This window comes from Aegilops tauschii, chromosome 5 (genome assembly GCF_002575655.3).
Source record: "Aegilops tauschii subsp. strangulata cultivar AL8/78 chromosome 5, Aet v6.0, whole genome shotgun sequence".
Classification (NCBI taxonomy): domain Eukaryota; kingdom Viridiplantae; phylum Streptophyta; class Magnoliopsida; order Poales; family Poaceae; genus Aegilops; species Aegilops tauschii.
The window spans coordinates 43,987,401-44,059,489 of record NC_053039.3 but is presented as its reverse complement, the minus strand read 5'-3'; the positions used below and the strand labels follow the sequence as shown (position 1 = coordinate 44,059,489).

The 72,089-nt window shown below is 45.5% G+C and overlaps 1 protein-coding gene across 1 annotated transcript; it reads left to right on the top strand.

The window, feature by feature from the left end:
- Positions 1-43,646: 43,646 nt before the first annotated feature.
- LOC109781787 (pyruvate dehydrogenase E1 component subunit beta-3, chloroplastic) lies at positions 43,647-46,549 on the top strand. The gene is made up of 4 exons (XM_020340391.4): positions 43,647-43,912; positions 44,013-44,101; positions 44,190-44,224; positions 45,396-46,549. The coding sequence occupies exons 1-4, from the start codon at positions 43,834-43,836 to the stop codon at positions 46,369-46,371; spliced, it is 1,179 nt and encodes a 392-aa protein (XP_020195980.1). The 5' UTR covers positions 43,647-43,833; the 3' UTR covers positions 46,372-46,549.
- Positions 46,550-72,089: the final 25,540 nt, after the last annotated feature.

Sequence of the window (72,089 nt, the reverse complement as noted above, 5' to 3'; positions counted from 1 at the left end):
CGTGGTCAACGACCGACATGCATCTAAAGTGGACTGTACGTGGAGAGGCCGACAGCTGGGTCCACGGCCACACGCAAGGAAATGCCTCCTTATTATGCACAAAATAATGATTACTCCACCTGACATCAGGGACCCACCGAAAGGGCCTCTGTATTTACCGAAAAAAAGTTACCGCCGCTGACAGCTCGGACCCACCAGCTATATCTTCGCACGCAAGGAAGTGCCTCCTTATTACGCACAAAAAAATGAATACTCCCCCTGTTAGCTAGGACCCAGTATAGTGGCAGGCTGACTTGTGGGCCTACTAAGTTGACGGGGACGGAGGGCTTTGTCAACTTAGTCAATATGCACGATTCTAGCTCCAGTGACCGTATGATGTCCATCCAACGGCCGTAGTGCTTCTTCAACATCTGGTCTTCTTGCTCCAGCCGCCCAAACCAGCGCCGGTCGTGCCTCGTGGTCCTGCCTCCCGTGGCCGGCTGCGATGCGGCGGAGGCCTCACCGCCCCCTACTACTCCCACCGCTGGCCGGGCCAACCCTCCACTCACCCACACCCCCTGTTATTCAGCGGCGACGGCAGCCTCACACCGCAGCGAACCAGTGAACCCTCGTACTCCTCTACGCGTGGGCATACACTGCCGCGTCTTCCCCGTCTCCGTGTCGTCCCCTTCCTAGGCCTCGCCGTCGTCCACCGCCCTGGTGCTCTTGGCGCGGCGTGGTCAACGTGGTCAAGGAACGGCTTCCATCGGACATGGACTATACGTGGAGACTGGAGAGGTTGACAGCTGGGTCCACGGCCGCAGCAAGGAAGTGCCTCCTTATTACGTGCAAAATAATTATTCCTCCACCTGACAGCGGGGACCCACCGGACGGGCCACCGTATTTCGTGAAAAAAACGTTTCCCCCTGACTGCTGGGACCCACCAGCTACATCTTCGCACGCAAGGAAGTGCCTGACAGTCGGGACCCACCTGATCGAAGCGTACGTAGCGTTGTCATTCTGGTCGCGAACGTGTACGTACATATACACTGGTGGATGTAGAGGCGCGCACGTGTCGTAGTAGAGGCGCGCACATAGCATGTACACGTACGTACAGTGGCCAGGGTGCAAGAAAGAAAATACGGCCACGTATGTGTACATACGGGCGGGGTCTCGAACGCCTACTCGCGCATACGTACGGCGTCCTAGTGTACATGGCTGGGTCGGAACGGAGAAACAGCGTCCTAGTCGTGTTCATGGGGAGGCAACGGAATGCGTCGTGTTCATGGGGAGGCAACGGAATGCGTCGTGTTCATCGGGAGGCAACGGAACGCGTGGGAGCCAACCGGCTGGGTCGGAACGGAATGCGTGGTCGTGTTCATCAGAAGGGCTTGGACGGAACAGGCGATGGAAACGAGGCCTGGCGTACCGCAAAACGGAGGAAACGGACCTCCTACGTTCGGAACGGGGTCCTGTTGATCGGGAGGGGTGTGGCGTACCGCAAAACGGAGGAAACGGACCTCCTACGGTCGAAACGGGGGTCCTGTTGATCGGGAGGGGTGTGGCGTACCGCAAAACGGACAAAACGGACCTCCTACGGTCGAAACGGGGGTCCTGTTGATCGGGAGGGGTGTGGCGTACCGCAAAACGGACGAAATGGACCTCCTGCGGTCGAAACGGGGGTCCTGTTCATCGGGAGGGGTGTGACGTACCGCAAAACGGGACTCCACGGGATACTGTTCATCTCCACCGTCGACCTCCTCTAGCCTCCACGGGCTACCGTCGACCTCCTCCAGCCTCCACGGGCTACCGTCGACCTCCTCCAGCCTCCACGGGCTCCTGTTCATCCAGCCTCCACCGCGCGCTACTCCACCGGCTACTGTTCAACCACCCCTCCACGGGCACCCCTCCACCGTCTGCTGTTCATCCAGCCCTCCACACCACGGGGTCCTGTTCAGCCACCCCTCCACGGGCACCCCTCCACCGTCTACTGTTCATCCAGCCCTCCACACAACGGGGTCCTGTTCATCCAGAGGCAACGCCACCGCTCACTGTTCATCCACCCCCCCCCCCCCCCGCAACGCTCACTGTTCATCCAATCGATCGGCTTCAGTTAGCAACAGTAGCGAAGGAATCGCTCGATCGGGTTCAGTTAACAGCCATCGATCGATCGCTCGGGTTCAGTAACGCGTAGCCTGCAGTGCAATCGCTCGGGTTCAGTTAGAGCCCAATGCCTCGCTCGGGTTCAGTTAGAGCCAACGCCTCGCACACACGCGCGTACGTGTACGAGAGAAACGCGCCTCGCTCGGCCCCAGACCTCCCACCGTAACCGGGAACTCCCCGAAATTTTCCTCCCCCTCGCTTCTACCACGGTTTTTTCCGTCATGGACGGCCCAAAGAATGTCATGCAGCTGCGTCTCCGGCCCGCCCAGGACGAAATGCCCATTTTCTGTCATGATTTTTTTTCATAGAAGTAGGAGCCCACCACATCTATGATGATACCGGGTTTTGTCACAATTATCGTCATAGAAGTGTCATATGTATGACAGAATTTTTTTTCGTTCGGCCCAAAATGTCACGGATGTGTCTTTTTTTTGTAGTGTTAACTTATCGGGGTGTATGAAACACGAGATAATAAAATCTCGAGCCCCACACTGAACTTCGTCATACGCATGACCCTCGTGCAGATCATATCTGCATTGCCCTTTAGCCTGCGAAACATCCATCTTTCTTTGACTAAAGTGGAACCCAAAGAATTGTTAGCACTTCGTTGACCTGTCAATCAGCATGCTCAGGAGCAGCATGAAAGGATCGCGGATTGCCAGAACTTTGTCAGATTCCACAATGCTGTCAAGATCAGGACTACGCAAATTTAAGGGAAGCAACAAGAACATCGGGTTACAGATTTCATCTGCTACCCGCACAAATAATTTTCAGTAATAGAACTCATCTACTACCTAATTATATTGCGCAACACCCATACATCTCCATGTATTCTAGATTGCAACCTGCATCTACGCATAGCACGGCTCATGATGCCACTGTTGGGTAACGTGGCAGAAAACAAAAAATTTCCAACCTACGCACCAGCCCAGGACCACTATGGAGACTGCATACATGGTTTGATCATTTTCGTTACTGACTCGTAGCGCAGCGGAAGTAGAGTCGATGACGATCGTCGGTGCAGATCCCCGCAGCTAGGATTTACAACCTCCCAACCGCGAGGATGTACTCCCTCATCTCCCCCTCGGACAGCCCTCCGGGAGGCGGTCGAATAGTCCCCCGGACGGTGTCGCGGACAGCCCTTCGGGAGGACCTTCGAAACTCGGACGGCCACTCAGACAGCCCTTCGGGAGGCACTCTTGAACAGCCCCTCAGGCACTAAGATCGAAACTACGACCTCTCTACAGAGTTGCACACATACGGTGTCATCTATCCAGCAGGGCTTCGCCGTCCAGAACTAGTTCCTGCCGGAACCCAGACAGCCTTTCGGCTCTACGAAACTATTTCGCTGGGAGGGAGGGAGAAGCCAGATCATGCATGGCACTTGTATGTGAGAAAGAGTGAGTGTGGAGGGCTGCCCCTCCACCTCTATTTATAGGAAATCTCAAGGGGTTGGGTAGTTTAACACAAAAACCCAAAATGCACATGAATGAAGTCCTTCCTCAAGGGCATAAGAGTGAAACCAAGGAACAAGAGGGGCTCCAAGGTGGAGCCCCAAGTGTGGCCGGCCACACCCCTTGGGGCGCCCCCATGAGGGCCTCCCAATCCATCCATGTCATCCCTAGATCTTTTGAGTAAAGCCCCAAAAGGTGGCTTTCCAAAAAGTAACCCAAAAAACACTTTCACTATTCATGACGACATTTTTCAGCGTCCGTTCGAACTGAAAATATTTATGTGGGCTTAGAACATTTCCATTACCCACCATAATAATTTTCAACGCGTTCTGGAACAATTCCAGTTTAGTGATTTTCATGTGCGAAAAGCATCTGAACCGGTTCCTGCGGCTCCGGAACATTTCCGGTTTTTTTTTCTGAAAATTCCAAAAAGTTTCCAGAATGATTCTGGCACCCTCCAAGAATTATCAGGCATGTGATGAAACCATTTTGACTTAATGGCATACCCCGAAACAACTTTTTCGGTTTCACCGAAACTCATCCGGTGACCTCTCTCTGCGGAACTTTTTCGCTGTCCGAAACTTTTCGGTGTCCGAAACTTTTTCGGTGATTTTCTCTCAGACTCCCTGTCTAGTATTCAGCAGATATATGACCCTAAAGCGTGTGACCCTATAGGTTCGGTGAAGTATAGACATGACCCAGAACCCCTTCCGATCAATGATCAACATCGGAGCCGTGGACACCCATATTGACCCCTATACCCACACGAATAAATATTTGAGTGAACCTCCAGTTGCAGTGAGCTATTCCTGTTGCTTCGCGATATGTCACAAACACTCGAGGTGAGATTTATTACATCCCCATGGACGAACAATTTGTCCACCATGCAAGTTACCTCGTTACCGGTTTTGTTCTCTTTTCTCGTTTCCGTGTTCCGGCATCCCAGTGATCAAATCACAAGGTGTCTGGCCAGACGATTATGGATAACGTAACACCGAGAGGGCCCGAGAATATCTCTCCATCGTCGGAGGAGAAAAATCCCAATCTTGAGCTATCAAGTTACTTGACACACTTTTCCATGAACCCGTAAGCCGCCGTAATAGCCACCCATTTACGGATGACGTTTAACAAACCCCAAAGTTCATGAAGCAAGCAAGAAGAAACTCGATACTCTCATGGTCTAAGGAATTATGCAAACGTTAACCATCTCTGTGTTATGTACCATTAACTTGTGACGAATGAATCTCTTAGCATAACATCAATCCGGGTCGATTCAACACAAATGTTCTCTCAACATTGTGCCCTCAAGGTTGCTGGCATAGACATGCCCATGATCAGGAAAACGGAACCATCATGCAATACTTGAGCTAGTCTTAGAGGCCAGACTAGGAATACATTTTACCGTTTATTATTCCACACGTGCATATGAGTCTTCCTCCGAGCCTCATGGTTATTGCAGACTCGAGAACCATAGCAGTTATAGCATGGAACATAAACATAATTATGAACCAGGAGATAATCAATAACATTTATTATTGCCTCTAGGGCATATCTCCTACAGAGCCAAATATCGAAAGATTCGCTTGACCGCCACAAAGTGGCTTTCCTTAGGTGCAGCCTTAAACCGTGCACAAATTCCCACACTCAACATGATATCCGGTCTAGATGCACAAGGGTAAAGCAAGGAGCCAATCATGGAGCGATATACCTTTTGATCCACCGCTTTACCATTGGGATCTATGTCAAGTTGGCATTTGACGGGCATTGGAGTGGAAGCCGGCTTGACATCACTTAACTTGAATCTCTTGAGCATGTCTTGAGTGTATTTGGCTTGGTTGATGAAGGTTCCTTCTCTTCTTTGCTTGACTTCGAACCCGAGAAAGAACTTCAACTCTCCCATCAAAGACATCTTGAACTTTGAGGTCATGAGAGTGGCAACTTCCTCATTGAAAGGTTTGTTAGGGGAACCAAAGATAATATCATCAACATATAGTTGGCACACAAACAACTCCCCTTTGACCTTCTTAGTAAAAAGACTGGGGTCGGTTTTCCCAACTTCAAATCCACGATCTTGCAACAACTCGGTAAGGTGGTCATACCATGCACGTGGGGCTTGTTTAAGGCCATGGAGTGCCTTATCGAGTTGATACACATGATCGGGGAAGTAGAGATCCTTGAACGCCGGGGTTTGTTTGACATATACCAATTCATTTATAGGACCATTAAGAAAAGCACTCTTCACATCCATTTGTTGCAACTTAAAGTTATGATGAGAAGCATAAGCAATCAACAACCGAATGGATTCAAGGCGAGCAACGGGAGCAAAAGTTTCACCGTAGTCGATACCCTCGACTTGGGAGAAGCCTTGTGCTACCAATCGTGCCTTGTTGCAAACGATAAACCCATGAGCATCTTGTTGGGAATCGTAGCATAATTTAAAATTTTCCTACGCTCACCAAGATGCATCTATGGAGTCTACTAGCAACGAGGGGAAAGGAGTGCATCTACATACCCTTGTAGATCGCGAGCGGAAGCGTTCCAATGAACGTGGATGACGGAGTCGTACTCGCCGTGATCCAAATCACCGATGACCGAGTGCCGAACGGACGGCACCTCCGCGTTCAACACACGTACGGTGCAGCAACGTCTCCTCCTTCTTGATCCAGCAAGGGGGAAGGAGAGGTTGATGGAGATCCAGCAGCACGACGGCGTGGTGGTGGATGTAGCGGGTCTCCGGCAGGGCTTCGTCGAGCTTCTGCGAGAGAGAGAGAGAGAGAGAGGTGTTGCAGGGGAGGAGGGAGGTGCCCAAGGCTGTGTATTGCTGCCCTCCCTCCCCCCCCCCTTTATATAGGCCCCCTGGGGGGCGCCGGCCCAGGGAGATGAGATCTCCAAGGGGGGGCGGCGGCCAAAGGGGGGAAGGGGTGCCTTGCCCCCCAAGGCAAGGGGGAAGCTCCCCCCCCCCTAGGGTTCCCAACCCTAGGCGCATGGGGGGAGGCCCAAGGGGGGCGCCCCAGCCCACTAAGGGCTGGTTCCCTTCCACTTTCAGCCCACGGGGCCCTCCGGGATAGGTGGTCCCACCCGGTGGACCCCCGAGACCCTTCCGGTGGTCCCGGTACAATACCGGTAACCCCCGAAACTTTCCCGGTGGCCGAAACTTGACTTCCTATATATAATTCTTCACCTCCGGACCATTCTGGAACCTCTCGTGACGTCCGGGATCTCATCCGGGACTCCGAACAACTTTCGGGTTTCCGCATACATATATCTCTACAACCCTGGCGTCACCGAACCTTAAGTGTGTAGACCCTACGGGTTCGGGAGACATGCAGACATGACCGAGACGCCTCTCCGGTCAATAACCAACAGCGGGATCTGGATACCCATGTTGGCTCCCACATGTTCCACGATGATCTCATCGGACGAACCACGGTGTCGAGGATTCAATCAATCCGTATGCAATTCCCTTTGTCAATCGGTATGTTACTTGCCCGAGATTCGATCGTCGGTATCCCAATACCTTGTTCAATCTCGTTATCGGCAAGTCTCTTTACTTGTACCGCAATGCATGATCCCGTGACTAACGCCTTAGTCACATTGAGCTCATTATGATGATGCATTACCGAGTGGGCCCAGAGATACCTCTCCGTCACACGGAGTGACAAATCCCAGTCTCGATCCGTGCCAACCCAACAGACACTTTCGGAGATACCCGTAGTGCACCTTTATAGTCACCCAGTTACGTTGTGACGTTTGGCACACCCAAAGCACTCCTACGGTATCCGGGAGTTGCACGATCTCATGGTCTAAGGAAAAGATACTTGACATTGGAAAAGCTCTAGCAAACGAAACTACACGATCTTTTATGCTATGCTTAGGATTGGGTCTTGTCCATCACATCATTCTCCTAATGATGTGATCCCGTTATCAATGACATCCAATGTCCATAGTCAGGAAACCATGACTATCTGTTGATCAACGAGCTAGTCAACTAGAGGCTTACTAGGGACACGTTGTGGTCTATGTATTCACACATGTATTACGATTTCCGGACAACACAATTATAGCATGAATAATAGACAATTACCATGAATAAAGAAATATAATAATAACCATTTATTACTGCCTCTAGGGCATATTTCCAACAGTCTCCCACTTGCACTAGAGTCAATAATCTAGTTACATTGTGATGAATCGAACAACCATTGCGTCCTGGTGTTGATCATGTTTTTCCCTAGGGAGAGGTTTAGTCAACGGATCTGCTACATTCAGGTCCGTATGTACTTTACAAATATCTATGTCTCCATTTTGAACACTTTCACGAATGGAGTTGAAGCGACGCTTGATATGCCTGGTCTTCCTGTGAAACCTGGGCTCCTTCGCAAGGGCAATAGCTCCAGTGTTGTCACAGAAGAGAGTCATCGGGCCCGACGCATTGGGAATCACCCCTAGGTCGGTAATGAACTCCTTCATCCAGACTGCTTCCTGTGCTGCCTCCGAGGCTGCCATGTACTCCGCTTCACATGTAGATCCCGCCATGACGCTTTGCTTGCAACTGCACCAGCTTACTGCTCCTCCATTCAATATATACACGTATCCGGTCTGTGACTTCGAGTCATCCAGATCTGTGTCGAAGCTAGCGTCGACGTAACCCTTTACGACGAGCTCTTCGTCACCTCCATAAACGAGAAACATATCCTTAGTCCTCTTCAGGTACTTCAGGATATTCTTGACCGCTGTCCAGTGTTCCATGCCGGGATTACTTTGGTACCTTCCTACCAAACTTACGGCAAGGTTTACATCAGGTCTGGTACACAGCATGGCATACATAATAGACCCTATGGCCGAGGCATAGGGGATGACACTCATCTTTTCTATATCTTCTGCCGTGGTCGGGCATTGAGCCTTGCTCAATTGCACACCTTGCAATACAGGCAAGAACCCCTTCTTGGACTGATCCATACTGAACTTCTTCAATATCTTGTCAAGGTATGTACTCTGTGAAAGACCAATGAGGCGTCTTGATCTATCTCTATAGATCTTGATGCCTAATATATAAGCAGCTTCTCCAAGGTCCTTCATTGAAAAACACTTATTCAAATAGGCCTTTATACTTTCCAAGAATTCTATATCATTTCCCATCAATAGTATGTCATCCACATACAATATGAGAAATTCTACAGAGCTCCCACTCACTTTCTTGTAAACACAGGCTTCTCCATAAGTCTGTGTAAACCCAAACGCTTTGATCATCTCATCAAAGCGAATGTTCCAACTCCGAGATGCTTGCACCAGCCCATAGATTGAGCGCTGGAGCTTGCATACTTTGTTAGCATTCTTAGGATCGACAAAACCTTCCGGCTGCATCATATACAACTCTTCCTTAAGGAAGCCATTAAGGAATGCCGTTTTGACGTCCATCTGCCATATCTCATAATCATAGTATGCGGCAATTGCTAACATGATTCGGACGGACTTCAGCTTCGCTACGGGTGAGAAAGTCTCATCGTAGTCAACCCCTTGAACTTGTCGATAACCCTTAGCGACAAGTCGAGCTTTGTAGATGGTCACATTACCGTCTGCGTCCGTCTTCTTCTTAAAGATCCATTTGTTTTCTATGGCTCGCCGCTCATCGGGCAAGTCAGTCAAAGTCCATACTTTGTTTTCATACATGGATTCTATCTCGGATTTCATGGCTTCTAGCCATTTGTCGGAATCCGGGCCCGCCATCGCTTCTTCATAGTTCGAAGGTTCACCGTTGTCTAACAACATGATTTCCAGGACAGGGTGGCCGTACCACTCTGGTGCGGAACGTGTCCTTGTGGACCTACGAAGTTCAGTAACTTGATCCGAAGCTTCATGATCATCATCATTAACTTCCTCCCCAGTCGGTGTAGGCACCACAGGAACATTTTCCCGCGCTGCGCTACTTTCCGGTTCGGAAGGGGTGACTATCACCTCATCAAGTTCCACTTTCCTCCCACTCAATTCTTTCGAGAGAAACTCCTTCTCTAGAAAGGACCCGTTCTTGGCAACGAAGATCTTGCCCTCGGATCTGAGGTAGAAGGTATACCCAATAGTTTCCTTAGGGTATCCTATGAAGACGCATTTTTCCGACTTGGGTTCGAGCTTTTCAGGTTGAAGTTTCTTGACATAAGCATCGCATCCCCAAACTTTTAGAAACGACAGCTTAGGTTTCTTCCCAAACCATAATTCATACGGTGTCGTCTCAACGGATTTAGACGGTGCCCTATTTAAAGTGAATGCGGCAATCTCTAAAGCATAACCCCAAAACGAGAGCGGTAAATCGGTAAGAGACATAATAGATCGCACCATATCCAATAGAGTGCGATTACGACGTTCGGACACACCATTTCTCTGAGGTGTTCCAGGCGGCGTGAGTTGTGAAACTATTCCACATTTCCTTAAGTGTGCACCAAACTTGTGACTTAAATATTCTCCACCACGATCTGATCGTAAGAATTTTATTTTTCTGTCACGTTGATTCTCAACTTCACTCCGAAATTCCTTGAACTTTTCAAAGGTTTCAGACTTGTGTTTCATTAGGTATACATACCCATATCTACTTAAATCATCAGTGAGAGTGAGAACATAACGATATCCTCCGCGAGCCTCAACACTCATTGAACCGCACACATCGGTATGTATGATTTCCAATAAGTTGGTTGCTCGCTCCATTGTTCCGGAGAACGGAGTCTTGGTCATCTTACCCATGAGGCATGGTTCGCACGTGTCAAATGATTCGTAATCAAGAGACTTCAAAAGTCCATCTGCATGGAGCTTCTTCATGCGCTTGACACCAATGTGACCAAGGCGGCAGTGCCACAAGTATGTGGGACTATCGTTATCAACTTTATATCTTTTGGTATCCACACTATGAACATGTGTAACATCATGTTCGAGATTCATCAAAAATAAACCATTGACCAGCGGGGCATGACCATAAAACATATTTCTCAAATAAACAGAACAACCATTATTCTCGGATTTAAATGAGTAGCCATCTCGAATTAAACGAGATCCAGATACAATGTTCATGCTCAAAGCTGGCACTAAATAACAATTATTGAGGTTTAAAACTAATCCCGTAGGTAGATGCAGAGGTAGCGTGCCGACGGCGATCACATCGACCTTGGAACCATTCCCGACGCGCATCGTCACCTCATCCTTCGCCAGTCTCCGATTATTCCATAGTTCCTGTTTTGAGTTACAAATATGAGCAACCGCACCGGTATCAAATACCCAGGAGCTACTACGAGTACTGGTAAGGTACACATCAATTACATGTATATCACATATACCTTTGGCGTTGCCGGCCTTCTTGTCCGCTAAGTATTTGGGGCAGTTCCGCTTCCAGTGACCACTTCTCTTGCAATAAAAGCACTCAGTCTCGGGCTTGGGTCCATGCTTTGACTTCTTCCCAGTAACTGGTTTACCGGGCGCGGCAACTCCCTTGCCGTCCTTCTTGAAGTTCTTCTTACCCTTGCCCTTCTTGAACTTAGTGGTTTTATTCACCATCAACACTTGATGTTCTTTTCTAATCTCCCCTTCCGCTGATTTCAGCATTGAATATACCTCGGGAATGGTCTTTTCCATCCCCTGCATATTGTAGTTCATCACAAAGCTCTTGTAGCTTGGTGGAAGCGACTGGAGGATTCTGTCAATGACCGCGTCATCCGGGAGATTAACTCCCAGCTGAGACAAGCGGTTATGCAACCCAGACATTCTGAGTATGTGCTCACTAACAGAACTGTTCTCCTCCATTTTACAGCTGAAGAACTTGTCGGAGACATCATATCTCTCGACCCGGGCATGAGCTTGAAAAACCAGTTTCAGCTCGTCGAACATCTCGTATGCTCCATATTTCTCAAAACGCTTTTGGAGACCCGGTTCTAAGCTGTAAAGCATGCCGCACTGAACGAGGGAGTAATCATCAGCACGTGATTGCCAAGCGTTCATAACGTCTTGGTTCTCTGGGATTGGTGCTTCACCTAGCGGTGCTTCTAAGACATAATCTTTCTTGGCTACTATGAGGATGATCCTCAGGTTCCGGACCCAGTCCGTATAGTTGCTGCCATCATCTTTCAGCTTGGTTTTCTCTAGGAACGCGTTGAAATTGAGGACAACGTTGGCCATTTGATCTACAAGACATAGTGTAAAGATTTTAGACTAAGTTCATGATAATTAAGTTCATCTAATCAAATTTTTAATGAACTCCCACTCAGATAGACATCCCTCTAGTCATCTAAGTGAAACATGATCCGAATTAAACTAGGCCGTGTCCGATCATCACGTGAGACGGACTAGTCAAGATCGGTGAACATCTCCATGTTGATCGTATCTTCTATACGACTCATGCTCGACCTTTCGGTCCTCCGTGTTCCGAGGCCATGTCTGTACATGCTAGGCTCGTCAAGTCAACCTAAGTGTATTGCGTGTGTTCCGAGGCCATGTCTGTACATGCTAGGCTCGTCAACACCCGTTGTATTCGAACGTTAGAATCTATCACACCCGATCATCACGTGGTGCTTCGAAACAACGAACCTTCGCAACGGTGCACAGTTAGGGTGAACACTTTCTTGAAATTATTATAAGGGATCATCTTACTTACTACCGTCGTTCTAAGCAAATAAGATGCAAAAACATGATAAACATCACATGCAATCAAATAGTGACATGATATGGCCAATATCATCATGCTCCTTTGATCTCCATCTTCGGGGCACCATGATCATCTTCGTCACCGGCATGACACCATGATCTCCATCATCATGATCTCCATCATTGTGTCTTCATGAAGTCGTCATGCCAATGATTACTTCTACTTCTATGGCTAACGCGTTTAGCAACAAAGTAAAGTAATTTACATGGCGTTATTCAATGACACGCGGGTCATGCAAAATAATAAAGACAACTCCTATGGCTCCTGCCGGTTGTCATACTCATCGACATGCAAGTCGTGATTCCTATTACAAGAATATGATCAATCTCATACATCACATATATCATTCATCACATCTTCTGGCCATATCACATCACATAGCACTTGCTGCAAAAACAAGTTAGACGTCCTCTAATTGTTGTTGCAAGTTTTTACGTGGTTTGTAGGTTTCTAGCAAGAACGTTTTCTTACCTACGTATGACCACAACGTGATTTGCCAATTTCTATTTACCCTTCATAAGGACCCTTTTCATCGAATCCGTTCCGACTAAAGTAGGAGAGACAGACACCCGCTAGCCACCTTATGCAACTAGTGCATGTCAGTCGGTGGAACCTGTCTCACGTAAGCGTACGTGTAAGGTCGGTCCGGGCCGCTTCATCCTACAATGCCGCCGAAACAAGAAACGACTAGTAGCGGCAAGAAGAATTGGCAACATCAACGCCCACAACTTCTTTGTGTTCTACTCGTGCATAGTAACTACGCATAGGCCTGGCTCATGATGCCACTGTTGGGAATCGTAGCATAATTTAAAATTTTCCTACGCTCACCAAGATGCATCTATGGAGTCTACTAGCAACGAGGGGAAAGGAGTGCATCTACATACCCTTGTAGATCGCGAGCGGAAGCGTTCCAATGAACGTGGATGACGGAGTCGTACTCGCCGTGATCCAAATCACCGATGACCGAGTGCCGAACGGACGGCAGCTCCGCGTTCAACACACGTACGGTGCAGCGACGTCTCCTCCTTCTTGATCCAGCAAGGGGGAAGGAGAGGTTGATGGAGATCCAGCAGCACGACGGCGTGGTGGTGGATGTAGCGGGTCTCCGGCAGGGCTTCGTCGAGCTTCTGCGAGAGAGAGAGAGAGAGGTGTTGCAGGGGAGGAGGGAGGTGCCCAAGGCTGTGTGTTGCTGCCCTCCCTCCCCCCCCCTTTATATAGGCCCCCTGGGGGGCCGCCGGCCCAGGGAGATGAGATCTCCAAGGGGGGCGGCGGCCAAAGGGGGGAAGGGGTGCCTTGCCCCCCAAGGCAAGGGGGAAGCTCCCCCCCCCCTAGGGTTCCCAACCCTAGGCGCATGGGGGGAGGCCCAAGGGGGGCGCCCCAGCCCACTAAGGGCTGGTTCCCTTCCACTTTCAGCCCACGGGGCCCTCCGGGATAGGTGGCCCCACCCGGTGGACCCCCGAGACCCTTCCGGTGGTCCCGGTACAATACCGGTAACCCCCGAAACTTTCCCGGTGGCCGAAACTTGACTTCCTATATATAATTCTTCACCTCCGGACTATTCCGGAACCTCTCGTGACGTCCGGGATCTCATCTGGGACTCCGAACAACTTTTGGGTTTCCGCATACATATATCTCTACAACCCTAGCGTCACCGAACCTTAAGTGTGTAGACCCTACGGGTTCGGGAGACATGCAGACATGACCGAGACGCCTCTCCGGTCAATAACCAACAGAGGGATCTGGATACCCATGTTGGCTCCCACATGTTCCACGATGATCTCATCGGATGAACCACGGTGTCGAGGATTCAATCAATCCGTATGCAATTCCCTTTGTCAATCGGTATGTTACTTGCCCGAGATTCGATCGTCGGTATCCCAATATCTTGTTCAATCTCGTTACCAGCAAGTCTCTTTACTCGTACCGCAATGCATGATCCCGTGACTAACGCCTTAGTCACATTGAGCTCATTATGATGATGCATTACCGAGTGGGCCCAGAGATACCTCTCCGTCACACGGAGTGACAAATCCCAGTCTCGATCTGTGCCAACCCAACAGACACTTTCGGAGATACCCGTAGTGCACCTTTATAGTCACCCAGTTACGTTGTGACGTTTGGCACACCCAAAGCACTCCTACGGTATCCGGGAGTTGCATGATCTCATGGTCTAAGGAAAAGATACTTGACATTGGAAAAGCTCTAGCAAACGAAACTACACGATCTTTTATGCTATGCTTAGGATTGGGTCTTGTCCATCACATCATTCACCTAATGATGTGATCCCATTATCAATGACATCCAATGTCCATAGTCAGGAAACCATGACTATCTGTTGATCAACGAGCTAGTCAACTAGAGGCTTACTAGGGACATGTTGTGGTCTATGTATTCACACATGTATTACGATTTCCGGACAATACAATTATAGCATGAATAATAGACAATTACCATGAATAAAGAAATATAATAATAACCATTTATTACTGCCTCTAGGGCATATTTCCAACACATCTTGCTTGTTCTTGAATATCCACTTGGTTCCAATGGCATTATGATTCCCCGTTGGCCTTGGCACCAATCTCCACACCTTGTTGTACTCGAAGTTGTTGAGTTCTTGTTGCATGGCATTAAGCCAATCCTAATCTTCGAGCACCTCATAGACCTTTTGGGGTTCAACACAAGATACAAACGCGTGATGTTCACAATAGTTTGCCAATTGTCTACGAGTGCCTACCCCCTTTCGAATGCTTCCAAGCACATTCGTCATGAGATGACCCTTGGTAGAGAGCTTGGATGCAATCTTGGCGGCACGACGCTCCAATTCCTCCTCAGGGGTGAGTTGAGGAGCGGAAACTTGATCATCTTGAGCGTCGTCTTGAGCTTGTTCTTGATCTTGAGGTTACTCTTGATCTTGAACTTGCTCGGAGGAGCGAACTTGACCTTGGGCATCACTTGGTGGTTCACCACCATCTTGAGGTTGATCTTGCCCTTGATCTTGTTGTTGGTGATGGTTCCACTTGAGTGGAACATTGTCCTTCTCCTTCATCCACAAGGGGTTCCTCAATGGGTAGGATATGATCAACACCCATTCTTCTTATGGCTTGGGGAGGAATTTCATCACCTACATCACAAGTACCACTTTGCTCCATTTGGGAGCCATTATTCTCATCAAACTCCACGTTACACGTCTCCTCAATAAGTCTCGTGGACTTATTGAGGACACGGTAAGCATGAGAGTTTGTAGCATAACCAACAAATATGCCCTCATGAGCTCTAGCCTCAAATTTAGACAAACGAACACCTTTCTTGAGAATGAAACACTTACACCTGAACACCCGAAAGTACTTGAGGTTGGGCTTGTTACCGGTGAGAATCGCGTATGGAGTTTTGTTCAAGCCTTTGCGGAGATAGAGCCGATTGGATGCATGACACGCGGTGTTGATGGCTTCGGCCCAAAATTTGTATGGAGACTTGAACTCCGCCATCATGGTCCTTGCCGCATCCATCAACGTTCGGTTCTTCCTCTCCGCTACACCATTTTGTTGAGGGGTGTAAGGTGTGGAATATTGATGCTTGATCCCCTCATCACTAAGGAACTCATCAAAGGTGTAGTTCTTGAACTCGGTGCCGTTGTCACTTCTTATCGTCAAGATCTTTGCATTGTGTTGGCGTTGAGCTTCATTTGCAAAATCAATGACGGTTTGTTGGGTCTCACTCTTCCTCTTGAAGAAATATACCCAAGTGTATCTTGAATAATCATCCACAATCACCAAGCAATACTTTCTACCCCCAAGACTATCAAAGGATGGAGGCCCAAAGAGATCCAAGTGAAGGAGCTCCAAAGGCCACTTCGAGTAAATAATAGTCGTGGGAGGGTGAGCCTTCTCATGTAGCTTTCCTTCGATACAAGCACTGCAAGCACGATCTTTGGCAAAACTAACATTTGTTAGTCCACGGACATGGTCCCCCTTGAGAAGACTTTGCAAAGATCTCATATTGACATGGGCTAAACGACGATGCCAAAGCCATCCCACGTCAACTTTAGCCATTAGGCATGTCGCGGTCTTAGTGGGTCGCTCCAAGAAGTTAATCACATAGAGACCGTTCTCGACATGCCCAACAAAGGCTACTTTAAGAGTCTTGCTCCACAAGAGGGCCATGGTATCAATATCAAAGAAAGTATCAAAGCCCATAAGTGCAAGTTGACAAACGGAAAGTAAATTGTATGCAAGGGACTCAACAAGCATGACTTTCTCGATCATGAGATCATGAGAAATGATAACCTTGCCAAGACCCAATACCTTAGAAGACGAGGCATAACCCCACTCGACATTGGTGGGCATAGATGGAATCTTGTGCACGTCCACCACCAAGTCCTTGCTTCCGGTCATATGATTAGTAGCTCCACTATCGAGCAACCATGATCCCCCACCGGAAGCAAACACCTACAAGAGATCAATGCTTGGATTTAGGTACCCATTTTGTAATGGGTCCTTTGATGTTAGTGGCAAGGGTCTTAGGAACCCAAATAGACCATTTAATGTACTCATAAGGAGAACAAACAAATTTAGCATAAACATGTCCATCACTAGCACGGCATAACACATAGGAAGGGTTAAAGTCGTCGGCTTTGTTGGAAGGGGTGGCATTGCCTTTCTTGACACCACCACCCTTCACATTGTTCTTCTTCTCCTTAGAAGCACCCTCTCCCTCTTTCACAAAAGTTTGCTTGAGAGGAGGAGGTCGTTTGGTCTTGTCATTCTTCTTCTTGTTCTTGGACTTGGGTGCGAACCCAATCCCTTCCTTGGCCACAACTTCCTTTTGATTGCTCAAAAGGTCGTTGAGGTTCTTCTCACCTTGTATGCAGGACACAAGGCCTTTCTCAAGTTGCTCCTTCAACTTTGCATTCTCCTCAACAAGATGCACATGCTCACAACAAGCGTTAGTAGCATTTGCATTATCAATTAAAACCATATGAGGAAAAGTGGCTTTCTCCTTGGTTAGCTTCACTTGGAGTTGATCATGAGACTCTTTAAGACTCGCATGAGTACCCTTCAAGGCCTTGTGAGCCTTGTCGAGTATATCAAACTCCTCCATGAGTCTAGCAAGATCAATCCCAAGTTTGGCCTTCTCGGAATTTAGCACACGAGATACAACAAGAGCATGATCAAGATCTTTCTTTAATTTAGCATGATCATCGTTGTATGACTCCTCAAGAGCCAAACGATGACCACGCTCTTCCTCAAGAGCGTTAGAGAGATCCGATATCTCATCGGCATAGTCACGACTATGCCCCTCCATCTTAGAGATGGTTTCTTCGTGAGCCTCGATCGTGTCATTGGCTTCACCAAGTTGTTCCAAGAGAGCAACGAAGTGCTTCTTGGATTTACCCTTGAGCTTACTCATAAAAGTCTCAAATTCATTTTCCTCCACATTAGACCCCTCATGTTCATCAATGCAATATGTCAAAGAAGGATTAGTAATGATGGTAGTTTTAATGTTGGGGGTTACCTTGTTGGTGGCTTTAGCCATGAGGCACTTGGCGGTGATGTTCTCATTGGGTGAGTCGAAGAGAGACACCCGTGGAGTTGTCGCAATGGCAACGGAGGCCATGGCAACTGACTCACCATCTTCATCATCATCATCCTCATTGTACTCTTCTTGTGCCACCAACCCCTTGGGAGGAGTCTTCTTGGTGAAGTTGCTCTTGTTGGGGAAAGACTTGGCCTTGTCTTTTCGTATGAGCTTGCCACCATTGTCTTCCCTCTTCTCATATGGGCACTCCGAAACAAAGTGGCTCACATTTCCACAATTATACCAAGTCCTCACTCATTGCTTGCCCTTCGCACCACTTGAGTTGTTCTTGTTGAAGTTGGGCCTCGTGTTTTTCTTGCTCCAAAATTGCCTTGAAGCGAGAGCCATGTGCTCATGATAAGCATATTTTGTATCTTCGGGATTGCTCTCCTCTTCTTCCTCCTCATCCTCTTCTTCCACACTAACTTTGGCCTTCAAAGCAAGGTTGGGCTTCTTAGCTCTTTGAGAGCGCAACACCGCATTGTCGGCGGTCTTGTCCAAGATCCTCATTGCCACAAACTCATCTAACACTTCACTTGAGGACAAGGTGTGGAAGTCCGGCCTTTGACGGATGACGGAGGACATGGCCTTGTGGTAAGGCATCATGGCCTTGAGAAACTTGCGCTTGATCCAATTGTCATCTGTATCCTTGCTCCCATGATCTCGGAGTGAGACCGCGAGAGTGGTTAACCTCCGGTAAAGCTCATGAGGTTCTTCATCTTCATTCATTGCAAACTCATCGGCTTCATCTTGCACCACTTCATAGTTGGAGCGTTGAATGCTTGCGCTTCCCTTGTAAAGAGAGACAACATGGTGCCATGCTTCCTTGGCCATGGTGAAAGGTCGGAGATGTGCAAGATCTTCGGAAGGAATTGCATCTTGGATGATGAAGAGAGTATTCTCGTTGAATTGATGATCCGCAGCTTCTCTAGGGGTGAAGTTTCTTGGGTCATGAGGATAAAAATCTTGCTCAATGATTCTCCAAAGGTTAGTATTAACATGATTTAAATGACGTTTAAAGCAATATACCCAAGCATCAAAGTCCTCATTTTTCACAATCTTAGGGGGAGGACCGGCATGATTCAAATGAGTGGAAGGAATCAGTCCACCATAAGTAAGCGGAGGTTCCACATGGGCAAAGATGCCATTTCCACTTCAACCACTAGATAAAGGAACTTTGTCATTAGTAGCTTCCCCCTTGTCGGAGTTAGCATCCGTCACCTTATTAGTGGAATCGACCACTTCCAACGGTGCGGTGGATAATTTAAGACCATCAAGAAAGTTCTTAAGCATGCCTTTTACCTCGGCCGTCATGGAAGTTTTCAATGTGCCCAAAGCCACATTGAACTCCTCGCGTGAGACCGAGGTTCCCCCATCGGCCGTAGACGAGGACGGAATCACACCGGGGTGCTCCTCCTCACCGTCTACGGAGTCAACCATACTCTTCGGACGGTAAAGTCCTTAATAAAGAGATGAGGCTCTGATACCAATTGAAAGGATTGATATAGTTGACTAGAGGGGGGTGAATAGGCAACTAACAATTTTTAACTTTTCTTTACCAATTTAAACTTTGCATCAAAGTAGGTTGTCTAGATATGCAACTAGGTGAGCAACCTATATGATGCAACAACAACAAGCACAAAAGCAAGCAAGGGATACCACACAATATAAGCTTGCACAAGTAAAGGTACGAGATAACCAAGAGTGGAGCCGATGAAGACGAGGATGTGTTACCGAAGTTCCTTCCTTTTGAAGGGAAGTACGTCTCCGTTGGAGCGGTGTGGAGGCACAATGCTCCCCAAGAAGCCACTAGGGCCACCGTATTCTCCTCATGCCCTCACACAATGTGAGATGCCGTGATTCCACTATTGGTGCCCTTGGAGGCGGCGACCGGACCTTTACAAACAAGGTTGGGGCAATCTCCACAACTTAATTGGAGGCTCCCAACAACACCACGAAGCTTCACCATAATGGAACATGGCTCCGCGGTGACCTCAACCGTCTAGGGTGCTCAAACACCCCAGATTAACAAGATCCGCAAGGGATTAGTGGGGGGAATCAAATTTCTCTTGGTGGAAGTGTAGATCGTGGCCTTCTCAACCAATCCCTAGAAAATCAACAAGTTTGATTGGCTAGGGAGAGAGATCGGGCAAAAATGGAGCTTAGAGCAACAATGGAGCTTGGGGGTGGAAGAGGTGGTCAAGTCGGAGAAGAAGACTCCCCTTATATAGTGATAGAACAAAACCAACCGTTATCCACTTACTCAGCCCGTGACGAGCGGTACTACCGCGCTCGACTAGCGGTACTACCGCACGAGCACACGGTACTACCGCAAGGCCCTGCGGAACTACCGCTGCCGCGGCAGGATCTAGCCCAGGCCTGTAGCATAGGAGCCGAGGGCGGTAGTGCCGCTGGCGCGATACTACCGCTCCCCCTTGCGGTACTACCGCAAGGCAGGGTTGGTCTAGACTGGGAAGACACGGACATATAAAAATACATCTGTGGCTACTTCCGCTGAGTTCCGATCTATGCAAAAATCCGACACGGTACTACCGCAAGCCTGGAGCGGTACTACCGCGTAGGGCGCGGATGTAAAAAATTACATCCGCCCCTACTTCCGCTCATGCTGCTGTGCCTGGCCAGAGCTCACGGTACTACCGCGCCCATGGCGCGGTACTGCCATATGGGGTGCGGATGTAAAAAATTACATCCGCCCCTACAACCGCTCGAGCAGTTGAGCCTGGCCTGAGCCCACGGTACTACCGCTCCCAAGGAGCGGTACTACCGTGCCTGAGGCCGGTACTACCGCAAGGGCCTGCGGTACTACCGCTCCGAAGAGCAGTACTACCGCATGCCCCAGTCCAGCAACACTAGGAGTCCTTCATTTTGCAGAGACACGGAGAAACGGAGGGTGCCCCAAAGAGCCAAAGGAAAGGTGGTGCAAAAAGGAACAGACGTGTACGAGTTGATTCCACCCAAACGTTTCCAATGCGGACCCCCTCTTAATAGTACGACTTTCCTACGACTCAAATCCACCGAAAAGAAACGTAGAGAAACGCCGTCTTCAGTAGTCTTCGAGGGGCACCAAATCGTCTTGTGCCTAATCATGATATGTCTGAAATGCTCAAGCCACGATTAGTCGGCAAAAGCATTATCATCAATCACCAAAACAACTAAGGGATAAAAATGCCCTTACACCGCTGTTGCCCGGACTAGTCCTAGGGTTTCCCCCGGTACGCGGGGGGCAGTGGGGGGAGGGGTGTACCCGACGCCCTTCATGAAGGTCCGGCGGCACCCACAGGCGTCGCCGCATCGGGGCCGGACGAGCCGCCAGAGATTTCTCCCAACCCAAACCCCCACCACCACCCCAGACGAATCATAGTGCACCGCCCATCACGCCGCCCATCAACATGTGCCACCACGGTCACCGAATCAACTTCGCCATCTCCCAGAGGTCACCGACACGAGACCTGGAGGCCGGGAGAAGAGATAGTGGCCTCGGGGGCATCCGCAACATCGCCGACGTGAGGGGACAACCACCATCACCGCGGAGCCGACCGGACGCACGGACAAGGGGCTTACCAGGCGCTGAGGCCCGGCCGGACCCAAAAGGGTCCGCACAAGCCCTGCCGTCACGCTGCAGCTCGCCGGCCGACGAAGCCGCCACCGCCCGCAGACCACCGCCTCTTCGCCACCAACCAGGGAGCAGCGTCGCCGCGCACCGAGTCGCCGGCCCGCCCTAGCCCAAATGGAGCCCGAACGGGCCCAGATCTGGGCCCCGTGGGTGCTGCCGGCCACCAGCACCGCCACGCCGCCCCGCGGCCAACGGCTGCACCGCCGCACCAAGGACCACGCAGCTCGCCGGACTCCCACCGCCGAACCACACCGCAGCTGGCCGAGCTGCACCACCGCCATCGGGAGCCCCCCCCCCCCCATGAGCGAGCGGGGAAGGAACGGCCCGCCGCCGCCAGCGCCGCGCGGGAAAGGCCCGGCGGACCCAGCCGACGGCGGCGGGGAGGGAGATGGACGGGGAGGGGGCCGGAGGAGAGGAGCAGCAGGGGCCCGCCCCCCGCGGGGGGGCGAGCGGGCAGACGGGAGCACGGGGGAGGAGGAGAGGGAGGCGGAGCGCGCGAGGCCGGCGGCCGGCGCCGGCGCGGGGGGGGGGGGGCGGAACCCTAGTCGCGGGAGCCGCTCGCCTCTCTTAGTCCTTTTTCCAGCGCCTTCGGATTTTACTGTTCACCCAAGCTCATTTGAGCTCGAGCTAAAAAACACCATGTCCCTATGCTTGGTACTTCATTGAAGACCCCACAAGTATAGGGGATCGAAACAGTCTTTGAGGGAAGTATTTCACCCAAATTTATTGATTCGACACAAGGGGAGCCAAAGAATATTTATAAGCCTTAGCAGTTCAGTTGTCAATTCAACCACACCTGTGAATCACTTGCAGCAGTTTATTAGTAGCACAATAATATGATAGCAATGATAGCAATAGTAACGGTACAAGTAGCACTTTTGTAGCAAGTAGAGTAACTTGAGCAAAGGCAATTGTATTAAAGCGTAGGCATGGAGTAGCGATGGATGTTTAGATGAGATTCAGCATGTAACTGCCACAACCTAGAGCGATACATGACACGTCTCCAATGTATCTATAATTTTTGATTGCTTCATGCTATTATAATATACCAAGGGGGCTTGATAATTTTCATGTGAAGCAGGATAGCAGTGTTTAAACAAAATCAAGTGCAACACTTGGAGGTAACATTTGGCGTTTGACTTGTTTTTTTTTTTTTGCACAGTTCAAAATGCTTAAGCTTTCCCCTAAAATTGCAGGTAGCATTTGAGTGTCACAATGAACACATTCATGTTTTTTCAAATTCTTTTGACATTTGCAAAAAGCATTTTTGGTGCGCGGGAGCATATACTCCCAAGAGCCGAATTGGATTTCCGGTGCTTTTGTAGAATAATTTGTTAAGTTTCCTTGTTTTGTTTCATGATATGGCAAGTTTACTTCTAATGCATGGCCATTTTGTGGAAGTTCATGTATGACATTTTCTGGTATTATAAGCGTTTTGTTCCAAAAGACATCCAACCAATTGGTTGTTTGTAGTTCTCTTGTGATTGCAGCGACACTGCCGTCAACAGTATTATCATTATTTGGGACACAAGATTCTCTAATTTCTGTCACATGATTTTTTGTATAATTTTGCCTTCATTGTTTAGACATGTATATAATTTTTACTAAAATTAGGCCATGGATGGTATCCATGTATTGTAACTATGGCAAGTTTATATGTTTGCCGATGGCAACTTTTTATATGTTTTTAGCTATTTTCTCTAGTTGGGCGCAAAATTCCAAGTTTTTAGGCCTGCTAGTGTGTCCCAGTGAAAATTGAGCTTTTTGTGGGGCAAAACTAGCACGATCACGTTGATGGGCTGGGGTTTAGATCCGACGTTTCGTTCAGTCGTAAAATTTGACGCTTGGTCGGAACTGGAGTCAAAATTAAATGCATACTTAAATTAAGGGCGCTGGCGAGGTTGAATAGTTGACTAGAAGCTGATTTCGTGGAATCTCAAGGCTCTAAATAAAAAAGATACCCGGATGCATGGTTATGCATATGAATATGAAGTGAAAAGATGGAAGTCGAATCTGCCGTAAGCTTGCGCCATTGACGTACTCTCGATTTATTTAGTTTTTTTAAAGTGGAAAGGTTCATCCCTGAATTATTTCTACCTTTTTTTTTGCTTTGGAGAGAAATGGTAGACTGGCTCTCGATTACATCATCAGCGAGACTCGTGGTGGAGGACGCAGGAGCATAGAAAAAGTAGTAGTACGTAGTACGACCTTAGAAGAATTATTAGCTTTTGAAATATTATTAGTAGCTTTGGAGAAACATGCATGATGAGATGTTGGACTGCACCATGGCTAAGCCGCACTACTACATGCACATTTTACATGAAGAAAAAGGCTTTGCTTATCCTTGGGCCCTGCGATTTCGATAAGGCCTAGACCGAGATCGATCTACAGCCTCAGCTAGTACTAGTACGGAGAGCGGTAGTACTAGTGCTGTAGCAGCAGCAGCATCAGCGCAAGCAAGAGGGACGGACAGCTCTGGTTTTGCTCTCTTGTGATGATGATTGCCATCCGTGACCGCGAGAAGCTCCAACTTCCAAGGCGGGCCTGCACTGGGAGGGCGTTTTCGGTGGAACCCATGGGCATGGTGGTGCAGGGTTATTTTCACAGCCGCAAGCTTTCTATCCTGGCCTTTGGAGATCGGGGAGCCAGCCACATGTTTTCTTTCTTTCTTGTCTGACAGATATATAGATGCAGTAATAAACTGTCCATCTCTTTGGTCTCTTTCGTTCTTTGTACGTCTTGTTGGACTCATGCGTTGCGTGACGAGCAGCCGCCTGCCTCTGCCTGCATGATTGTTACGTAGTGGCATTGTTTTTTGAAACGCCTGCATCAGGATGTAGATGAATGATTCATGAGGTGCAGTCAGTCGTAGCATTAGTGTTGCACACTCATCAGCAACTTGCACTCTATCGCTTGCCCTTTTGTGGCTCCGATGGGCACGTAGCATTCTGTGCTGGACTGGGGTGCGTAGGAAATTAATGGCTGTGGGCGGGCGGCTCTGTTTTGTTAATTGGAGTTTTTGTTCCGGTGAGCGAGCGAGCGTACGAGCCGGGGAGGGGCAGGTCCAATTAAAAGGCTTTGTTCGTAGCGGCCAAAGGGAGAGAAGGGCACGTCTCCCTCTCTCTCCTCGCATTCATATTCATGCGCGACCAAGCTTTGTTCAAAAACAAAAGGAAAACCCAAAAAACAGACCAAGCCGGATAGATATGTGCACGGTGGGGTTGGGGATGCGTCTCTCTTGATATGTGCCGGGCCTCGTGCTTTGTCGGGTCAAAATTAAGTCAGCCGGCGGCCGTGCGGTTGGCGGACGGAAACGGGGAATGTAAAACGAGATGCATGTGTGCCCTTTCCCTCCCAATCCCCATGCACCTCCCTTGGCCAAGGGAAGGGAAGGGAGAGGAACCTACAAGGCTTGTCCTCGACCGATCTCGGCTCCACGCCGGACGGATGGTGCAGGAGCAGTAGTACGTTTGGGCTCCACGCTCGTGTACCGGCCACGTGGGAGAGGCGGCTACGGTTTTGTCGCCAAGGACCATGCACTCACTGCACCATACGACTTATTTTTTTTTGCGGGAAACGACCATACGTCCTTTTTACATCGAAATGAAAAGCACCAACCATGTTGATGTTGGTTGATGGTCAAAGAAAGAAACCGCACGTAGGAGTAGAAATGAAACCGCCAAAATTGAAGCAGAGACGGCAGGATAACATTAAACAAATCGTATGCAACGCGGAACAAGGCGGTATGGCAGCCATACGTACGTACGTACTCGCGTCATTTGTTGCGTATACATGCATGCGGTTCATCCTTGGTTCGTCCGTTTCTGCAGAAACCCCGTTATTTGCTGCGTGTATGGACGGACGGCTTGCCGACCGATGGGTTCATGCACGTAGGTGTCATCTCACAGCTTTAACTGTTTCTACTAGGTGCTGTATGTACGTTCCACGTCGACGCCACGTCGTCCCCATACCGTGCCCGTGCAGCGGTGCTGCATGGGCCGCCCGGCCGCCCGGATCAATTATTACCTTTTTTTTTGTCTTTTTTGTCATATTATTGATCGATAGATCTTATTTCCTCCGTGATAATATAGTGGTGCAGCTCGCTGATCGCGATGGACCAAGCTTCAAGCACCTGTACGTACGCAACGAGCTATAGAATACAAGCAGGGTGCCAAATTGAACACCGGCACCGTCACAAATTCTTGTCAAGTTTTTTCTTTTCTTGCAGTAATAATCCAGGGGAGAAACACGTGTCTGACAGTGCCCATAGGATCCATGGAATGGAATGGATGGTCTCCTCCTCTCGACTGTTTGCGCTTCCACGCCCCGCGGCGTCAGCGTCAGCGTCAGCGCCAACGAACGCCACGCTGCGCCTTACATAGTGCGGTTACTACTCCTAGCTACGTCCTACGTAGGAGCCGGCTAGTAGCAGCGAAAAGAGAGGATTGCTCGCCGCACAGATTGCGGCCTTGACGCTAGCATTTGCGCGCCAAGTCGTTGGCTAGCAGTACGTGGGTCTCATCTGCCTGCCTCTCGAGTCTCGACTCCCGCAACCGCAGCTCGCTCACTTAGCTACTTCTGTTTTCTTTCTGTTGTGAGTTGGAACCTAGCTAATTCTGTTGGGACACGCATACATGGGGAGTGCCCCGCGCGGCCGTGATTGCTAGGGTAGAGACTAGAGAGTGAGCGTCGAGCGTGGAAATCTGCTGGCCTCCTCAAGGGCGATTTCACCCCTTTCCTGAGAGGGCTAGCAGGATGGGCTAGAGCGAGTAGTTAGTTAGTTTTTGGCGGCGTACGGGCGTGGAGTTCTGGCATGTAAGAGCAACTCCAACCGGCCGACTCAAATGGACGGTGATTTTGTCCGGTTTTTTGTCTGTTTGGATCGGCCCGACGAACACCCATGTCCGTTTTCGCGTTTAGGTCGGCGCTTGCGCCCAACGCTGGCCCAACCCGTTTTTTAGTTGGCGCGAAACAAATACTGCAAATATTTTGTAAATAAAAGACATTAGTTAAACATTAGCCACAATGGCCGGCGAGAGTCCACTTTGCATTAAGTAAAAACATTAAACAAACCTAAAAACTAGGAGGAGGCGCGCTGCCCTAGGCGTTCTTGTCGTCGTCATCGGTGCCGGTGAGGTCGATGAGCATCGGCGCCGGGCTAGCCTAGGGGAACGCCGTCTCCCAGGCTGTGGCGACGTCCTCCGCCGCTGGCTATACCACCGCCGGCTGCTCTGCCGCACCGCGGGCACGGCGATCCTCCTCGTCCGCCTCGCGGCGCTGCTCGTTCGCGTCGCGCTCCAGCTGCTCGAGCCGCTCGCCCTCACGGTGCTCCTCCGCCAGCCTGCGCTGCCGCCATTGCTCCCGGTAGATCTGCTCCTGCGCCGGTGTCGCCCCAAACCAGACGGGGGTGTGCTGACCCACTCGCGCATGTACCCATGCCATGTGTAGTGCTCGGTCTTGACGGGGGTCGGCGGCAGTTCGGTCTTGATGGGGGACGGCGGCATCAGCGGCGGCACAACGCAGTCGCCAGCAGCGGAGAGCGCCATGGCCTCCGACAGCCGCGCCTGCTACGCTGCCTCCTCCTCCTCTTCGCTTTCACGGAGGGCAGCCGCCAGCGCCGCCTGGTAGGCAGCCTCCGCCTCCTGGTCCTCGTTGCGCACGGCGGGGTGCTAGCCTCCACGTCGCGGACGCCGCACCGACGCTGCTCCTCGTGCTCCAACGCGGACCAGACCTCCCAATTGGTAGAGTCTGATGCGTAGGCGAGGTTGAGGCGTTGCTCCGGCATCAGCTGCTGCCGCCGGCGCCGCACCTCCTCCGCGTGCGCACGCGCTAACCGCGGCACCGTCGGCACTGGGATCCTCTCTGGATCCAAGTGCCAATCGTGTGGCAGCGTGACGTCGGGGTAGGGAAGGGGACGCGGTGCTCCAAGTGCCACTTCGCCTGGTGCACTGGGACGCTAATACGCTGCCGTGACCGGCGGGAAGACAATGACGGAGGCAAGGGGAGCGCGCAAAGGGCCGGCAGGGGCCTTGCCCTTGTTCTTGCCGGAGAAGAAACCCATGGTGGCTATGTTGTCGCCGACGGGGGAACAGAGGGTGGCTTGATGGGGACAAGCGTATGGAAGAGAGGATGAGGACCCCCCCCCCCCAACGCTCGGATTAAAAGAGGCCACCCGCCGTCGCTGACGCATGGGCCTACGACTGTCCCGCGTCATTAATAAAGACGCGGGAGATAGTTGACCGACTGTTAAGTGGGGACGCGGCAGGCATCCAGAGGATGCGCGGCACTTTATCCCCTCTTCTTCTTTAATATACCATATGCACACTTGTGCGTATTCTAGAAATAAAATTAGGTCTCATTGTCGGATCCTATTCCTATGGCTATTACGGACGGAACTTTAACCACAGTGCCCGCACGCAGACTTGTCCCCAGCAGAGGGTCAGCGACGGCACTTGGGAGCCACATCCACTCATAATAGTACTATAATTGCGACATTTAGCTAGATAACCTCTGGTGTTTTTAGACCGCCCGTTGATTAATAGTATAAGCTTCCAACTGTTACTGTTTGCGGCGCACAATTATTCAGCCGGTATTTTCAGAGTTTGGCAAAAAGGGCGCCGAGTTGACTAGGATATGCGGAGATTTGACATACCCGTTTGTCCATGTCGCCAGCTTTTACGACACACGTATCTTATCCATCTCGTCGATCGATCGTCTAATTAGGCGCGGTAATTCGCTCGCCTTGTTGCCTAGGCTAAGCTTAGCATAGCTAGGGTTTGGCAAATTAAACACGTCGGATGGATGGGTGAGACATGAGATCCAGTCCTGATATCTGAAGGTCGGCTGTCATGTACCTCCGTCAGGTAATTTTATTTATATCTGCACACCTGACTGACTTGACGGCCTGCCTAGCTTGCTAGCCGCTAGCTTATTATCACACTATTTGCCTGCCCTCCTCTTCTTGATCCAGATGGTGTTTGTGTCTCGTCTCGGTCACCTCATGCCTCATCCCATGTGTGTGATTTTCATTATCAGGGAGTAGTGACCAAAGTGCACGTACATGATTATCCCAACTGCAACTTTTATTGATCTAATGTGTTTATTATAGTCTGATGGATGTGGCGTCAACTCATACGTGACACGTTTCAGCACAATGCTTCGTGTTCGTGACCTGTTTGTACCGCACCATGTTTTGGGTATTTTTTTTACAGCAATAACATCAAATGATGCACAAGTAGTTTACAATAACATGAGAAATAAAGTTAACGCAAAAAGTATGTTGCCGCAACACCGCCCCCTCCAATAAAAATTCTGTTCACTAATTTGGAAAAAGTTTGTAGCTTTGAAAAAACACCGGTGAATTTGGAAAAAAATATGGATTCATAAAAAGTTCATGGATTTCAAAGAAAAAAAATCACGGCTTTGAAAGACATTCATGAATTTGAGAAAGGTACGCTTATTTCATGAATTCAGAAGTTCACAGATTTAAAAACGAAAAAGAAAAATAAAAACGAAAAGGGAGAAAACAGAAATGAGACAAATATGAAAAAGAAAACAAAAAAGGAGTAAAAACCTAAGAAAAACAGGTCAAACAAATACATAGAAAACCCTAAGAAAACCGAGCAAACAAAACCGATGTAAGAAAAATAAAGACACAAGCCTAAAAACCAAGGTGAGGAGCTTAAATGGGCCGGCCCATGTAACTCTCTAGCTCAAAAATAATAAGTATCTATATCTCGGTCTCATTAGGCAACACGTTGGTCTAGGATTTCAGGATATATAATTATTCAGCCTCTCTCTCCTTGCAAGACAGGCATGGCGCCTTTTGCAGCAACCAGATACTTTGAGTGCCAAAATATTGAAAGCAAAATACTATCCTAATACAGATACCTTACATGCACAACTTGGAAGTAGCCCATCCCAGATTTGGCGATGTGTGGTCGAGGGCAGAGACTTTTTGCTGCAAGGCTTGATCAGGGTTGGTGACGGGAAGACAACCGAAATCTGGAACCAAAATTGTTTACCAATGGAGGCATCGATTCGTCCATATGCATGTCTCACACACGAGAGGCCGCATTTCGTCTCCAAACTTATGTATGAAACTAGAGCCTCATGGGATCGAACCAAGATAGCTCAAACCTTCCTACCGATCTATGCTGACAGAATTCTGAACATTCCCATCAGTACAATGTGATAGACTCTTGGATCACTAGGCTAGATCAATCCGGGATATTGTCTGTATTCGGGTGTTTACCTTAGCGTTCCGGCCATTGCTGGTTCGTCGATGGAGGTCTGCGCACGGGCAGCGACGGTCGGTGTAGAAGGTCGACGGTGAAGTGCATGAGTGGCAGCGGTGGAGCTTCCCATCGCTTCAGTGCCTCCCTCTGGATCGGATAGGGTTAGGAGTGGGGAAACAGTGGCGGTGACGAACCTCGTACCCCGTGCCCCTGGTCCCCACCTCCTCTTTATAGCACTGCGCGATAGGGGCCCACCAGCCTTGCTTGGGCTGGACGCCCCCGATCAGGGCGTGGGTCAAGGGCCCAATGAGCCGTTGGGCCCATTGGTGGAGAGATCAACCTAACATTCTCCCCCTTGATCTCATCATTATGCTTTTAACTTTATACTTTGAAATAACTCTTTTCAAAGTACTCGTTCCATCACAGATTTGCATGTAGAGCATGTCTCATCATCACGGTTCATTCCCGATAGAATCAACACCTACAACACACTCCTCTGTTTTGAAACAGATTCTTTAACCTTGGGCCCTTTTATTGTCCGGAAATCTTAGACTATACCATAAAACCCATGTCGACTGAGTGTTCTCCGAACACACTGGGCGGCAAGCCTTTAATAAGCAGATCTGCAAACACTTGTCTGTTGCTTTTATGCTTCAAGCATTTCTACATGATTCCGGACTTTCTCCTTTACAACGCATAACTCTGTGTCAGTGTGTTTGGCATCAACACTTGACTCGTTGTCATAGGAGCGAAAAACTTAAAATGGTTATCGCTGTTGTCAACCATTATCAATTCCGGGTACAGGTTTCCATAACGATTTTGCCTGTCCCTCAGCCTCATATCATGCTATACTTTATATTTGCATCACATTGATGATAAATGATTCATTCTATAGAGTTCTTCCACACAAAAACTCCTAATGTGAAGGTCAACGACAATTGTGGATTTCGCTGTACATTTCACAAGTTTTTATCTTTGTACTCACAACCTTTTGAGAGCACTTGTTTCTTTCAGCATGAGGCCGATATCTTTGACTCGATTCCATCAATTTAAATATGTACTGGACATTGCCAAAACAACCCGGATATGTGAACTATGTCACGGTAATGTTACACTTTTGCATTCATAAAGCTTCCAACAGCTGAAGCATATGGTACCATATTCATTTGGTCTATTTCACATTGACTCTTGGAACACTAAAGTTCCCAAAATCATTACCCTTTACTATAAGAACAGGCGTAGGTTTTCTCGCATGCATACTTTACAAACTTTTCTTAGCATGCCCATGCGACACACCTAATACCCCTTTTATTCTTTTCTCGGTGAATCTCGATCCTTATAACAAGAGACATTCTTTTAAACTTTGAGGACAAGAACTTCTTTTCCTCCTGCAGTCGAATTAACATCACTACTAACAAGCAGAATGTTATCCGCATGTACAAGATATAGGAAATGAAATTCCCATTCTATAACTTTATACAAACACAATTGTCCTCTCATTTTCTTTAACCCAAAACAACATTTGATTGCTTTAGTCCATAAAAGACTTCTTCAGGCAGTATCCCCTGTGTTCTTTACTTTCATCTGATGTAACTCAGATCATAATATCTTTCATCGGATGTAACTCAGATCATGATGTGCTACCAACACACATTGTAATCTATTCAGTGTAAAATGCGCAAAAAACCTTTCGATTTTAGTCGTGTTTTACACCTTTACATATTTCCTTTGGAGTCACATTGTCCTTGTAGACTTTTTACAACCTACTGTTTTGGCTCCATTGAAAATTACTCATGAGTCCCGAACATCGTCAGAATTCACCAATTTCATTTCATCTCACATAGTCTCTTATCATTTAGATAAGCAGACACTTCTCAAAACTCGATTGAGCGCTTTAAATGAGGTGGGATCAACCTCCATTTGAATTTCACTACCATAGACTTTATAGTAATCAGAAGTATCTGATTTTCTCATTCCTTGAGACCATCTGTGTCTCAGGTATTGGCACTTCTTTCATATGGGGATGTTGTTGCTCTGTCATTGCCAAGAGGCAAATTAATTGTAGTCTTTCACTTTCAAGAGGCAATAGGTTTTACAGGACCTGTATCACAAGATCCATGTTTACTCATTCCTCCTTTATGGAGCTAACAACAGGTGTTGTATAAGTCATACAACATGCACCCCAGATACAATCTGTTCGAGTCTTAGGTATTTTCATACCATGCTCCCCCAGATTACTCCATCTTTACTAAAAAGGCGTATCTTTAAACTTTATTATTTGGGTTTATTCTGTTAAAACTTTCTTCTTTATGGCACTTTAAGCACCGTCTTAGTATTCCTTAGTCTGCTTTCGGAACTGTAAAAGATCCAGGAATACATCTATTTCTTTTCTTTAGGGGTATTATTATGATCGTCGTACTCCCCCAGATGATCACATTCTTCATTAATGGATATCTCATATTTCTTTCTCCCCCTCGAAATGTGGCAAGAACTTTTCTGCCACAATTTCGAAAAACCATTCACAACTCTTGTGAATTGAGGAAACTTTGAGTATCTACTTCATGTATCTGATTACTTCATATGTAATGAAGTTATCTGTTAACGGTATGGGAGTACTTTTTCCTTATTCCTCATTCCATTTCGGAAACTCAAAAATAGTTCTTTATCATTAGTACTTTTGCAAGTCACACTTGCATATCATTCTTATCTTTAGGTTCGTCTGTAACTTTTATTCTCTTTGGTTTATTGAGTGCTTAATGACCGTTGCACATAAGGTGTACGGTCGATACTAGGAAAGCATAATAGATACTCCATACTTTTCTCCCAGAGTGGGACACCTTAAACGCACATGAGTCATCATATCTTTCTCCTGTCACACAGGATAAGTCTTGGCCAAAATTTCTCCTGACGTATAGGATTTTTGACATAATACTATGTCAACCTTACCCAGTTACGCAGGTATTTTCCCAGACTTTTCCCCGCCATGCGGGTTTTATCATAATCCTCTTTTCCCACTATGCGGGTAATTCCCTGTAAGGAACATAAATGCCAGAATTGGCTCTTTTGACTGCATATGCAATCATGAAATTCAGAAATAAATCCGAACGCTCTTTGACACACATGCTTAATCCGACGTTGGTCAAATTAAACACGCATGTTGCTTGTTTCATCTCAAATCGTGTTGACTGAAAAATCTTCTTCATATAGAATACATGAAAGACATTCGTCAACCAAGACTCTCAATGATCTATTTGTTTTCTTTTCAAGAATTCTTTTCTTTTGAAGCCATTCTTTAGAGAGAACATACTCCCTCACGTTATGACCTTTCTTGGTCATCTTTCGGGTAACAAGTACCCAGCCATTCGCTTTCACGAATGAAAGCATGGAAAACTTTTAGTCTGAGAAAACTTAGCCAATAATCAACAATAATGAGCATAAGAAAATAACCCTACGTTGGTCTGGTTAAAAAATATGCACATTAAACTTTTTAAAACTTTCTTTTTATACTCTAAATCACCATTGTGGTAGAATTAGAATAAAACTCGTTCTTCTACATTAATTCCATATCACCGTTGGGCGGAAATGGAAATAATGCATATAACTCATAAACAATGTGATGATAGTATTTCTATTAAACAACTTTGCTAAGAAATAATCATCATCATCAACTTTATTGAAGCGGGAACAAGAAATATACATTTCTCTAGTTCAAGAGCATTTCTTGATCTTTATCCGTTCTCTTGAAAATTGATCACTTTGATACAAAATTTATCAGAGATTTAAACTTTGAACATAAGACTCATAGAATTATAGCACTGTTATTATCAACGTTGGTCAGAAAATAACAATACCATATTTTTAACTTTAAAACAAATATATTTTCCTTTGTCATAGCGGAAACTATCTGCATCTTATTTCACCCACAGGGGAAAAACATTGCTTAGAGCATTTCTTCCAATTAAACTTTCCCGTTGGTTCCAATTTAATTGGAGGATAAAACTTTTACTTTGCAGCGGAAACTTTACAATATTCTATTCAAAAAACAATCTGTACTCTTTTACTCTCTAAGCAATTTTAACCGGTTGGTTAAAAAAATGCATTACATAAGCAACAATTTAATCTTTTACTTTAGTTCTATTCACTTTTAAAAGAGCACTTTTATTTTCAATAATAAACATGATCATGTTATTAACAACGTTGGTCATAAAAATAACATAACCATATTCATTTTAGTAATCACTTTAACATGCTCTTTAAATATAATTCTATCTAAACTTTTATTTTCTTTGTAAAAGAGCACTATTAATTGTTTACGCAGCGGAAAAACATGAATAAAAATTCATGAACTTTTTATTCTTTACAGAAACTTTTCTTTGACCAAATAAGAAATTCATGAACTTTATTATTTTCTAAAACATTACTTTTACATTTCTATTTTATAAACGAAAATTTTTCTTTGAATAATTTTGTATAGCCAAACTGTATGAAATTTGTCAAAAACCTGGACAAAAACAGAAGACAGCCGCGCGCTCTGGGCCACAACGGCTGCACCTCCTCTCCTTTTGGCCCAAAAGGCCCGGCGCGGGCGCGCACCTCTCTGGCCTGGTCCGCCGGCCAACGGCCCATCAGGCTTTCAGCCCAAAAACCTGCAGCCGCTCTAGGGTTTCGATCTGTGCCGTTCAACCTGATCGTGTGGTCTACCTCTTTTTTCGCTTGAAGAAAACCTGGGAGCGAGACCCTTCGAACGAAACCTAGCCCCCAATTCTTTCTCTCCCGTCGCGCTCTCTCTCTCGACGGCGGAAGCACGGGGCTGCGCCCAGGCCGCCCGCCCCGGCCGCTGGCGACGGCGCCAAGCGGCCACCGCACCGCGTCCGGCCGCCGGCTTTTTCTCCTTCCCCGTTCCTTTCTTCATCCGCGCCGCTCGCTCCTCTCTCTGCTGCGGCTGGGGCTTGTGGCCACCGGCGACGGCAACGATAGCAACCGCGCCGCGCGCGCCACCCTTTCCTCCCCCTTTTCCTCCTGTCCTCTCCTCTCTGTCTCCACCGCCAGCGCCTCCTCTTTCTCGATCTGGACGACGACTGCGGCGGAGATTCCGACGGCGGCGTCGTGGCCTTCCCCCTCGCCGGCTGCGCGTCCACCTCGCGGTGAGCGCGCCGCCGTCGAGCGGTTTGGCGGCGGTGCCCCCCTTCTCCTTTTCCGGCGAGCCCTTGGGCTAACTCCGGTGGTTCTTCTTCCGGACGGCTCGGCGTGCCGATGCCCGTCCGGATCGAGAGGAACGGCGCGGCCTTGAGGCGGCGCTACTTTTTCTGTTGAGGATGCATTCTTTGCCCTGTCTAGGGTTCTTGGGGGGAGGGAATTTTTTTTTCTTTCTCTGTTGTTCCTTTGTACCGAAATCAATCTAGATCCTAGCCAGTCTAATACCATTGATAGACTCTTGGATCACTAGGCTAGATCAATCCGGGATATTGTCTGTATTCGGGTGTTTACCTTAGCGTTCCGGCCATTGCTGGTTCGTCGATGGAGGTCTGCGCACGGGCAGCGACGGTCGGTGTAGAGGTCGACGGTGAAGTGCATGAGTGGCAGCGGTGGAGCTTCCCATCGCTTCAGTGCCTCCCTCTGGATCGGATAGGGTTAGGAGTGGGGAAACAGTGGCGCTGACGAACCTCGTATCCCGTGCCCCTGGTCCCCACCTCCTCTTTATAGCACTGCGCGACAGGGGCCCACCAGCCTTGCTTGGGCTGGACGCCCCCGATCAGGGCGTGGGTCAAGGGCCCAATGAGCCGTTGGGCCCATTGGTGAAGAGATCAACCTAACACAATGCAGCAAGATGATTTTTGGGCATGGGGTCGTTAAAAGAAAGGAATTTTTTCTGTTAAGTCTGCATACCGCATGCTGATCACAGCCAAGATACAGAGAGAGGCATGGATAGAAGGAAATGGTGCTTCATCCGATCTATCGGGGAGCAAAAGTCCTGGACCAAACCATGACATGTTGAAGTGCCATCGAAAGTAAGAGTCTTTCTCTGGCGACTAGCACAACATTATATTCCTACTGCCGACTTCCTCAACTACAGTAACATGTCAACTTCAAGCAACTGTCAAATATGCAACGCAGAGGGTTCCTAGTTCTACTCTTTGATTCAGTGCACACAAGCCCGTTGCATTTGGTCCTTAGCTAAAGATGACATGTTGCACCACATTCATAACACGGCAGAACCAATTGCCAGGAATTGGCTTTTCTCCATGTTTGGCTCCTTAACTCATTCCAGCTGACCAGGTTGGTTGTTACCATGTGGGCTATGTGGTATGCACGGCGGAAGTTGATCCATCAGGGAGAACACCAGAGTCCATCCAGTACCCATGTATTTATCAACAAGTTTATCGAGGAGCCGCAAATGTTAAACTGGTCGGGTCAGGGTCAGGGGAGATCGGTCGTAGGTCGTGCCCCGAGGTGGTTACCACCTGAAGCATGAGCGTCAAAAGTTAATGTTGACGGAGTGGTACCTCAGGATGGAACAAGAGGATCCTTTTAGTAAACTTGCACACAATTATTTGAGCATTATCCGAGATCATCATCGGTTTTGGTGGAAGGACTTAGCAACCCTGAAATCCTAGAGACTATGGCATGCCGGGAAGGACCGACGTTGGCAGCAGACTTAAATGTATACCATGTAAAGCTGGCCATCGATTGTAAAGGCTTAATCTATGATCTAGTGAGAGGATCTTTGGGAAACAATGCAACAATCATCAAGGAGATCAAACACCGCGCTCAAGCCTTTTGTTATTGTTCCTTCGTTCATGAAGGTTGTCTATCTAATGTGGAGGCACGTAGTTTAGCTAAACACACTCTTTCTCTGTCTCAATTAAGGGCGCACGTGTAGCTTTTCAATCCATGTGACCTAGTTGTAATTCCTACGTAACTTGTGTTAGATCAATATAAAGTGAGTGTGTTACCCCTAAAAAAATCACGCAACACACGTAGCACTCGCCTGGAGTCCCACGTGGACTGTTTTTATTCTTTTTCAGGCAATCGTTCGGTCCAAAGTGACCAGAACAGTAAGCCATTTATTTCCATATATTGTTGTTCTTTTTTAATCAAATTTTACGCCAAAAATGAACTCCTTTTCTTAAACTTGTGAATTTTCCCTCTAAAAACATAAACACATATTGAGTATGAACAACTAGATTTCTAGGAAAGATCTTGAAATATACATAAACATATTTGGATAAAAATTACATTTCTCAAAATTATGAGATTTTTAACAAGTGTGAATATTTCGTAGAAATTTCATGAATATTAAAAATGTTTTCATTTTTATAATTAATGATTTGAAATGTGCAAATTATTTTTAGTAAAGAAACCAACAACGAATTAAAAATTGTCAATGTGTCATTGAAAAATATTAACATAGTTCAAACACTTTAATCATTTATTTAAGAAAAATTTAACATATTTTTAAAAGTAAATCCACCTCATATTCATAAAAATTCAACATTTATGATCACCGTAAAATAGAAAATATTCACGGTGAATTTATAGAAAATATTCGCCATGTATTTAAAAAAGGCGCATTGCACATTAAAAATTGTTCAACATGTATTACAAATATATAGAGTTTGTTTAAAAACTGCTTATAGCGTAACAAATGATCTTGTATTTAAAACCTATTACACATGGATTTAAAAAAAATGATCGCATTGTGGCATGCAAATAACTTATTATTCATTAAAATTGTTCATATTGTATTTATATTTATTATTATGTATTAAAAGTTTCATCATAAATAAAAGTTGTATAAATATTAATAAATTTATTAAATAAATGAAAGTAATAAAAATAATAATCATGTTTTTAGTTAAATTCATCATGTATGTATCAGAAGTCATTTATATTTTTCAAAAAAATAAAAAGGGAAAAAAATAAAAAATGGAACGTGAAAAGAAAAACTAAAGACAAGAAAACAGAAAAAAGCTTCAACAAATAAATAATACAAAGAATAAAATTAAAAGCAACCTAAACCTGTTGGTCAATAACCAAAAGGAAAAAAACACACAAATGTAGTGCCAATACATCCTTTGTCAAAACTATTTGCATGGCCCACTACTTGGATGACAAATCTTTGGAGGCTTTCCGCGAAATCACTAATGAGGAGTACTCCTTTCAAAGATAACTCCCACCTCCCCAGATCGCGACAAGTGGTGCCACTTGTCGCACCATTGAGTTTCCCATTTTTTCATAGATCTATTTATTCAAAACGTTTTATCTCTAAAACCATGCGTCCAAATCTCGAACCGTTTTTACCGTCGAATTCCACATGTCGAGATCTTCAAAACAAGATCTCATGTCGATAGGTTTTGACGAACTTTTTTTTACGAAAAAACCCGGACGCAAACCGGGAGCATGTTTTTTTCCTTTCCGAAAGCCGTTTCCGAGAGGCACGCCATGCCTCTCGCGGAAGAAAAAAAAACACTTTTTTCGTTTTCAAGAGGCAAAGCCGTGCCTCTCATGGAAGCAAAACCGTGCCTCACTGCCTCTCACGGAAAAAAGAGAAAACACGTTTTTTTCCGTGTTGAGAGGCACGGCCAGAAGCAAAACCGTGGCTCTCGCGGAAGCAAAATGTGCCTCTCAACGAAGAGAAAAAAAATAGAAAACACAATTTCTTCCGTTTCCGAGAGGCACGGCCTCAGAAGCAAACCCGTGCCTCTCGTGGAATAAAAACCGTGCCTCTCACGGGAAAAAAAGAGAACGTTTATTTTTCTGTTTTCGAGAGGCATGGTCGTGCCTCTCACGGAAGAAAAAAAGAAAAACGTTTATTTTTTCGTTTCTGAGAGGCACGGTCGTGCCTCTCACGGAAGAAAAAAAAGAAGAGAAACGCATTTTTTCGCGCATTTTTTTTCATGATTTATTTTTGTTGAAAAGCTAGAAAAGACCGGTGACAAACTGAAAAGTAAAAAAACCAAAAAAACATGTAAAAAACCGAAAACGCGTGCGGAAAAATAAAAAAAATCCGAAGAAAGCGTCCAGAGCGCAACACGTGGCGGCGGTTGAGAGTGCACCACTTGGCGCGCTTTCAGCCCACCCCCAAGTGATCATTGGGAGGCTCCCGAATGAGCGGTCGCCAACTAGTTGCTCCCGGCGATCACGGGATTCATGAGCCCATTTTCTCTAGTGTATTTCTTAGCGCGAATGGGCCGGCCCACAACTGTAGATGCTTAACGCGAGACCGAAGGAAGACTCGCTATATGTGAGACCTTTGCACCCTATGAGCTTGATACGAGATGGAGGGGAGCAACTAGTTGGCGAGCGCTCCTTCAAGAGCCTCCCAACGATCACTTGGGGTGGGCTAGCAGCCGCCACGTCTCGCGCTCTGGGTGCTCCTTGCGTTTTTTATTTTTTTATTTTTCCACACGTGTTTTCGCTTTTTAGATGGTTTTCTTCGGTTGTTTTTCAATTTTTGGTTTGTTATCGGTCTATTTCTAGCTTTTCAACAAAAAAAAATCATGGAATTTCTTTTACCTGAAAAAACGCGTTTGTTCTTCCGTGTGAGGCACGGTTTTGCTTTCGCAAGAGGCACGGCCGTGCCTCTCGGAAACAAAAAATAATGTGTTTTTATCTTTTTTGTTTCTTCCGTGATAGGCACGGTTTTGCTTCTGCGAGAGCATGGGTTCGCTTCCGCGAAAGACACGGCCGTGCCTCTCGGAAATGGAAAGAAAAATATATGCATTTTCTTTTTTTTCTTTCGTGAGATGCACGGTTTTGCTTTCGCGAGAGGCACGACCGTGCCTCTCGGAAACAGAAAAATGCATTTTCTCTTTTTTTTTTCTTTCATGAGGCACGATTTTGCTTCTGCGAGAGGCACGGTCGTGCCTTTTGAAAACGAAGAAAACATATTTTCTTTTTTTTCTCGACGCGAGGAATCCAACGGTGAAAACGGTTCAAGATTTGGACGCACGATTTTAGAGCTAAAACATTCTGAATAAATAGACTTACGAAAAAAGGGAAAGTATGTGCGCCACTTGTCGCAATCTGCGAGGTGGGATTTATCTTTCAAAGGAGTACTCCGCAATTAGTGATTTCAGTGATCGCCTGGATGCGGCGTTGCACTGCCAGCCACTGGGCCACTATGGTTTCTATTTAACTTGTAGGTCATGACCTTGTTAAAGCAATAGAGTCAGATTTTTACTGGTTTTTTTCTTGTTTTTTCATCAGGTTTTCTTCTGTTCTTTCCTCTTTTTTACTTTTTCTTATTTCCTTTGTTTGTCTTTGTTTATTTTTTGTTTTCACTCGCTTTTTTTCTTTTCTTTCTTATTTCTTTCTTATTTCTTCATTTTTCTTTGTTTTTTCCTCCTTCTCACTTGTTTTCTTTTGCTTACTCTCCAGATTTCATTGTTTTTTCTATACACATTTCGATATATATCTAATAAAGTTTTCTAATAGACATTTAATATTTTTCAAGTACAAGATTAACATTGATTGAATACATGGTTAACATTTTTCCAATACAAATTTAACATGTGTTAAATGCTTGATTAACATTTTGCAAATACCATATTAACATTTTTAATACATGATCAACATTTCTTCAATACACATTTAACATTTTTAAAATACCAGATGAACATTTTTTAATACATGGTCGTACTTTTTCAATAGACATTTATTTATTTTTTAAATTCTTGATTAACATTTTTGAAATACAAGTTTAACATTGTTTCAATACATGGTCAACATTTTTTATACGGATTAAAGAAATTCAATACTTGATAAACATTTTTTGTATGGATTAAAAAAATCAAAGCTTGATTAACAGTTCTCAAATACTAGATTAGCTTTTTTCAATACATGGCGAATATTTTTTCTATATACATTTAACATTCTTTCAAATTCTTGATTAACATTTTTTTAATACAAGTTCAACAATTTTTATTATACGTAGTCAACATTTTTTATTTATATATTTAAACATTTTTCAAATGCTTTATTAACATTTGCTAAATTCAAGTTTAACATTTTTCCTTGAATACAAGGTCAACATTTTTCTATACACATTTAACGTTTTTGAAATGCTTGATTAACATTTTTCAAATGCTTGGAATAACAGTTTTTAAATACATAATCAAGTTTTTTCGCACGCATTATATATATTTTGCATACACTTTTCGTATACATGAGAAACCCTTTCTCTATGTATATTTAACATTTTCGAAATGCTTGGTTAACTTTTTTTTTTAATGTTTGATGTAAAATGTATGTTGTAATATATCTATTTATAATATTTAACAAGTATAAGCAAATGGTAAAAAAATGAAATAAAAAAAAAAAACGTAAAAAAAACAAGGCAGTGGCCTTCCGCACACAGGCCTGCCCATGCGCTCGCGTGAATTCAGTGAGTGGTAAGGTTGCCTCACTAACTCAAGGTCGTCTTGCTTCAGACATCGTTACGAATGGGCCGGTTCAAGTAGCATGTTTAAGTTATTTTCCTTTTCTTCTCCGTTTTTAATAGGTCACATTTTTATTTTGTTGACATTTTCGTAAACATTCTAAACACATTTTTTAATGCTTAAATTTGATACAGAATTATGAAAAAATGAATTTGGATTGAACAAAAAATATTCTAGATTCACCTAGGAAAAGAGCCTATAAAAATATTCTATTTGTACCATGTCTGTCGGTCGAAGATGGCAACAAACAAGTGGAATCAACGGATGCTTTGGTACGTCTACCGCTTAGAGCACAAACCGTTGTGCTCCTCACTGCTCAAGAGACTTCTTTTGCTTTTGCCGGATTTATAGAGATATTACGGGTCCTTCATCAGAAATTCCCTCGTGCGACCATTATCCATTTATACGAGAAGTGCCGATTGCAGTTCTGCCTGGCTCTTGCTTCGTGGCTTTTCAAGTCCGCCATCAAATCCCAGGGCTCAACCCTGGACATTTCATAGCTTATTTAAACAAATTATAAGGAATTTGGAAAACAAAATGTTGATAGCATTTAAAAAACGTGTTGTGTTTTGAACAATGGCACACGTTTTACGTGAAATTGTAGAAAAATGTTTATACAATATAAATAATAGCAGCGTAATTCAAAAGAATAATTGAAATTGTCACACATTTCAAAAATATGTCTGTGACATTTTTTTTGCAATTTTGGAAAATGTCCGGATAGTTTTAAAAAGAGTTTCATACCATGCAGAAATTTTTTTCAATGTGTAATTGGAAAATGTTTAACACACATTGAAAAAAATCTTCAAAACCATGAATTTAAAAAAATGTAATAATATAGTTGAAAAATGGTTAAAAAATATATATATAAATAATGCTCAAGAACATTGTATTCAAAATTAGACATCAAAACGTATATCTGAAAGATGTTATTTATGTATTTTACATGTTAAACATGTATACAAAATATTCATGATGTATATGAAAAATGTAAATATGTATGAAAAACCAGACATGTGTTTTAAAATAAAAGAAAAAACACAGCAAAAAACAGTGAAAACTGGTGAAAACAAAAGAAAAAACAAAGGAAAACAAGCGAAAAAAGGAAGAATACCGATGAAAAGTGGGAAACAGTGAAAAATTGATAAAGAAAATCATAGAAAAAAAATCATCTATGATACCGGGCCGGCCTAGTAGCGGCACCACTGAGGCGAGACCGAGTTAAGGGCTATTTTTTTTTCTGTTTTGCTTAAAAAATAAGCCGTTCCTAAAATTTGTTGAGACTTCTAATTTAGTTAGCCTATAACTAGTCTAGAAACACCAATAAATAAGAGAGATGGCGTATGAAAAACGCTTATTTTTAAAAATTGCCAAAAAAACTGGCCCTATGTCTCGTAGAGGCCCTAGGCTGCTGTCAGAGCACAATATTGGGCCCGCCCGCTGCCCCCCCTCCCCCCCGACTGGACCAGTTCCATCCAAAATAAGAGGCCATGGATGCACGACGAAGCTCCCATCTCCCACGAAATCACTAATCAAGAGTAATATTTTTAAAGAACACACCCACCTCTTCAGGATGCGACAAAGTGGCATACTACATGCGCGCCACTTGTCGCAACTCAGGAGTTTTCCCTTTTTTCATATATCCATTTATTTAAAACGTTTTATCACTTAAATCATGCATTCAAATCTCCAATTTATTATTGGATTCCTCGCATCAAGATCTTCTAAATTAGATCCCATGCTGATAGATTTTCATGATTTTTTTCACAGAAAAAACCGGACGGAAAAACTGAACCGGAAGCATGTTTTTTTTTCCTTTTCGAAAGAGGCACGACCGTGCCTCTCGCGAAAGAACAACCATGCCTCTCGCAAAAGAAAAAAAGAGAGAAGAAAAACACGATTTTTTCCGTTTTTGAGAGGCAAAGACCGTGCCTCTCGTGGAAGAAAAAAACAACAAAGAGCACATTTTTTTTCGTTTTCGAGAGGCACGGCGGTGCCTCTCACGAAAGCACAACCGCGTCTCTCGCGGTAGTTGACTGCGCCTCTCATGAAAGCAAAAAAACAAAAAAACACGTTTTTTTTGTTTCTGAGAGACACAGTCGTGCCTCTCGCGAAAGCAAACCTGTGCCTCTTTTGCAAGGAATTCCGTTTTCGAGAAGCATGCATGTGCCTCGCCCCAAAGCAAAAATCGTGCCTCTCGCAAAAGAAAAAAAAACGCGTTTTTGTGCATTTTTTTTTCAAACGTTAAGGAAGACCGGTAAAAAACCAGAAAGTCGAAAAAACCCGTAAAAACAGTTTAAAAGCCGAAAACATGTGCAGAAATATAAAAAATAAATAAGTTTAAAGGGAGCGTCCAGAGCGTGACACGTGGAGGCGGCTGAGAGCGCATCGTCAGTGATTGTTGTGAGGCTCGCGAAGGAGTCCTCGTCAACTAGGTGCTCTCCACCTCCCAATATTGCATACACCAAGTCCATAGACCGCGTGTCCTGAATCGCGCCGGACAGGTGGCCCCTCCGGTATTCCCGGGCCGATAAACCCCGCCTACGCCGCCGCTACCAGCGTCGTCGCCTCGTGCCCTCCGCCTCACCCACCTCGCCTGAATCGGCGCCACACCGTGTACGTTCGCCGCGTCCGCACCACCACGAGCGCGAGCGCGAGCGCGAGACCGATGGCCGTCGCCCCGTCGCCGCAAGCCACGGCGGCCGCCGCCGCCCTCTCCAGGCACAGATCCGCCGCGGTCCCACCAGGTACGCACGCGCCGAGTCCCCTCGACCTCAAAATCTCTCCTCTCCGCGCGCGCGCGCTCTACGATTACGCGAAGCCGCTGACGAATTCGACCGCGCGCAGTGCCGAGGAGCGCGCGGGTGGCCGCCGCGGCGAGGAGGCCGGGCTCGACGCGGGCGCGGGGCGGGCTGGTGGCCCGCGCCGTAGTTGCAGTTACGTTCCTCCGTGATTTTAACTCTCATTCCTTGCCGTGCTGCGTCGCGCGTACTGATTGATTGGTCTGCTTTTCTGCCTTGGCAGGCCAAGGGTGAGGTTGCGAGCTCCGATACGGGCGGGTGAGTTGTGTGCCATCATCTAGTCGTTTTTGTTCTCATTAGCAAGGGTGTGATTGCTCTAGGGAAAGAGAAAAACGTATGAACTGGTTCTAATTGGACAAACAGTTCAGCTTAATTTAGATGTTCCCTGCACCAGATATTGACTACTCCCTTCATATGAATAGATTGCTTGATTTGTGTAGCTGTAATGGGTGCCTGCGCCTTGTTTAATTGACAGAAGATTTATGGCTTTATATAGATGTGAATGTGATGACTGCTATATAGGGAGGGTGGCCTGTTCCTTGCAAACTTCTGTCCGTTCCTGTTCGTGTAGTTGAATTCATATCATGTTTAATGACCCAGCTTATCTGAACCTAAGGAATTCATGTCCCAATTACACTTGATTTTGACTCATCAAACTGTTTGAAGTTTTTATATATCCAATGTTTTGAAAATTCTAAACACTGTTTGTGACCACTTAGACCTTACTTGGTTTTGCAACATGTGGTTACCTTGTCTTTATACTAGCCATATGTGAAGAATCAAAACTAATATAATAAAAATTGTACAAACTTAGGCACAAGAGCTGATGTTAGTAAGTAATATGCGTGAATATGCAAATATAAAGATATCTGCTTAAAAATTTGCTGTCATCCATTTGCGAGTGGAGAACAAGGTTTAACTTGCTTGGGTTTAAAATTGAAGATGGATGTAGGAATTTGTTGCAAACAACTTCTTGATACTTCTCTGAAGCCGTCAGTTCTGGCTTGTAACAAGCAAAAAGGAGGCAGATTATTATCCATTTAAATCCATACACATGCCCTATCAGTTGGTGGGGGAAAATTGGACACTATATGTTGCAGATGCAAGTAATATAAACTCTGAATCCATCAAATTACCTGCTTCCGAATTGACTAAATACTGTCTCACCTTCCTCGGGTAAACTAACCAGTCTTCCCACATTATCAGCAGTGAATCTACTATGGTTAGTGTAAGTTCCATTACAAGATGGTAAGTATTATACTGCTTGAATAATTAAATTAATGAATGCTGCAGTTCTGTTACCTATATGCAGATATGACATATACATGTTGCATTTTATCAGTGAAGGATGAGTTTGCACTTATTATACCATACCTATCATTCTGCCTGTCGGAAAATGCCTGACTGATTATCCTTTTGTTCTGTTTAGTCATGAGGTTTTGATGTTTGAGGCCCTTCGTGAAGCCATGATAGAGGAGATGACTTTGGATCCAACAGTGTGCATGATTGGTGAAGATGTCGGTGACTATGGAGGTTCATACAAGGTATCCAAAGGCTTGTCTGAGATGTTTGGAGACCTCCGTGTCCTTGATACCCCTATCGCTGAGAATTCTTTTACCGGTATGGGAATCGGAGCAGCAATGAAGGGGCTCAGGCCAGTTGTTGAAGGCATGAACATGGGTTTCCTTCTCCTTGCCTACAACCAAATCTCAAACAACTGTGGTATGCTTCCTTATACCTCGGGCGGCCAGTTCAAAATCCCAATCGTCATCCGAGGCCCTGGCGGTGTTGGTCGTCAGCTTGGTGCGGAGCATTCACAACGCCTTGAGTCCTACTTCCAGTCTATCCCGGGCATTCAAATGGTCGCATGCTCTACCCCTTACAATGCGAAGGGCCTTCTGAAGGCTGCCATAAGGAGCGATAACCCTGTGGTGCTGTTCGAGCATGTCCTCCTGTACAACCTGAAGGAGAAGATCCCCGACGAGGAATACATCTGCTGCCTGGAGGAGGCCGAGATGGTGCGTCCAGGCTCGCAGCTGACCATCCTGACATACTCCCGCATGAGGTACCACGTGATGCAGGCCGTCAAGACCTTGGTGAACAAGGGGTACGACCCGGAGGTGATCGACATCAGGTCGCTGAAGCCGTTCGACCTGCACACCATCGGGAACTCCATCAAGAAGACCCACCGCGTGCTGATCGTGGAGGAGTGCATGCGGACGGGCGGCATCGGCGCCAGCCTGAGGTCGGCCATCATCGATAACTTCTGGGACGAGCTGGATGCTCGCCCCGTGTGCCTGTCGTCGCAGGACGTTCCGACCCCGTACGCCGCGACCCTGGAGGACGCGACCGTCGTGCAGCCCGCGCAGATCGTGGCCGCGGTGGAGGAGATCTGTCAATCGTAACGCTGTCATGAGTTAGGTGTTCCGGGGATTCAGAAGCAGCGCGCGTGTCCAGTTTGTTTTTTTGTCGTGTAATTAGTGGATTTCGTCATACTGGGAAGACTTAACTGTACCGTTAGTTGTTGTTTGTTGGCCCATCTGCCTATTCTATGTAAGCTGTGATGCTCCTGGGTTTTGATCATCTTTCTGCTTGGTCGGTGGTGGACGTATGCTGCTGTTATTCATTTACCACTACACTAGTAATATTTGTTTTACTGATTTCACTCTGGACATCACATAGAAGCTAGCTAGCAGTGTTGGTGCCATTTGCCATTTATTTACCATGTACCCCCTCTGTAAACATCTTATACTCCCTCCATTCTTAAATATTTGTCTTTTTAGAGATTTCAAATGGACTACCAGATAACGGATGTATATAGACATATTTTAGAGTGTAGATTCACTCATACTGTTCCGTATGTAGTCACTTGTTGAAATCTCTAGAAAGACAAATATTTAGAAACGGAGGAAGTATTTGTTTACAGAGAATATGTATGATTTGTTTTACGGAGAGTATGTATGATGAGTCCTTGTTCTTGTGTAGTGATGGTGGCCGGCTCCGTTGGATGGATGAGCACTGCATAGCTCAGCAATGTTGACGCCACTTGCCATGCGTGTATGATGAGTTCCAAAGAAGTGGTGGCTGGCAATGTTGGATGAGCGCTGCACAGTAGATGCAGCCAGGGCTCATACCTATCTTGTGCGTGTGCGCATCCTGGAGCAGCCCCGGAGGACAGGAGGTCAGGAGTTCACACGCTTCAAACAGAGCGAGTTGCTTGCTCCAACTAGTCAGTCCGTTGTTCTCTTGTGGTTTGGCCGCAGCTTGCTCAGCAGAGTAGAATAGGAAGAGGAGCATCGGGGCAGGCAAGGCTGGATTTGCAAATCTGGGAGAGGTGCAATGCAATGCCATCGTTTCCATTTTCACCCCAGTGGCTCGCTCATTGGCCGGGCCGGACAGCATATCGTGGCACAGGGCGGGAAACGTACCCTCACTCACTCACTCACTCACTCACTCACCGGCCTAGGCCTGTAAAGTAAAGCACCAGCCACGCCACGCATGGTACGGCGGTGGCGAGGCGTCCTTGCCATTTCCCAGAGTAGGAGCTGCCCGTCGTGGGCTGCTTCGCCATATGTGGGCATGGTTCCAGGACGTACGCCCACGGGTCCTTCACTAGTCACCTCAGGTCGACCGCTGTAGACGGACGGACTCACGCGGCGACAAATCAAACAGCGGATGGCATAGTACTCGTCCCGCGGCGAGCGGGTCGTGGCGAGATTATTCACCGCACGACCGCCCAATAAACAACGCGACTGCCCCTGTCCTCCGCGCGTATCCACTAGGCAGGCCACTGGTAGGCTGGACAAAACAGAGCATAGTATGGGCAAATATGACAAATTTGACCTATAGACGAAATCAAATCACAGAATGAACTGTCTGTGAAACTATTTCACGCGGCTGATCCGTGGCGCCTAGCTGTGCAGCGCCTGAGAGCTAGGCGCTAGTGCAACGCCTGGGAGTTAGGTGCTACACTGTATAGTGTGGCGCCTAGCTCTCAGGCGCTGCACACTGACTTAGTAATTTTCTGATCACACGGGTGTGACGCCAGCCATGTAGCGCCTATCTGTGAGGCGTTGCACAGTGTAGTGTGGCGCCTTCGTGTCGGGCGTCACATAAAAAGGTCAGCCGCGTGAAATAGTTTCACGGATAGTTCATTCTGTGATTTGATTTCGTCTATAGGTCAAATTTATCAAATTTGCCCATAGTATGGCGTGTCGGAGCAAGACCTGTCGTTGCGTGATTATAATTAGCCAGCGTACGTATGCATATGCACCCACAGATCGTCTGTCGTTTGGCTCAGGATATAGTCCTGGGTGCGTCGACCACGGACAGGACTCGGGTGGTGGTAGTACGTGGGTGTTTTGGTTTGGCGCCCGCCGTATGTTGTTGCGCGTGGTACGATCCACGCTGCAGGGAATCTCTACCTCTGTAGCATATACAGTAGCACACTGGGCGACTAGTCGACTCCTAATGACAAATTAGCACTGGTTGTCGGCAGGCGGCACGGGGTATCTAGCGCCGCGCCACGCCCCGGGAGGCGGTGTCGTCACGCTTCAGCAACACCCAGGCGGCCAAACATATATGCATTCCCCTTGGAGGTGAAGTGATACGCACCTGGTTGTTGCAGATACTCACCAGGTTCATACATTCCTCAGCGTATGTATGTATATATATGTATGTAATGTATATACGTCGACGTCTGTGATTGCCTGCACGCCTGGAGCTACCACACATGACTACGTACTAAATCTTATCCGGTAGTACCCCAACATCACGGTGGAGGTGTCTACATCCGCATCTAGGACAAAATCTAAAATAAATAATATGGATCGAAGAGAGTATTATCAATTCAAAGTTTCCTACCTCTACTTTGAGGCCATAGTTAGGGCTTAAAATCAACTTCGAGAAGAGCAAAGTGATGATCACGAGGTATCCGCTTGAAGAGAAACAACAGACTGCGAACAATCTCAATTGCAAGTTGTCTTCGTTCACTGTCACCTACCCAGGGATGCCAATCATCGACACTTCTGGGGCTTTGATCAGGTAGTTGAGCGGTTCAAGGTCGAGGATAAGCCATGGCACGTGATATTCACCTCCAAGGAGAGCAAGTCCGTGCTTATCAACTCTTGCCTATGTAGCCCCCCACCATGTATACGATTGCCTCCAAGGGGTTATGGGTATTCTGGCTTCTCGACGTATGAATATGGCTCTCATGCTGAGGTGGTTGTGACGGACTTAGAGATGAGGGAGCCTATGCTCAAAGCCAAATATATGCAAGGCTACCTTCTCCTTGCTTGCGATCGTCCGGAGGGGTCACAATTCTGGAAATCTCCCCAGATAATTACTCATGAGATCCGCGTGCGTACCTGCATCTCCATTGGTGATGTAGATGGTACTCTCTTTTGGCTTGATCCATGGCGCGGAAGGAGCTTAGTTAGCACCGATTTTTCATATCTCTTCACGATTTGCTCCGATCTGCCGCTATTAGTAGCCTCGGTTGGTCGTGATGAAAATTGGAACATCTCATTTCGACTAACATTCGGACTCAAGGAAACTTTATCTTCGACTGAGTTGCGGCATCGGCCCTTTCATCTTTGTTGTCGGATGCCCTAGACACCGTGTTTTCGCACCTTGCCCCTTGGGGGCTCTTCTCCGCCTGGTCAGATTATTGTGCTCTTTGTCATGTGCTGACCCTTGTTTGGTCCCCACCTCTATGAAAAGGTCGATGCCATTGAAAATCAAGAACTTTGTCTGGCAATTGCTTCGTGATCACCTCTCGTCGGGGATGAAGGTGGCAAAGCTACATCGGCCTCAAAATGGTCTTTGTCCTCTATGCGGGGATCCCCGAGCCAGGGACCCATATCTGCTTCTCCTATCCTGTCATACAATTCTTGTGTAGTATTGTTCGTGAGGCTCTGGGGCCTGAAGGCCATGCCTCGACGAACTTGGGTGAATTCTTATCTTCCGACGCTCACCATACTGGTAGGTGTTGGGTAACGTAGCATGCAATTTCAAAAATTTTCCTACGCTCACGCAAGATCTATCTAGGAGATGCATAGCAACGAGAGGGGGAGAGTGTGTCCACGTACCCTCGTAGACCGAAAGCGGAAGCGTTAAGTTAACACGGTTGATGTAGTCGAACGTCTTCACGATCCAACCGATCCAAGTACCGAACGTACGGCAGCTCCGTGTTCAACACACGTTCAGCTCGATGACGTCCCTCGAACTCCTGATCCAGCAGAGGGTCGAGGGAGAGTTCCGTCAGCATAATGCTACCTCTTGAGCATGCGTTGGTTTTCCCTTGAAGAGGAAAGGGTGATGCAACAAAGTAGCGTAAGTATTTCCCTCAGTTTTTGAGAACTAAGGTATCAATCCAGTAGGAGATAACATGCAAGTCACCTAGTAACTGCACAAACAATCAAGAACCTCGCAACCAACGCGATAAAGGGGTTGTCAATCCCTTCACGGTCACTCGCAAAAGTGAGATATGATAAAGATAGTAAGATAAATATTTTTGGAATTTTTGTTGTATAGATTGAAAAGTAAAGATTGCAAAATAGTAAACGAGATGTGATGTAAATAAAAGAGATGCAATATAATAAGAAAGAGACCCGGGGCCATAGGTGTCACTAGTGGCTTCTCTCAAGATAGCATATATTACGGTGGGTGAACAAATTATTACCAAGCAATTGATAGAAAAGCGCATAGTTATGAGAATATCTAGGCATGATCATGAATATAGGCATCACGTCTGTGTCAAGTAGACCGAAACGATTCTGCATCTACTATTATTACTCCACACATCGACCGCTATCCAGCATGCATCTAGAGTATTAAGTTCATAAGAACAGAGTAACGCATTAGGCAAGATGACATGATGTAGAGGGATAAACTCAAGCAATATGATATAAACCCCATCTTTTTATCCTCGATGGCAACAATACTATACGTGCCTTGCTGCCCCTACTGTCACTGGGAAAGGACACCGCAAGATTGAACCCAAAGCTAAGCACTTCTCCCATTGCAAGAAAGATCAATCTAGTAGGCCAAACTAAACCGATAATTCGAAGAGACTTGCAAAGATATCAAATCATGCATATAAGAATTCAGAGAAGAACCAAATATTATTCATAGATAAACTTGATCATAAATCCACAATTCATCGGATCTCGGCAAACACACCGCAAAAGAGTATTACATCGAATAGATCTCCAAGAACATAGAGGAGAACTTTGTATTGAGAACCAAAGAGAGAGAAGAAGCCATCTAGCTAATAACTATGGACCCGAAGGTCTATGGTAAACTACTCAGACATCATCAGAGAGGCTATGGTGTTGATGTAGAAGCCCTCCGTGATCGATTCCCCCTCCGGCCGATCGCCGGAAAAGGCCCCAAGATGGGATCTCACGGGTACAGAAGGTTGCGGCGGTGAAAAAGTGGTTTCGTGGCTCCCCCTGATGTTTTTAGGGTATAAGACTATATATAGGCGAAAGCAGTACGTCGGTGGAGCTCCGTGGGGCCCACGAGGGTGGGGGGCGCGCCTACCCCCTGGGCGCGCCCTCCTGCCTCGTGGTCGCCTCACAGAGTTCCAGACTTCAAATCCAAGTCTTCTGGATTGCGTTTGTTCCAAGAAAGATCATTGCAAAGGTTTCATTCCGTTCAGATTCCGTTTGGTATTCCTTTTCTGCAAAACACTAAAATAGGCACACAAAAAACAGAAACTGGCATTGGGCCTTTGGTTAATAGGTTAGTCCCAAAAATAATATAAAACAGCATATTAAAGCCCATTAAACATCCAAAACAGATAATATAATAGCATGGAACAATAAAAAATTATAGATACGTTGGAGACGTATAAAACATCCCCAAGCTTAATTCCTGCTCATCCTCGAGTAGGTAAATGATAAAAACAGAATTTTTGATGTGGAATGCTACCTAGCATAATTTTCAATGTAATTTTTCTTTATTGTGGCATGAATGTTCAGATCCGAAAGATTCAAGATAAAAGTTTAATATTGACATAAAAATAATAATACTTTAAGCATACTAACAAAGTAATCATGTCTTCTCAAAATAACATGGCCAAAGAAAGTTCATCCCTACAAAATCATATAGTTTGGTTATGCTCCATCTTCGTCACACAAAATGCTCAAATCATGCACAACCCTGATGACAAGCCAAGCAATTGTTTCATACTTTAGTATTATCAAACCTTTTCAACTTTCATGCAATACATGAGCGCGAGCCATGAACATAGCACTATAGGTGGAATAGAATATGATGATGGAGGTTATGTGGAGAAGACAAAAAAGGAGAAAGTCTCACATCGACGCGGCTAATCAACGGGCTATGGAGATGTGCATCAATTGATGTCAATGCGAGTAGTAGGGATTGCCATGCAACAGATGCACTAGAGCTATAAATGTATGAAAGCTCAGCAAAAGAAACTAGTGGGTGTGCATCCAACTTGCTTGCTCACGAAGACCTAGGGCATTTTGAGGAAGCCCATTGTTGGAATATACAAGCCAAGTTCTATAATGAAAATTTCCCACTAGTAAATGAAAGTGACAAAATAAGAGACTCTCTATCATGAATACCATGGTGCTACTTTGAAGCACAAGTGTGGAAAAAGGATAGTAACATTGTCCCTTCTCTCTTTTTCTCTCATTTTTGTGGGCCTTCTCTTTTTTTGGCCTTTCTCTCTTTTTTTGGGCCTTCTTTTTTTATTTGGCCTTTCTCTTTTTTTTTATAAATTTTTTATTTCCTCACACGGGACAATGCTCTAATAATGATGATCATCAGACTTATATTTGTTTACAACTCGATACTTAGAACAAAATATGACTCTATATGAGTGCCTCCGGCGGTGTACCGGGATGGGCAATGACTCAAGAGTGACATGTATGAAAAATTATGAATGGTGGCTTTGCCACAAATACGATGTCAACTACATGATCATGCAAGGCAATATGACAATGATGAAGCGTGTCATAATAAACGGAACGGTGGAAAGTTGCATGGCAATATATCTCGGAATGGCTATGGAAATGCCATTATAGATAGGTATGGTGGCTGTTTTGAGGAAGATGTAAGGAGGCTTATGTGTGATAGAGCATATCATATCATGGGGTTTGGATACACCGGCGAAGTTTGCACCAGCTCTCGAGGTGAGAAAAGGCAATGCACGGTACCGAAGAGGCTAGCAATGATGGAAGGGTGAGAGTGCGTATAATCCATGGACTCAACATTAGTCATAAAGAACTCACATACTTATTGCAAAAATCTACAAGTCATCAAAACCAAGCACTACGCGAATGCTCCTAGGGGGATAGATTGGTAGGAAAAGACCATCGCTCGTCCCCGACCGCCACTCATAAGGAGGACAATCAAAGAAACACCTCATGCTTCAAATTTGTTACACAACGGTTACCATACGTGCATGCTACGGGACTTGCAAACCTCAACACAAGTATTTCTCAAATTCACAAATACTCAACTAGCATGACTCTAATATCACCATCTTCATATCTCAAAACAATCATCAAGTATCAAACTTCTCATAGTATTCAATGCACTCTATATGAAAGTTTTTATTATACCCATCTTGGATGCCTATCATATTAGGACTAATTTAATAGCCAAAGCAAATTAACATGCTGTTCTAAAAGACTCTCAAAATAATATAGTGAAGCATGAGAGATCAATAATTTCTTTAAAATAAAACCACCACCGTGCTCTAAAAAGATATAAGTGAAGCACTAGAGCAAAATTATCTAGCTCAAAAGATATAAGTGAAGCACATAGAGTATTGTAATAAATTCCGATTCATGTGTGTCTCTCCCAAAAGGTGTGTACAGCAAGGATGATTGTGGTAAACTAAAAAGCAAAGACTCAAATCATACAAGACGCTCCAAGCAAAACACATATCATATGGTGAATAAAAATATAGCCTCAAGTAAAGTTACCGATAGACGAAGACGAAAGAGGGGATGCCTTCCGGGGCATCCACAAGCTTAGGCTTTTGGTTTTCCTTGAATTTTACCTTGGGGTGCCTTGGGCATCCCCAAGCTTAGGCTCTTGACACTCCTTATTCCAAAATCCATCAAATCTTTATCCAAAAACTTGAAAACTTCACAACAGAAAACTTAACAGAAAATCTCATGAGCTCCGTTAGTATAAGAAAACAAACCACCACTTTAAGGTACTGTAATGAAATCATTATTTATTTATATTGGTGTTAAACCTACTTTATTCTAACTTCTCTATGGTTCATACCCCCCGATACTAGCCATAGATTCATCAAAATAAGCAAACAACACACGAAAAACAGAATCTGTCAAAAACAGAACAGTCTGTAGCAATCTGTATCAAACAAATACTTATGGAACTCCAAAAATTCGGAAATAAATGGTTGGACGTGAGGAATTTGTATATTAATCATATGCAAAAATAATCAACCTAAAATCACTCTCCAGTAAAAAATGGCATCTATTCTCGTGAGCGCAAAAGTTTCTGTTTTTTACAGCAAGATTGCAAAGACTTCACCCATGTATTCCCAAAGGTTCTACTTGGCACAAACACTAATTAAAATACAAAACCACATCTAAACAGAGGCTAGATGAATTATTTATTAATAAACAGGAACAAAAAGCAAAAAAATAAAATAAAATTGGGTTGCCTCCCAACAAGCGCTATCGTTTAACGCCCCTAGCTAGGCATAAAAACAAAAATAGATCTAGGTATTGCCATCTTTGGCATGCAATCCATAAGTGTCTCTCATAATAGATTCATAAGATAATTTAATTTTCTTTCTAGGAAAGTGTTCCATGCCTTTCCTTAACAGAAATTGGAATCTAATATTTCCTTCTTTCATGTCAGCAATTGCACCAATCGTTCTAAGGAAAGGTCTACCAAGAATAATATGACATGTAGGATTGCAATCTATATCATGAACAATGAAATCTACGGGCACATAATTCCTATTTGCAACAATAAGAACATCGTTAATTCTTCCCATAGGTTTCTTAATGGTGGAATCCGCAAGGTGCAAATTTAAAGAACAATCATCAAATTCACGGAAACCTAACACATCACACAAAGTTTTTGGAATCGTGGAAACACTAGCACCCAAATCACACAAAGCATAGCATTCATAATCATTAATCTTAAATTTAATAGTAGGTTCCCACTCATCATGAAGTTTTCTAGGAATAGAGACTTCTAGTTCAAGCTTTTCTTCATAAGATTGCATTAAAACATCAATGATATGTTTAGTGAAAGCTTTATTTTGATTATAAGCATGAGGAGAATTTAACACGGATTGCAACTAGGAAATACAATCTATCAAAGAGCAATTATCATAATTAAATTCCTTGAAATCCAAAATAGTGGGTTCATTATTATGTAAAGTTTTGACCTGTTCAATCCCACTTTTATTAATTTTAGAATCAAGATCTAAAAACTCCGAATCATTGGGACGCCTTTTAACTAAAGTTGACTCATCTCTAGTCCCATCTTTATCAAGATTCATATTGGAAAACAAAGATTTAATAGGAGTCACATCAATCCATTAGATCTTCATCATTATTATTGTCGAAACTAGAAGAACACACTTTCACAAAGCAATCTTTTTTAGCACGCATCCTAGCGGTTCTTTCTTTGCACTCATCAATGGAAATTCTCATGGCTTTGAGAGACTCATTGATATCATGCTTAGGTGGAATAGATCTAAGTTTCAAAGAATGAACACCAAGAGAAATTCTATCCACGTTCCTAGCCAACTCATCAATCTTAAGCAACTTTTCTTCAATCAAAGCATTGAAATTCTTTTGCGAACTCAAAAATTCTTCAACACTAGTCTCAAAATCAGAGGGCATCTTATTAAAATTTTCATAAGAGTTGTTGTAGGAATTACCATAATTATTAGAGAAATTATTAGGAAACGGCCTAGAATTAAAGTTTCCTCTATACGCGTTGTTACCAAAATTGTTCCTACCAACAAAATTCACATCCATAGATTAATTACTATTCTCAATCAAAGTGGACAAAGGCATATCATTAGGATCAGAAGAAACACTTTTATTAGCAAACAATTTCATAAGCTCATTCATCTTTCCACTCAAAACATTAATCTCTTCAATCGCATGAACTTTTTTACTAGTGGATCTTTCGGTGCGCCATTGAGAATAATTAACCATAATATTATCTAGGAGTCTAGTAGCTTCTCCTAAAGTGATTTCCATAAAAGTGCCTCCCGCGGCCGAATCTAAAAGATTTCTAGAAGCAAAATTCAATCCGGCATAATTTTTTTATAATCATCCATAAATTCAAACCATGTGTAGGGCAATTACGTATCATTAATTTCATCCTCTCCCAAGCTTGTGAAACATGCTCATGATCAAGTTGCTTGAAATTCATAATATCATTTCTAAGAGAGATGATCTTAGCGGGAGGAAAATCTTAGAGATGAAAGCATCTTTGCACTTATTCCATGAATCAATACTATTTTTAGGCAAAGAAGAGAACCAAGTTTTAGCACGTTCTCTAAGAGAAAACGGAAATAGCTTCAACTTAACAATATCATTATCCACATCTTTCTTCTTTTTCATATCACACAAATCAACAAAGTTGTTTAGATGGGTAGCGGCATCTTCACTAGGAAGGCCAGAAAATTGATCTTTCATGACAAGATTCAACAAAGCAACATTTATTTCACAAGATTCAGCATCGGTAATAGGAGCAATCAGATGCTAATAAAATCATTGTTGTTGGTATTGGAAAAGTCACACAATTTAGTATTATCTTGAGCCATCGTGACAAACACTAGTGCAAAACCGGGATGTATCACCGGTTCGTAAGGGCCTTTAGTGCCGGTTCCGCAACCGGCACTCAAGAGTGGGGACTAAAGGTCCCCCCCTTAGTACCGGTTAGGCACGAACCGGCACTAAAGTGCACCCACGTGGCACGAGCCAGCGCCAGGGCGGGGAGCCCTTTAGTACCGGTTAGTAACACCAACCGGTACTAAAATATTTGAGGGGGTTTTGGTTTTATTTTTTATTTTTCCTTTAATTTTGTTTTTTCCATTTAATATTTTTTTGTTTGCTGGTATTTTACGATACTACATATTGCCTTGGTTCCTTCGGAGCACGAGGACAAGTGGTTCATGGGGGCGGTAGCGGGTAATAGTATTCTCCCTTGGGATCTATGACCTGGTCGAGCAAAAATCCCGCTATTTCCTCTTGAAGTGCTCGTATGCGCTCCGTTGGTAGGAGCTGAAGGAAATATGCCCTATAGGCAATAATAAAGTTATTATTTATTTCCTTATATCATGATAAATGTTTATTATTCATGCTAGAATTGTATTAACCGGAAACTTGATACATGTGTGAATACATAGACAAAACAATGTGTCCCTAGTATGCCTCTACTTGACTAGCTTATTCATCAAAGATGGTTATGTTTCCTAGCCATAGACATGTGTTGTCATTTGATGAACGGGATCACATCATTAGGAGAATGATGTGATGGACAAGACCCATTCATTAGCTTAGCATTGTGATCGTTACAGTTTTATTGCTACTGCTTTCTTCATGACTTATACATGTTCCTCGGACTATGAGATTGTGCAACTCCCGAATATCCGGAGGAACACTTTGTGTGCAATCAAACATCACAACGTAAATGGGTGATATAAAGATGCTCTACATGTGTTTCCGAAGGTGTTTGTTGGGTTGGCATGAATCAAGATTAGGATTTGTCACTTCGTGTATCGGAGAGGTATCTCTGGGCCCCCTCGGTAATGCACATCACTATAAGCCTTGCAAGCAATGTGACTAATGAGTTAGTTGCGGGATGATGCATTACGGAACGAGTAAAGAGACTTGCCAGTAATGAGATTGAACTAGGTATTGAGATACCGACGATCGAATCTCGGGCAAGTAACATACCGATGACAAAGGGAACACCGTATGTTGTTATGCGGTTTGACCGATAAAGATCTTCGTAGAATATGTAGGAGCCAATATGAGCATCCAGGTTTCGCTATTGGTTATTGACCAGAGACGTGTCTCGGTCATGTCTACATAGTTCTCGAACCCGTAGGGTCCGCACGCTTAAAGTTCGATGACGGTTATATTATGAGTTTATGTGTTTTGATGTACCGAAAATAGTTCGGAGTCCCGGATGTGATCACGGACATGACGAGGAGTCTCGAAATGGTCGAGACATAAAGATTGATATATTGGAAGCCTATATTTGGATATCGGAAGTGTTCCGGGTGAAATCGGGATTTTACCGGAGTACCGGGGGTTTAATGGGCCAAGATGGGCCTTAGTGGAGAAGAGGAGGGGCGGCCAGGGCAGGCCGCGCCCCCTCCCCCTCTAGTCCGAATTGGACAAGGAGGGGGGGGGGGCGGCGCCCCCCTTTCCTTCCTCTCTCCCTCCTCTTTCCCCCTTCTCCTACTCCAACTAGGAAAGGAGGGAGTCCTACTCCCGGTGGGAGTAGGACTCCTCCCTGGCGCGCCTCCTCCTGGCCGGCCGCCTCTCCCCCTTGCTCCTTTATATACGGGGGCAGGGGGGCACCTCAAGACACAACAATTGATCTCTTGATATCTTAGCCGTGTGCGGTGCCCCCTCCACCATAATCCACCTCGATAATATCATAGCGGTGCTTAGGCGAAGTCCTGCGTCGGTAGAACATCATCATCGTCACCACGCCGTCGTGCTGACGGAACTCTCCCTCAAAGCTCGGCTGGACCGGAGTTCGAGGGACGTCATCGAGCTGAACGTGTGCTGAACTCGGAGGTGCCGTGCGTTCGGTACTTGATCGGTCGGATCGTGAAGATGTACGACTACATCAACCGCGTTGTGCTAACGCTTCCGCTTTCGGTCTACGAGGGTACGTGGACAACACTCTCCCCTCTCGTTGCTATGCATCACCATGATCCTGTGTGTGCGTAGGATTTTTTTTTGAAATTACTACGTTCCCCAATAGGAGCTTCTCCCGCACGTCATGGAACTGTTAAGAAGGAGATCAATATGCATGCATGTGTATTAGTTGTGTGACTAGATATCGATAATCATGTAAAAATTGTGAATAGCGTTCTATGAAACGTACCCATTGCTGTCTATCAGATCTGCTCCTTTCGGACGCCATCATGCGAATGTTCTCGCAAACGTAGAATGCACACACATCTGTCCCCGGCGCCTGCTTCAGGGCCTTTACGAGAATTGAATTTAATCAGGTAATAATTAATCAAGCATGATAATTAATTAATGGTATTGAAACAAGAATTAAAGAGATGGTAGCTAGCTAGCTAGTACTACTTAATTACTTACCTTGGGTCGATACCAAAACAACTTTTCTGCCCATTTTCCTGGAGTCACCTTGATGAACTTTGCCCAAGCCCTGCCCGCCGGCAAAGAAAATTAATAAAGGGGTTATTAAATAGTTCATATCAGGAAATGACAAACTAAATAGGCCGAGATATAGTAATTAATAATGATTGAAATTACCTGTTGACTATCCCCTTCAAGATGGTGTAGTCACTTTCTTTTTTAAGTAGTGAGTCCAGTACTTCAACTTTTCCTTCGTCAACTTCAATGTCTAACAAGATCCAGTGGAAACTGCATGCGCACACATTTGCATGTCTTAATAAAGCGGGCATGTGCATAACACTAATCAACTACCCTAAACCCTATACACTTAATTATTAACATCTAGCTAGCTAGTAAGCAAAAACAGAATTTGTAGTACAAGACAGTGTGACTCACAGGAAGTTGTAAGGAAGTAGTATATCTTCATTGGTATCGAGGCGCTTCAAGAACTCTAGCATGCTTTCCTCTAAACTTGCTCGACAACTTGGAATTTTCCATGTGTATTCATTAACGGTATTTGGGTCAATGCACCCAATGCCATAGCGTCCAGATTTTTTCATTTCATACATCTTCATCCCGCATAATACCACAGAAAAGAATATAGTGAGGATAATTACAGGTAATGATTGATCAAAATGATCACTACAGCTAGCTTGAGACTTAAATTACAGAAAGAAATCACTTACAGACAATAGCAACTGATGATAGATTTGTCGAGTGCGTCTTGATTGAATAATTGAAACAGTTCTGTATACTCAACGGACAGAGCTTTCTCATGGAAGTAATGCTCCTCCTTGACATTCACCATGAGGGACTCTTGATTGGAACTCTTGGTAATGTTCATGTACCACTGATGCAATTCATACATTCTCGTTGGGAGGTTCTTGACCTCGCCTGGCTTGACCAAAGGTTGGCCCCGGACATATTTCCGTTTTATTTCCTCCTCTCTAAGCGGAGACATGGGCTCGAGCTCGAGGAGTTGTCCAACAGTGATCTTGAGCATTTCAGCCTGCATTATATGCTCCTCGGTTATTACCAGATTGTCCAGCTGGGGAACGGTTTGCCCACAATAATATTGGGCGCGCGTACTCTCATGTGTTGTTGGCACAACAAGCGGGGGGATCGATTGCGCCGCCTGTTCTCCCAGCTGGGGAACGGTTTTCCCGCATTTTTTGACAGCTGCTTGTTGGCTCGAGCTCGAGCTCGCTTCTTTCTGTAGTCGTGCTCGATGTGCCTTCCTGATTTGGCGCTCATAGTCTGAGTCAACAGGCTTGGGAGCTAGTTTTCTTGCCATATGAATAAAGTGGTTAATAACTTTCTCAGGCACTTTCTCCCTTGGCGGCGGTGCCGGTTTCGGTCCAAAATGGGCGTCCACTTGGGCCTTCACTATGTCTTCGTTTTGCTCCTCGGTCATGTCGTAAGGCCTCTGAGGAAGAGGAGCGAGGCTTGGACCATATTTATATCGCTTGTCTCCGTCTGTACCTCCTGTACTACCTCGACTCATACCGCTACGCACCATAGCTGCGGCGTGTCTCTTCTGCGATTGCTGAGGCGGCGGAGACGGCTGACGTGGCTGAGTTGGAGCAGGAGTCTGCTCACGCATTGGTGGACTTGGAGGAGCGGGAGTCTGCTGACATGGTGGCGGACTTCGAGGAGGAGTCGGCTCACGCATTCGTGGACTTGGAGGAGCGGGAGTCTGCTGACACGGTGGCGGACTTCGAGGAGGAGTCGGCTCACACGTTCGTGGACTTGGAGGAGCGGAGTCTGCTGACTCGGTGGCGGACTTCGAGGAGGAGTCGGCTGACGCGGTGTCGGTGGCCTTCGAAAGATGATGCAATCCTTTCCCCATAGGATGATACGATGTATGGCCTCTCCCAGTGTGTGCTCGTCGTCATCTCCAGGAATGTCAAGCTCTAGCCCCGAATATTGGTCCACCACCTCATCAACTAAGACACGAGCATAGCCCGCTGGAATCGGGGTGCAATGGAAGGTTGCTTCGGGGGTATTTGTAAAAGCAACAGCGTCCGCCACCTTCATGGATATGTTCTTCATTTTGAAGTGTAGCTCACAGTTAGTGTTCTCTATGATGTCATCCACAGGGTATGTATCCAGCAGTGCGTCGACCGGGGCGGAACCAACGCTGCTTCTCGGCATGGATGGGACGGTGCTATCCAATGCTGGATCATCTGCGAGCTGCTGCCGCTGCTGAGACCCCCTTTCCTGGCTATGTGAGTCGATCTGCTGCTGCTGCCGCTGGAATTTGAGTGCCAAGTCCGCGTGCCTTGCTTCTAGGCCTTGAAGGCGTTCTGCTTCCTCCTTCCTCTGCTCCTCCTCCAGCTTCCTCTTCTTCTCCTCCTCCATCTTCTTTCTTGCACGACACCTGTAGTCGTCGTTCCATTCCGAAAAGCCCTCATACCAGGGAATAACACCCTTGCCTCGTGTTCTTCCTGGGTGTTCAGGATTTCCCAGGGCGCGCGTAAGCTCATCGTTCTCTCTGTTGGGCGTGAACACCCCCTTTCGAGTATCTTCTATTGCGTCAAGTAACTTTTGTTCGGCTCCTTTTAGACTTGCCTTCTTCGAAACCAGGCCTGTCTTCGGGTCCAACGCCCCCCATGCGCATAGAACCAAGTTCTGCACCTCGGGGGCAGCTCCTAGTAACCGGAGTGACCCCTGCATCCTCCATCTCTTGCTCAGACTTATCCCACTTAGGCATTGGCACCGCATAGCCACCTGGCCCCAGCCTATGGAACTGCGTATTTTTTGCGGCATTGGCCTTATTTTTTCTCGACCGTTCCTTAGATAATTCTGATTCCTTGAATTTCACGAAAGCGGGCCAGTGTTCTCTTTGCTTCTCCAGTGTTCCCTTGAATTCTGGAGTCTTCCTTTCTGCAGCAATGTAGTTGGCCCATACAGTTTTCTTGTGGGTGTTGAATGCAACTGCCATCTTCTTAAGAGCAGCGTCCTTGACTTTCTGCACATCTGCATCAGTGAAATAATCTGGTAGGGTGAAATGTTCCATCAGAGATTCCCAAATCTTTTTTTGCTCTGTCATCGACCCAAGTAACATCTGGACATTTAGTTTTTGGCTCTTTCCATTCTTGAATGGAGATCAGGAGTTGGTCCTTCACAAGAACTCCGCACTGACGAACGAACTTGTTCGCAATGTTCTTAGGCGTGAGGGGTTCGCCACTAGCTTTGATGGAATCGATGTTGTACTCTATAGAAGCAGATTTGCTCGATCCGGAGGGCTGAAAGAAGAAATATTGATTCGTTAATATATCTTCAAATAAAAAAAAACATGTGATGATCACCAGATGCCTGCTTATATAAATATACCTCGCCGGTAGTCTTTGTTATTTCAAGATCAACATTGTCCGCGTCATCATAAACATTGTCTGCGTCATCATAATCATAATCATAGTTCATGACTTCATCAGCTCGGTCATCGAGATCGAGTATCTTATCATCACCCTCCCCGGTATTGTTCAGATATTGGGAGCCGTCATCTACTTCATTCAGATCATCTGACCTGCGAGGGCTGCGTATGATCTCGAACAGGGCCTCTTCTCCCTCTCTGCCGGTATTGTCCGCCATAGCTTTTATTTAACTAATCCAGAAGAAATATAAAACAATTTAGTATTCAAATTACAATGCATGGATGCAATCAATAACGAAAAACTGAATCATATAGTACATAATATGCATCGTCTTGAATAATATATAATCTCGAATAATATATAATCTTGAATACATCGTCTCGAATAATATATAATCTCGAATACATCGTCTCGAATAATCACTGGCTAGGTAGCTAATAAAGACCGAATACTACAGAAGAATCTAGGCCACTCGCGGTTCCTGGGGCGTGGGCGGTGGACACCCAAAGAGAAGGAACCATCACAGGATCATATCTCCGGTCATCTGCCCAAAGAACCTGCCAGGTATTGGAGAACCTGACGTCCATAGCAGCCATGTAGCGATGGACGTGCTCGTCCTCCTCCCTGACACGGCGACGAACCACCTCCGGCGGGGCCGGCTCCCTCTGCACCGAATGTGGCCCACGTGAATGCCACCAAAGGAGATCAGGGTCGACGACGGGACCCAGGTTCCTCACCAAGCGGCGAGCCCCTGAAGGTAGCACCTCCCAGTGCTAGCCCGGCGGAGCCCAGTCCCGGACATGGGTCCTCTGAAGCAGGACGTCGTCGCGAACGGGTCGACGACGAGGATGCGGGCCGGGCATCGTCGACAAAAAACACTATACGCCGCAAAAGTAACATTTTTTAAATTATTGGATTGTGACTTATATGCAAATTCTAAATTTCTATAACTAAAATTATAAGAAACTAAAAAGTAACATTTCTATAACAATTTGAAATTAATCTAATTTATCTAGCTAAAACTAACATTTCTAAAATTTCTATAATATTTCTAACATTTCTATAACCATTTGAAATTAATCTAATTCATCTAGCTAAAACTAACATTTCTAAAATTTCTAACATTTCTATATACTATTTGACATTAATCTAATCTGATTAATTAATTCATCTAAAACATTTGTATAAAAAACAGAAAACAGAATCGTGTCTGTGTGTGTGCGTGCGTGTGTGTGTGTGCGTGTGCGTGTGCACCTACGGCGCCGGCGGTGCAGCGGCTTCGATTGGAGGGAGGAGAGGGGCCGGGGAGAGGGGCTCACAACGCGGGCGATGGCGAGGCGACTGGACGGCGAGGCAGAGGGGACGGCGACGGCGACGGACGGTGACGGGGACGGCGAGGAGGGCGGCGACGAGGGGCGGCGGCGACGGGGCAGAGGAGAAGAAGCAGAGGGAGAACGAACTGACAATTTTTTTGAAGGGTTTTCTTATATAGAACACCCCTTTAGTACCGGTTGGTGGCTCCAACCGGTACTAAAGGTCTGTTTCGGCCAGGCGAAGCGGCGGGAAGCGCACCCCCTTTAGTACCGGGTGGAGGCACCAACCGGTACTAAAGACCCCCTCTTTAGTACCGGTTGGAGCCACGACCCGGTACTAAAGGGGGTGCGCTGGCGCAGGTGCGGTGCGGCAAGTTTAGTCCCACCTCGCTAGCCGAGGGGCGTCTGCACTGGTTTATAAGCCCCAGTGCGATAGCTCTCTCGAGCTCCTCTCCAAAGCAGGCCTACTGGGCCTACCTGTTCTGTGCTGCCTTGTGGGCCTACTGGGCCTTTGCGGACCTGCATCCTGGCCCAACAACACGTTGGGTTTCTAGTCGTATGCAGGCCGCTCTGGCCCAGTAGTCGGGCTTTTTTATTTTCTTATTTTTTTTGCTTTATTTATTTTTGAGTTGTTTTTTTGCTGTATTTAGAGTTTCTTTGTGAATATTTTTTCTTTAGGTACAAAAAATTACAAACTTTCTGTTAGTGCTGATAGTTTTCAAATTTGAATAGTTTAAATTTTGAATTATTTGAAATTTGTGTGAATCACTAGTTTGTGAATAACTTAACTTTGAAAGTAGATTTTTCAGTGATTCTTTTTTCTTATGTTTAATATTAGTGTGTTTTATCATTATATTCAATTTGGTAATGCTTAGGTTATTTAAAAAATGAAATGCCTTTGTAACAGATGAGTTTTCGTCCGAAACCCTGATACTTCGAAAGAGATTGTCCATTTTGTACACGAAGTGCATCCAGTTTTTGCGGTAACCCTCTCTACTTTTTTGCACATGCTATGTGGGTGAAATTATGATACCATGCCAACTTTCAACCTTTTCTGAGTTCATTTGAAGTGCTTTTCAATTTCAGGGTCATTTAGCTGAAAAAAAATCAGTAAATGCATGAAAGAATTTGTTTGCACATAAAATTTCTTTGCGTTTCAAATGCCAAAACACATAACTACCCTAACTATTATAGAGATTCCCTCCTGGGTGTGAAACACAGAAGAAAGTGATGATAGTGAAGCCGATCACATCCCAGATCTTTGGGTGTGAAACTTTTTCTTCGCGTGTGTCCCATTGCGCCGTAGCCATGGAAAATCTTCATCATTTAACTGGATGCTCGGGTCAATATTCACTGTGAATGGAGCAATTTCATCAAACTTTTCATAATCTTCTGACATGTCTGTCTTGTCATCCACTCCCACGATGTTTCTCTTCCCAGAAAGAACTATGTGGCGCTTTGGCTCATCGTATGATGCATTCGCTTCCTTATCTTTTCTTTTTCTTGGCTTGGTAGACATGTCCTTCACATAGAAAACCCGTGCCACATCATTGGCTAGGACGAATGGTTCGTCTGCATACGCAAGATTGTTGAGATCCACCGTTGTCATTCCGTACTGCGGGTCTTCCGTTACCCCACCTCGTGTCATATTGACCCATTTGCACTGAAACAAAGGGACCTTCAAACCACGTCCATAGTCAAGTTCCCATATGTCCTCTATGTAACCATAATATGTTTCCTTTCCCGTCTTGGTTGTTGCATGAAAGCGGACACCACTGTTTTGGTTGGTGCTCTTCTTATCTTGGGCGATCGTGTAAAATGTATTACCATTTATCTCGTACCCTTTGAAAGTCATTATATTCGAAGATGGTAACTCGGACAGCGAGTACAGGTCATCTTCAATAGAGGCGTCATGCATGGTACGTGTCTGCAACCAGCCGAGGAAACTCCTGGTTTGTTCACGTGTAATCCAGTCATCAGACCGCTCCGGGTGTTTGGCGCATAGAAAATTCTTGTGTTCGTCCATATACGGAGCCACCAAGGCGGAGTTCTATAGAACTGTGTAGTGTGCTTCAGTGAGAGAATGTCCATCCATACATATTATTTGATTCCCTCCTAGCGTGCCTTTTCCATCCAGTCTGCCCTTATGCCGCGATTCAGGAACACCAATCGGCTGGTCAGGAATAAAGTCAATACAAAACTCAATGACCTCCTCATTTTCATGGCCCTTGGAGATGCTTCCTTCTGGCCTAGCACGGTTATGAACATATTTCTTTAAGACTCCCATGAACCTCTCAAAGGGGAACATATTGTGTAGAAATACAGGACCCAAAACGTTAATCTCTTCGCATAGGTGAACTAGGACGTGCGTCATGTTGTTGAAGAAGGATGGTGGGAACACCAACTCGAAACTGACAAGACATTGCACCAAACCATTCTCTAACCTTGGTATGATTTCTGGATCGATTACCTTCTGAGAGATTGCATTGAGGAATGCACATAGCTTCACAATGGCTAATCGAACGTTATCCGGTAGAAGCCCCCTCAATGCAACCGAAAGCAGTTGCGTCATAATCACGTGGCAGTCATGAGACTTTAGGTTCTGGAACTTTTTCTCTGCCATGTTTATTATTCCCTTTATATTCGACGAGAAGCCAGACGGTACCTTAATACTAAGCAGGCATTCAAAGAAGATTTCCTTCTCTTCTTTGGTAAGAGCATAGCTGGCATGACCCTGATGTATGCCGTCTTTTCCGTGCATACGTTGCTGGTCCTCCCGTGCCTCAGGTGTATCTTTTGTCTTCCCATACACTCCCAAGAAGCCAAGCAGGGTCACGCAAAGATTCTTCCTCATGTGCATCACGTCGATTGCAGAGCGGACCTCTAGGTCTTTCCAATAGGGCAGGTCCCAGAATATAGATTTCTTCTTCCACATGGGTGCGCGTCCGTCAGCGTCATTCGGAACAGGTTGTCCGCCACGACACTTTCCAAAGACTACCTTCAAATCCTTGACCATATCATGTACATCAGCACCAGTACGGTGGCGAGGCTTCATCCGGTGATCCGCCTCACCTTTGAAATGCTTGCCTTTCTTTCTTACGGAATGCCTGCTCGGAAGAAATCGATGATGTCCCAGGTACACATTCTTCCTACAATTGTCCAAATATATACTGTCGGTATCATCCAAACAGTGCGTGCATGCGCGGTATCCCTTGTTTGTCTGTCCTGAAAGGTTACTGAGAGCAGGCCAATCATTGATGGTCACGAACAGCAACACCTTTAGGTCAAATTCTTCCTGTCCGTGCTCATCCCACGCACGTACACCTATTCCATTCCATAGCTGTAAGAGTTCTTCAACTAATGGCCTTAGGTACACATCAATGTCGTTGCCGGGTTGCTTAGGGCCTTGGATGAGCACTGGCATCATAATGAACTTCCACTTCATGCACAACCAAGGAGGAAGGTTATACAAACATAGAGTCACAGGCCAGGTGCTATGGTTGTTGCTCTGCTCCCCAAAAGGATTAATGCCATCTGCGCTTAGACCAAACCATACGTTCCTTGCGTCACCTACAAACTCCTCCCAGTACTTTCTCTCGATTTTTCTCCACTGCGACCCGTCAGCGGGTACTCTCAACTTTCCGTCTTTCTTACGGTCTTCTCTGTGCCATCTCATCACCTTGGCATGCTCTTTGTTTTGGAACAAATGTTTCAACCGTGGTATTATAGGAGAATACCACATCACCTTGGCAGGAATCTTCTTCCTGGGGCGCTCGCCCTCGACATCCCCAGGGTCATCGCGGCTAATCTTATAGCGCAATGCACCGCATACCGGGCAAGCGTTCAAATCCTCGTACTCACCGCGGTAGAGGATGCAGTCATTAGGGCATGCATGTATCTTCTGCACCTCTAACCCTAGAGGGCAGACAGCCTTCTTTGCTTCATACGTACTCTCGGGCAATTCGTTGTCCTTTGGAAGCATATTCTTTATCATTACCAGCAACTTTCCAAATCCCTTGTCAGATACACCATTCTCTGCCTTCCATTGCAGCAATTCCAGTGTGGTGCCCAACTTTTTCTTGTCAGCTTCGCAATTCGGGTACAACAATTTCTTGTGATCCTCTAACATGCGCTGCAACTTCTTCTTCTCCAAATCACTTGCGCAGTTTCTCTTTGCATCGGCAATGGCCTGACCTAGATCATCAGCGGGCTCATCTGATGCCTCTTCTTCAGCTTCTTCCCGCATTGCCGGCTCAGCTTCTTCCCCCATTGTTGTATCATCGTATTCAGGGAACCCATGGCCAGGATAGCTGTCGTCGTCCTCTTCTTCTTCATTGTCTTCCATCATAACCCCTCTTTCTCCGTGCTTGGTCCAAACATTATAGTGGGGCATGAAACTGGACTCAAACAGGTGGACGTGAATGGTTCTTGACGTAGAGTAATTGTGATCATTCTTACAGCCAGCACATGGACAAGGCATAAAACCATCCGCCCGCTTGTTTGCCTTAGCAGCAAGCAGAAACGTATGCACGCCATTAATGAACTCGTGAGAGCATCGGTCATCATACATCCATTGCCGGCTCATCTTCATTACACAACACCGAAAATACCAAATTAATACAAGTTCATACATAAAGTTCATACATATATATAGTTCATACAACACTTAAATGCAACAAACAAATAACTCTCTAGCTAAAGCATTTAAATGCAACAACAAATGTGATCAAGATCGCAACTAAGGTAACAATTGATCCAACAACATAATGATACCAAGCCTCACTATCAATGGCATATTTTCCAATCTTTCTAATCTTCAAGCGCATTTTCTCCATCTTGATCTTGTGATCATCGATGACATCGGCAACATGCAACTCCAATTCCATCTTCCCCCCCTCAATTCTTTTCAATTTTTCTTTCAAATACTCGTTTTCTCTTTCAACTAAATTTAACCTCTCGACAATAGGGTCGGTTGGAATTTCCGGTTCACATACCTCCTAGATAAAAATATCTATGTCAACTTGATGGGCATAATTTGTCATAAACACGAAATGCAACAACTAGTTTTAAAAGAGAATATACCACATCTGAATCATAACAAGGACGAGGGCCGACGGGGACGGATATCAAAACCATGGCACTATGTATAACAAACAACGCATGGGTAAGATAATTATACGAGTAACTATATATCCAAATCACACAAACATCAATTTGGTAATGTAAAACATTCATGAACAAGAGGCTCACCACAAGGTGGTGCCGGCGACGGGACGGTGCGGGCGATCGACGGTGGTTATGACAGAGATTTAGAAGGCACTAAGTAAAGCACACCTACATATGCAAACTAAGTGTTATTTTTGACCTCAAATTGCATATAAATCAAATACTAGCACATATAATTCCTCCCAAATTACTAAACTCACAAATTAATCACTATACAAAGCATTGCAAGAGTTAATCTAGCAATGAGAGATGAAAGGACAAAGTTGCAAACCTTTGTGATCATTTGAATGGATGGGGGGCTTCAAATCTTGACAAATTTTGGGCAAAATGTGTGATGAGCTCGAGAGGAAGAGGGGAAGAACAGAGAGGAGAGGGGAAAGGGGAAGAACAGAGCGAGCTCGGGTGGATGAAGGGTTTATGTAGGACGACCTTTAGTACCGGTTCGTGACACAAACCGGTACTAAAGGTGCTGGAGGGGCCCCAGACTGACAACATCCTGCCACCACTCACTTTAGTACCGGTTCGTGGCACGAACCGGTGCTAAAGGTTCGCCATGAACCGGTACTAATGAGAGCGGCCGGCTAGCCGTTGGAACCGGCACTAATGGACACATTAGTGCCGGCTCAAAATCAAATCGGCACTAATGTGCTTCACATTTGACCCTTTTTCTACTAGTGAAACAATCCAACACACAAGCACACAAGAAGCAAGCGAAAAGAAGCGAACGGGAAAGAGGCGAAGAAAAGGCAAAGGTTTTTGAAAATCGTTTTAGAAGTGGGGGTGAGGAAAACGAGAGGCGAATGGCAAATAATGTAATGCGAGGGAGAAGAGTTTGTGATGGGTACTTGGTATGTCTTGACTTGAGCGTAGATCTCCCAGGCAACGGCGCCATAAATGGCTAGTTGACGGGAGATCAAATATTGACTTGACTTGGCGCAAATCTCCCCGGCAACGGTGTCAGAAATCCTTCTTGCTACCTCTTGAGCATGCGTTGGTTTTCCCTTGAAGAGGAAAGGGTGATGCAGCAAAGTAGCGTAAGTATTTCCCTTAGTTTTTGAGAACCAAGGTATCAATCCAGTAGGAGATAACATGCAAGTCACCTAGTAACTGCACAAACAATCAAGAACCTCGCAACCAACGCGATAAAGGGGTTGTCAATCCCTTCACGGTCACTCGCAAAAGTGAGATATGATAAAGATAGTAAGATAAATATTTTTGGAATTTTTGTTGTATAGATTGAAAAGTAAAGATTGCAAAATAGTAAACGAGATGTGATGTAAATAAAAGAGATGCAATATAATAAGAAAGAGACCCGGGGGCCATAGGTGTCACTAGTGGCTTCTCTTAAGATAGCATATATTACGGTGGGTGAACAAATTATTATCGAGCAATTGATAGAAAGCGCATAGTTATGAGAATATCTAGGCATGATCATGAATATAGGCATCACGTCTGTGTCAAGTAGACCAAAACGATTCTGCATCTACTACTATTACTCCACACATCGACCGCTATCCAGCATGCATCTAGAGTATTAAGTTCATAAGAACAGAGTAACGCATTAGGCAAGATGACATGATGTAGAGGGATAAACTCAAGCAATATGATATAAACCCCATCTTTTTATCCTCGATGGCAACAATACTATACGTGCCTTGCTGCCCCTACTGTCACTGGGAAAGGACACCGCAAGATTGAACCCAAAGCTAAGCACTTCTCCCATTGCAAGAAAGATCAATCTAGTAGGCCAAACTAAACCGATAATTCGAAGAGACTTGCAAAGATATCAAATCATGCATATAAGAATTCAGAGAAGAACCAAATATTATTCATAGATAAACTTGATCATAAATCCACAATTCATCGGATCTCGGCAAACACACCGCAAAAGAGTATTACATCGAATAGATCTCCAAGAACATAGAGGAGAACTTTGTATTGAGAACCAAAGAGAGAGAAGAAGCCATCTAGCTAATAACTATGGACCCGAAGGTCTATGGTAAACTACTCGCACATCATCGAAGAGGCTATGGTGTTGATGTAGAAGCCCTCCGTGATCGATTCCCCCTCCGGCCGATCGCCGGAAAAAGGCCCCAAGATGGGATCTCACGGGTACAGAAGGTTGCGACGGTGAAAAAGTGGTTTCGTGGCTCCCCCTGATGTTTTTAGGGTATAAGAGTATATATAGGCGAAAGCAGTACGTCGGTGGAGCTCCGTGGGGCCCACGAGGGTGGGGGCGCGCCTACCCCCTGGGCGCGCCCTACTGCCTCGTGGTCGCCTCAGGGAGTTCCAGACTTCAACTCCAAGTCTTCTGGATTGCGTTTGTTCCAAGAAAGATCATCGCGAAGGTTTCATTCCGTTTAGATTCCGTTTGGTATTCCTTTTCTGCAAAACAGTAAAATAGGCAAAAAAATAGAAACTGGCATTGGGCCTTCGGTTAATAGGTTAGTCCCAAAAATAATATAAAAGAGCATATTAAAGCCCATTAAACATCCAAAACAGATAATATAATAGCATGGAACAATAAAAAATTATAGATACGTTGGAGACGTATCAAGCATCCCCAAGCTTAATTCCTGCTCGTCCTCGAGTAGGTAAATGATAAAAACAGAATTTTTGATGTGGAATGCTACCTAGCATAATTTTCAATGTATTTTTTCTTTATTGTGGCATGAATGTTCAGATCCGAAAGATTCAAGACAAAAGTTTAATATTGACATAAAAATAATAATACTTTAAGCATACTAACAAAGTAATCATGTCTTCTCAAAATAACATGGCCAAAGAAAGTTCATCCCTACAAAATCATATAGTTTGGTTATGCTCCATCTTC

Excerpts from the sequence above, each read along its gene's own strand:
- LOC109781787 (XM_020340391.4), top strand. The coding sequence starts at position 43,834 with ATGGCCGTCGCCCCGTCGCCGCAAGCCACGGCGGCCGCCGCCGCCCTC. Across the intron at positions 44,102-44,189 it reads TGGCCCGCGCCGTAGTTGCA|GCCAAGGGTGAGGTTGCGAG; the intron begins GTTACGTTCCTC and ends CTGCCTTGGCAG. Across the intron at positions 44,225-45,395 it reads GCGAGCTCCGATACGGGCGG|TCATGAGGTTTTGATGTTTG; the intron begins GTGAGTTGTGTG and ends TGTTCTGTTTAG.